Source organism: Lactuca sativa, chromosome 3 (assembly GCF_002870075.4).
Source record: "Lactuca sativa cultivar Salinas chromosome 3, Lsat_Salinas_v11, whole genome shotgun sequence".
Lineage (NCBI taxonomy): Eukaryota > Viridiplantae > Streptophyta > Magnoliopsida > Asterales > Asteraceae > Lactuca > Lactuca sativa.
In genome coordinates this window covers 5731964-5804052 of record NC_056625.2, presented here as the reverse complement: position 1 = coordinate 5804052, position 72089 = coordinate 5731964, and the positions used below count along the sequence as shown (strand labels likewise).

The following is a 72089-nucleotide window of genomic DNA, read 5'->3' as shown; positions in this document are numbered from 1 at the left end:
GACTAGGTTTTGACGAGGCCAAGCTCCATGTTAGTTTGATTTCTTCTTTTTTGATGTTCTCCCCGAGGGATACGTTAACACTAATCTTCCATTGGCCACCTCATCATATCATTGTCATCTAAATCTGACATTTTTAAAGCTTATGCAATCTCTACATAAACACAAAATGAAAATGTTGTTAGCATTTAATAAAAAGTAATAACTGTATAAAAAAGAATGAGTATAATTTTTTTACCCAAAGCTATATTATCATCCATCAAGATGTCGTCAACTTTGTCAATTATTGGATTTGTAGACTTTCTCACCCAATCTTGGGTGCATAACAAAGCTTCAACTATTAACGTCGATAAACTAATCTGATACTCACTTACAACTCTACCACATGTGCTAAACGCAGACACGGACGCCACACTTGAGATTTGTATTGCCAATATATCTAACAACAAAAGAATTAAATTGCAACGACATTAATTTATAAAGAAACTATGTAAGACTAAAAAAAAGTAATCACCTTTCGACATCTGAGGAACTGTCGGGAACCTAATCGCGTTTACTCTCGACCAACCGAGAATTAAAAAATCTTTTTTATAATTCACTATATTCTCTTTCAAATTGGTTCGTAACTCGTTATCCATTGGATCTGGTACTCTATCAGGATCCCTTTCATATGATTTATCTGTTAAAAGATACATAAAATTTAGAATTACAATCTAAAATAATTGTTTAAAAGCTGAAATATTTTAGCTTTGATATCCTAACTTTGATTGATTGTAACTCGTTGAATATAGTATCAAAAACAACAAAATATAGTCTAAAATCATCTACAAACTCTAAATTATACGTTGAAAAAACCGCATGTCAATCCGACTAAAAACGAATGAGATATGCTTGTTTAAACAATTTTACAGAATACAAAATTTTAATTTATTGCTAAAAAGCTGAAATATTTCAGCTTTGATATCTCAACTTTGATTGATTGTAACTCACTGAATATAACACCAGAAACAACAAAATTATAGTCTAAAATAATCTACAAACTCTAAATTACATGTTGGAAAAAACCGTATGTCAATCCGACTGAAAACGAATGAGATATGTTTGTTTAAACAATTTTAGAGAATACACAAGTTTAATTTATTGCTGAAGAGCTAAAATATTTCAGCTTTGATATCCCAACTTTGATTGATTGTAACTCATTGAATATAACACTAAAAACAACAAAATTATACTCTAAAATCATCTACAAACTCTAAATTACACTTTGGAAGAAACCGCATGTCAATCCGACTTAAAACGAATGAGATATGCTTGTTTAATTTTTTTTTAATAAGCCGGTCCAACCAGTTTTTACCCGGAACCGGCCGAACCGGATCGGACCGAACTCAAATCCTAGAACCGAGAACTGGTCCGAGGGTCCAAAAAACGGAGTGGACCGGTACCGGTCCAGTCCGGTTCACATGTCCAAATGCTCACCCGGTAACTATAGGGGCAATGTAACACCCAGGTTTCAGGGCTAAGCATTTTTGTCAATGTAATAGTCTAGGTCAACTCTTGTAACTCTTTTTGAAGTAATAAAGATGAAATATTTGAGTATTATGTGAATTATATGTGTTTATTATTTAATTATAAATGTATAATTAATAAAGAATAAAAATGAGCGTCAAAATTAAAGTGTGAGATAATCCCGATATCTCTATATAAAGTTGTAGAATATGTCTCAAGGTTTCCATGCATATAAGGAACGCCGAAATCCGAGTTATAACGAAAAGTTATGACCCGTCGAAGTTTCACGACAGAACCGGCATGATACCGGGAAGCGTGAATAGTGAATTTACGATAAAGTCAAAATTAGCCGACGGAGTCTAAACGAAAGTTGTAGAGTACGTCTTCACCTACGCGTGGATATAAAGAACGTCAAAAACGGAGTTCGTATGAACGAGTTACAAATTATAATAGCATATTTACGTATTAAAATAAAGTATAAATCGTGTATACGTACACATATATATACATATGTATATATCATTAGAAAGGTATCGACGATGCGGTCATTATAAGACTAATGTTGAGTTCTTTCGACATTAGTTTAGTACAAATATCATTAAATCCATTTATAATAGTATTATAGAGGGGTGTTTAGTTGTTTATATAACTAAAAGGTCATTAAGTAATTATGGAGGGTAGTTTTTGAAAATTCAATTAGTATAAATAAGAGCCTTGGGCTCTCATATTTCTTGCACCATTCTCTTGATTCAAGAGTCTTTCTCTCCTTATCCCCCGAGCATTTCGGTCCCTCGTGATTCGACTTCTCTTTCTGTAGCTTAGTATAGTAAGGTGAGCGCTGAAGCGCTGCACGAATCTTTCTTAGAAAGATTCAGCGACGAAGTTCTGCCCCTGCAGAGCCCGACTCCTAGCTAAAACCCCCTTGTAAGTAAGTTATGCTTACCTTATTTTAATATAGCTTATATTTAAAATTAGTATTGTTATTATGGAGTTATAATAAATATTTGAGCTATTATTATAACTTATATAAGTGTCGATATAATATTTTTTTTTAACTACTCGCGGTACGGGGAATCTGGTTTAAAGGGCCGCATAGGGTTGTTGGATTTCAGAAGTGCTATATGCCAAAATGGTCCTGCCCTCCGGTGTTTTGTGTCTGGACCCTGTCTATACATAGTGGTTGGAAAATATTGTTTAACGCTTATATAATAATAATACTAAGACTAATAGTTGGTCACGGTAAATATTAGACTAAAATTTAGCGATAATAATGCTAGGTTTCATCGACGGAAAATAGAATCGTTAGAAGCAAGCGCTGCCCGATTTTGGAATCATCACCTTAACAAGTGAGTGCATAGTTACTTTCAACTTACACATAGATATGAAGTATTTTATATAAATTGCGTGCTATGTGTGCATATTATCTGAATACTTGCTATCTATGCTAGATGAACGTTGTTATACATGTTTTCAATGATTTAAATTGTATATGTATTTTATATATACGAAAATGTTGGGGTAAAACATGTGTAGATGCAATAGGTGATGTGTGATAAAATGATGAGAGGCCTCGATGTTGATGTTGTTGATTCTGTCATCTAGCGGAGTATGGATGACGACCACGGACTCTTCTAGACAGTCCAGTGGAACACTAGCAGGCTCGCAACCTGTAGGTGTTTGTGAACGATATGTTCACCGGTGTACTCCATCCCCCACATGGTTGCCTTTAGGACATTTATTGCTGAGGAATCCCCTTAGCAGTAGTGTCCGTCCCGATGATGATCCTTAGGCTAGGTCCCTTATGATAGGTGTTTAGGGACGTAAAGTGAGGATAACGGGAACGGGTAATCGGGTTATTGTTGATCGATGAAATTAATAAACTTATTTATTGTGGGTTGAAAACCCTATGTGCTCACCAGGCTCCCAAGCATGACCCACTCAGTTTTATGTATTACAGGTAGTGGCGCATGAGCATAGGTGTGATGTTTTGGACGAGGGATTACGGATATAGGTCTATAGATATGAAATAATGTAGTAAGGCTTATATTGTACTGTTTATGCTTTTGATCTGTACGAACATGACATCCCGAGTCTTTTAATGAAATACATTTCTATGGAAATGCTTTTGATAAATCTTTATCATATTTTTGTTTTGGGAAAAATTCCGCAACACTTTCATTAAAAATGTAACTCTGATTTTTAAACAAAGCATAAACAAACCGGTCTTTTCTGGCCGTGATTTTGGGGATGTCACAGTTGGTATCAGAGCATTAGTTTAAGCGAACTAGGAATTTGTAGGATTTCTAGACTTAAACTTAGAATGCTAAGCGATGATTGTGAGGTGTGAGCACTAGCTTATTTTAGGAATTGTGCCTAAAATGCTTTTATGTGCTAAATGCTTTGTGCATAATATGCTGTTAATTGTTCGGATCTATGGTCTGTTGCCGACCGGATCTGGAAACCTTATGTGTTTAGGATTCTAAACGTACGACTACGATATTAGAACTAGCATGTAAACGTTTCGGAGTGATAAGGACGATTTAAAACGTCTATCCTAAATAAAGATCTAAATTCACCTTATTCGGTGTATAGATCAAGATGGCAAGGACCCGTAGCGGAAACATGAACGCAAATGGAGGTAGGAACCAACCCCCAGTGGTTCAGCAAATACCTGTTGTTGAAGAAGTTGCACCTGAGCCAGTCACCATGGCTGGAGTTCAAGCCATGATTCAGGCTATGCTAGCTGAACAAAGGGAAGAAATGAGACGGATGCTCCACGAAAATAGGGACGAACCTACCATACATGTTGAACCGACGGAGCCAGTTCCCGAGCCATCTGAGGAAGGGAGAATGAGCATCGATGACTATGCTGAAGGCGCAGTACTGTTCTGAAAATGTCATGGGAAGAGTTCTTGGAACAACTGAAGGCGCAGTACTGTTCAGAGATAGACCTGATTGATCTGAACAATGAGTTCCAAAATTTGAAGAAGGGGAGAATGAGCATCGATGACTATGCTGCTGCATTTACGGAAAAGATGAAGTTGTTTCCATACCTAGTGCCAACCGAACTTTCCACAATTGAGAAATTCGCAAACGGACTGCCGGCTGACTTTGGCCCAACAGTCAAGATGGCAACCACTCTGAAATCAGCTGTTCGAGCAGCTAAGAACGTGGAGACCCATAAAAAGGAAAGAGGTCTGGAGAGGGCTGAGGTTGGTGAGAAACGGAAGTTCAATGGATCCTCGAAGTCCAACAAGAAGAGTAGATTCTCGAAGTCTGGTTCGAGGGGAGGAGGATCAGAAGCGAAGTGGTGTGACAAGTGCAAGAAGAAGCACTCTGGGAAGTGTGACGGAGGGGTCACTTGTTACAAGTGCGGAAAGCCTGGGCACTACGCCAATGAATGCACCCTCAACCAGAAAGCTTGTTATGGGTGCAATGAAGAAGGGCACATTTTGAAGGACTGCCCGAAGAAGAAAGAGACAGGAAGACCCAACATACCACCGAAGCCGAAGGCGAGAGCCTTCCAGATGACGCTCGAGGCTGCAAAGGAGGCAGCAGACGTCGCTTCAGGTACCTTTCTTGTAAATGGTTTGCTTGCAAATATACTATTTGATTCCGGAGCCAACTACTCCTTTGTGTCGCATAAATTTGGTGGGAAATTAGCATTGCCTGTAGAAAAACTAGATAATGCCCTGATTGTAGAAGTTGCCAGTGGCAAATTCGTACCTGTTAGTAATCGTATTAGGAAAATCGTCATTGACCTAAACGGAAACGAATTCCACGAAGAGCTATTACCCATAGAGTTAAACGGTTTCGACATCGTTTTGGGTATGGATTGGCTTAGCGCCAACGATGCTGAGATTCAATGCCGAAAGAAGATAGTAAAGGTAAACCCACCCGGAAAAGAATCATTTATGGTGTATGGGGACAAACGCAGAGTGAATTCTGGAATCATCTCCCTGATGAAAGCCAGGAAATGTTTGTCCAAAGGATGTGCATCATACTTGGCATTTGTAATCGATGCCAAGAAGGAGAAGAAAGAGGTGCAGAATATACCGGTTGTGTGTGATTATCCGGAAGTCTTTCCCGAAGATCTTCCCGGATTACCACCTGATAGGCAAGTGGAGTTTCGTATAGACTTTTTACCAGGAACAACACCGATAGCAAAGGCACCTTACCGATTAGCACCGACGGAGATGAAGGAGCTCATGACGCAACTTCAGGAGCTGTTGGACAACGGTTTTATTCGACCTAGTTCATCACCCTGGGGAGCTCCGGTGTTATTCGTGAAGAAGAAGGACGGAAGTATGAGAATGTGTATAGACTACCGAGAGCTGAATAAGGCAACTGTGAAGAACAAGTATCCATTGCCGAGGATTGATGACCTATTCGATCAGCTGCAAGGTTCGAGCTACTTCTCAAAGATCGATCTTAGGTCAGGATATCATCAGCTAAAGGTGAGAAAGCAGGATATTGAGAAGACTGCATTCAGAACGAGATATGGACACTACGAGTTCTTGGTTATGTCATTCAGGCTAACCAATGCTCTCGCAGCATTCATGGATTTGATGAATAGGCTTTGTAAATCATTCCTCGATAAATCCGTGATAGTGTTCATCGATGACATTCTCATCTACTCGAAAAGCCAAGAGGAGCATGGCAAGCATCTACGGGAAGTATTAGAAGTGTTGAAGAAGGAGAAGCTTTTTGCAAAGTTCTCCAAATGCGACTTTTGGATACGGGAAGTCCAATTCTTGGGTCATGTTGTTAACCAGGAGGGAATAATGGTTGACCCCGCAAAGATCGAGGCTGTAATGAAGTGGGAACATCCAAAGAGTCCCACGGAGATTCGAAGCTTTCTAGGATTAGCCGGATATTATCGACGATTTATCCAAGGCTTTTCTTCGATAGCTGCTCCATTAACAGCTTTGACTCATAAAGGAGCTACGTATACGTGGAGTGAGAAACACGATGAGGCATTCGAGAAGCTAAAGAAGAAGTTATGTGAAGCACCGATACTTTCTCTACCCGATGGAGTCGAAGATTTCGCGGTTTATAGTGACGCTTCTGGAGTCGGGTTGGGTTGTGTTCTGACCCAAAGAGAAAAGGTGATAGCATACGCATCTCGACAATTGAAAGAGCACGAAAAGAACTACCCCACTCATGATCTAGAGTTGGCAGCAGTAGTTTTTGCCTTAAAGATATGGAGGCATTACCTCTACGGCACGAAGTGCAAGCTCTTCACTGATCATAAGAGTCTCCAGTATCTCTTTAATCAGAAGGAGTTAAACATGAGGCAACGACGCTGGCTAGAATTTCTCAAGGACTACGACTGTGAGATACTTTACCACCCAGGTAAAGCAAATATTGTTGCTGATGCTCTCAGTCGGAAAGTCAATCTGGAAAGGAAAAGGCCAAGAGCGTTAAGAATTGAAGTCGTCTCGACGATTGTGGAAAGTATCAGGAAAGCTCAAGAAGAAGCTTTAGAGATAAATGATCGAAAGGAAGAACATTTGGGAAGAACGTTAGTGTTTGGTACAAACAGTCGAGGACTGAAGGTATTCCAAGATCGAATCTGGGTACCTAAGACGGGAGGAATAAGAGATCTTCTGATGGAAGAAGCACACAAGACCATGTACTCGATTCATCCCGGTAGCACTAAAATGTATAGGGACCTAAAACCCTACTACTGGTGGCCGACGATGAAGCTCGATGTTGCGAAGTATGTGGCCGAGTGCGTAACATGTGCGAGGGTTAAGGCACAACATCAGAAACCGTATGGGAGTTTGGAACCTTTACCTGTACCCATGGGTAAATGGGAAGACATCACCATGGATTTTGTGACTAAACTGCCCAGGACAAAGAACGGTCACGACATGATTTGGGTATTCGTGGATCGTTTCACCAAGAGTGCACACTTCATAGCAGCCAACGAGAAGTGGTCTATGGATAAGCTCGCAAATGCTTACGTGAAGGAAATTATAAGACTTCACGGTGTCCCTCTTACGATTGTATCAGATCGTGATAGTCGTTTCATGTCAAGGTTTTGGAGGAGTCTACAAGAGGAGTTAGGTACAAAGTTGTGTTTGAGCACTGCTTATCATCCGCAAACTGATGGTCAGAGCGAAAGAACGATTCAGACGCTGGAAGATATGCTGAGAGCATGTACCCTCGAATTCCAAGGGAATTGGGACGAGCACTTACCTCTGGTAGAATTTTCCTACAACAATAGTTTTCACTCGAGCATCAAGATGGCTCCTTATCAAGCCTTGTATGGGCAAAAGTGTCGTACGCCGTCTTGTTGGCTTGAAGCCGGAGAGAAGCAGTTTATGGGCCCCGAGATAGTCCATGAGACTGCTGAGAAGTTGAAGGTGATTAGGGAAAGGATGTTAGCAGCCCAGGATCGTCAGAAGAGCTATGCTGACAAGAAAAGACGACCGATAACTTTCGAAGTTGGGGATTCCGTTTTGCTTAAAGTCTCACCGTGGAAGGGACTTATACGATTTGGGAAACGAGGAAAGTTGACTCCAAGGTTTATTGGACCGTTCAAAGTTCTTCAGAAGATAGGGAACCAAGCTTACAAGCTGGAATTGCCCGAAGAACTCAATGGTATTCATAACACCTTCCATGTGTGTTATTTGAGGAAATTCACGGGAGATGTTCCCAACATAATTCCAATCTCAGAGTTAAGGATGGATGAAAATAAAAGGTTGATCGAAGAGCCTGAGGCAATTGTTGACCGTAAGACTAAGAAGTTACGACGTAAGATGGTCGACTTGGTGCTAGTCCGATGGAAACATTCGAATGGGCCGAATCTCACTTGGGAAACAGAGGATGACATGATGAGTCGCTATCCACATCTGTTTGCTGATGCATGATTCCGGGACGGAATCATCCTAAGGGGGAGAGAATTGTAACACCCGGGTTTCAGGGCTAAGCATTTTTGTCAATGTAATAGTCTAGGTCAACTCTTGTAACTCTTTTTGAAGTAAATAAAGATGAAATATTTGAGTATTATGTGAATTATATGTGTTTATTATTTAACTATAAATGTATAATTAATAAAGAATAAAAATGAGCGTCAAAATTAAAGTGTGAGATAATCCCGATATCTCTACATAAAGTTGTAGAATATGTCTCAAGGTTTCCATGCATATAAGGAACGCCGAAATCCGAGTTACAACGAAGAAGTTATGACCCGTCGAAGTTTCACGACAGAACCGGCACGATACCGGGAAGCATGAATAGTGAATTTACGATAAAGTCAAAATTAGCCGACGGAGTCTAAACGAAAGTTGTAGAGTACGTCTTCACCTACGCGTGGATATAAAGAACGTCAAAAACGGAGTTCGTATGAACGAGTTACAAATTATAATAGCATATTTACGTATTAAAATAAAGTATAAATCATGTATACGTACACACACACACACACACACATATATATATATATATATATATATATATATATATATACATATGTATATATCATTAGAAAGGTATCGACGATGCGGTCATTATAAGACTAATGTTGAGTTCTTTCGACATTAGTTTAGTACAAATATCATTAAATCCATTTATAATAGTATTATAGAGGGGTGTTTAGTTGTTTATATAACTAAAAGGTCATTAAGTAATTATGGAGGGTAGTTTTTGAAAAATCAATTAGTATAAATAAGAGCCTTGGGCTCTCATATTTCTTGCACCATTCTCTTGATTCAAGAGTCTTTCTCTCCCTATCCCCCGAGCATTTCGGTCCCTCGTGATTCGACTTCTCTTTCTGTAGCTTAGTATAGTAAGGTGAGCGCTGAAGCGCTGCACGAATCTTTCTTAGAAAGATTCAGCGACGAAGTTCTACCCCTGCAGAGCCCGACTCCTAGCTAAAACCCCCTTGTAAGTAAGTTATGCTTACCTTATTTTAATATAGCTTATATTTAAAATTAGTATTGTTATTATGAAGTTATAATAAATATTTGAGCTATTATTATAACTTATATAAGTGTCGATATAATATTTTTTTTAACTACTCGCGGTACGGGGAATCTGGTTTAAAGGGCCACATAGGGTTGTTGGATTTCAGAAGTGCTATATGCCAAAATGGTCCTGCCCTCCGGTGTTTTATGTCTGGCCCCTGTCTGTACATAGTGGTTGGAAAATATTGTTTAACGCTTATATAATAATAATACTACTAAGACTAATAGTTGGTCACGGTAAATATTAGACTAAAATTTAGCGATAATAATGCTAGGTTTCATCGACGGAAAATAGAATCGTTAGAAGCAAGCGCTGCCCGATTTTGGAATCATCACCTTAACAAGTGAGTGCATAGTTACTTTCAACTTACACATAGATATGAAGTATTTTATATAAATTACGTGCTATGTGTGCATATTATCTGAATACTTGCTATCTATGCTAGATGAACGTTGTTATACATGTTTTCAATGATTTAAACTGTATATGTATTTTATATCTACGAAAATGTTAGGGTAAAACATGGGTAGATGCAATAGGTGATGTGTGATAAAATGATGAGAGGCCTCGATGTTGATGTTGTTGATTCTGTCATCTAGCGGAGTATGGATGACGACCACGGACTCTTCTAGACAGTCCAGTGGAACACTAGCAGGCTCGCAACCTGTAGGTGTTTGTGAACGATATGTTCACCGGTGTACTCCATCCCCCACATGGTTGCCTTTAGGACATTTATTGATGAGGAATCCCCTTAGCAGTAGTGTCCGTCCCGATGATGATCCTTAGGCTAGGTCCCTTATGATAGGTGTTTAGGGACGTAAAGTGAGGATAACGGGAACGGGTAATCGGGTTATTGTTGATCGATGAAATTAATAAACTTATTTATTGTGGGTTGAAAACCCTATGTGCTCACCAGGCTCCCAAGTCTGACCCACTCAGTTTTATGTATTACAGGTAGTGGCGCATGAGCATAGGTGTGATGTTTTGGACGAGGGATTACGGATATAGGTCTGTAGATATGAAATAATGTAGTAAGGCTTATATTGTACTGTTTATGCTTTTGATCTGTACGAACATGACATCCCGAGTCTTTTAATGAAATACATTTCTATGGAAATGCTTTTGATAAATCTTTATCATATTTTTGTTTTGGGACAAATTCCGCAACACTTTCATTAAAAATGTAACTCTGATTTTTAAACAAAGCATAAACAAACCGGTCTTTTCTGGCCGTGATTTTGGGGATGTCACAGGCAAGTAGTTTGGGCTAAATTTTTTTGTTATTTTTATGAATAGATTGTAACTTGTAATTGTCTCTATCTTTGTATCTTACAGATGTTTGGCATGAATATCATTATAACTTTCATTATCATTGTTGGCTCTTATTCCTATCATTGTTGGCTCTTATTCCATCTTTTTTGCATTTGCAGGTGTTTCCTTTTTTTTAGTGATTCTCTTTGAAATGGTTAGGAAGAGCCCTAAATATTTACATAATTTGCATGTGATTGACCATGGTCACCACTCATCCCAAAATACGAAAAAGAATCTTTACTTAATTGGAATTAGTGATGAAAAAACTGAAGAATGCACTGTTGCATCCATTGCAATGTTTGTTTCACAAAATAAGAATGAAAAACTGATCACTAGACCCACAATAAGTTTGTATGCGTAACATTTAGAAGCTCTACAAAATGCTGATATATCACCAGTATGATCATCTTTCTTTGCTTCTATGTTTTTCTTTTTTGCATTTTTTCATTTTCTGATTGTAGAAATTTACCTATTTTATCGGTATACATTTTACAAAACCTTATCAAACTGTTATTGTCATTTTTAGGTATTAACAGTTATTAATCTGACTGAAGGTGTTCATATGTCAGGTGAGTTCAATTTTTCTACCACTTAGTTAATTTATATTTCAATCACATTTGCAATAGTGATTTGCAAACAAATGAACAAACCTTCTTGATATTTAACGGTTGAGGGCAACAAAAGGATTATAAAATTTGCCATTTTAATGATACAAATTTGTTTCGATTTTTTTTTTTTTTTACATTTTGAACACATAACTTATTATTTATTGAATTTCTATTGGCTTTTGTGTTTTTACATTAAAGATTACCAAATAACCCAATTAATTTACTGTTAATACCCCATTATTAGTCTATATATATATATATATATATATATATATATATATATATATATATATATATATATATATATATAGGGTTAGGTTATTTTGTTTTCATTATCTATTGTGTGCATGTATGACTGATTATGGACCAATCATTTTAGTTATTTTAAGAAAGTAATTAATGCATATTACATGTTGAAGATTTAATGGGTATTAATTACATTTTCAGCATTTAATAAGCATTAATTACTTTCTTAAAATAACTAAAATGATTGGTCCAGAATCAATCATACAGGCATACAATAGATAGTGAAAACATTTGAACCTAACTCTCTCTCTCTCTCTCTTTCTCTCTCTCTCTCTCTCTCTCTCTCTCTCTATATATATATATATATATATATATATATATATATATATATTGATATATTAGATATATATTATGTTTTATTGTAAATATCTTTTATTATTTTGATGTATATGTGTTTCCATAGTTATAGACCTGATTGTATTGTATATATCCCATATGGGCAAATCAATGGAACAACAAGGTTTCCTACTTTCATGGTATCAGAGCGCAGTCGCCCTCTACCCTAGGAAACACATTGTCGCTGCCTGTTCACAAGCCGCCTCTGCCACCTTTCCTTCAGGCTCTTGATATCGATGGGTGATGCTTCTAAATCACAGCCGTTAGCGGCTACTCTCCACCCCGTCTATTATGTAACTAATATCCAACATAAAGTCAGGATATTGGATGGATCAAAGGTTTCTTATGCTACATGGGTGAAGCTCTTTCGCCTCAATGCTACTGGGTACAAGGTACTCAAACACATTGATGGAACACCTTCACCAGCTCCCACCGACCCGAGTCACACATCATGGAAGGAGATTGATGCAATCGTTTTACAGTGGATCTATGCTACACTGTCAAACGAATTGCTTGTACGAGTGTTAGAGACTGAATCTACTGCATACCAGGCCTGGAATAGAGTGAAGAACATCTTCCACAACAACAAGGGATCCAAGGCTGCTGCACTTGAACAAGAGTTTGTCAATCTCACGCTCCACTCCATGCCCTCCCTCGAGGCCTATTGCCAACGATTGAAGGAGATTGCTGACAAACTCACCGACATAGATAACCCGGTTACCGAGACCCGATTGGTTTTTCAACTTGTTCGTGGTCTTCCCCCTGAATTTGATGTCACAGCCTCTCAAATCAATCATGAATTGCCTTCATGGGAAGATGCATGTGATATGTTAGACCATGAACAACGACGCCAATTGGCCCGTGACTCTGCTCATATCCCAACACATGTCATCGCAGCCGTCTCGCGGGATCAACCGACACCTGCTCCTGCCCCTGCTCGTCGTGACTCAGCTCCTCGCAACAATCAGCGCCGCCCCTCCGGCCGCCGCAATCAGCCACCATCAAACCAATTTGGCTCACGACCTTCAGGTCCCAGGTCTGTTGCTCCTTATGCAGTATCGCCACCACCTTGGGCAGCCCAGTACTCCCAACAGTGGGCCCCATGGTGAGCAGCTCCACCACCATGCCCATATCCTACTCAATCGGGCTGGACTCAACCTCCTTGGACCATGCCACACTATCAGAATCGTGGACCTACTCCACCACCTCTGCAGCCCGCAAATGCTCCACAAGTTAATCTCACTGACCTTAACCCCTTGGATGTTAATGACCTGGGTCAAGCTTTCGGGGCTTTGAATGTTCAACCAGAAACTGATAATCAGTGGTTTATGGATTCGGGAGCAACAAACCACATGACATCTGATGCAGGTATGGTTACTATTCCTTCCTCTGTTACATCTACTAAGTCTATATATGTTGGTAATGGTCAGTCGCTGCCAATCCAAGGATCTGGCAATACCTCCCTACCATCATCTTCCAAACCATTGCATCTCAAAAACGTGTTGTTTTCTCCTCAAATTATCAAAAACCTTATTTATGTTAGACAATTTACCACTGATAATTGGGTTTCTTGTGACTTTGATCCTTTTGGCTTCTCTGTGAAGGACTACCAGACTGGGAAGATCCTCAGCAGACATGATAGCACAAGCCATCTCTATCCGTTCACCTACACTTCCACTACTTCCGCCTTTGTTGCTGATAACAACTTGCCATGGCATGCTCGTTTAGGACACCCGGGACATCATGTTATGGATTATCTTCGTGTTTTTAATTTTATTCCATGTAATAAGACTTCCAGTTCTACTCTTTGCCAATCTTGTCAACTTTCTAAGCATAAACGTTTACCTTTTCATGAATCACAATCTATCACCTACTTACCTTTTGATATTATACATTGTGATCTATGGACCTCCCCCTTGTTAAGCCATGCTGGTTACAAATACTATATGGTACTCATTGATGATAAAACTCAATATACATGGGTTTTTCCCTTAAAATACAAGTCTGAAAAATTCACTAAATTTGCCGAATTTCATATATATATATATATATATTCAGACACAATTTCATACCAATATTAAATCATTCCAATGTGATTTGGGCGGAGAGTTTGATAATACACAGTTTAAGACCTTTTCTAACAGACATGGTCTTCAGTTTCGGTTTTCCTGCCCACAAACCTCGCAACAGAATGGCAAAGCGGAACGCATGATTCGTCGCCTTAATGAAATAATGCTTTGCCTTCTTACTCATGCTTCGATACCTCCATCTTATTGGGTCGAAAGTCTTTTCACAGCCACCTACTTACATAACATTCTCCCTACCAAAACCTTACAAAACCACACACCTATCTCCGCTCTCTACCTTCGACACCCTGATTATGAACACTTAAGGGTCTTCGGGTGTGCATGTTATCCAAACCAAACAGCTATCAGACCACATAAGCTAGACCTTAGATCTACACCATGTGTGTTTTTAGGTTACCCAACCAACTTTCGCTGATACAGGTGCCTTGACCTCACTTCCGGAAAGGTCATTTTCTCACGCCATGTCACTTTTGACGAATCTATTTTCCCTTTTGCAACTACACAAGTTGCCAAAGACTACACTTTCCTTGACACCGAACCCTCTCCTTTCTTCTTTCCAACCACCATACCGACCCATCTACCTCCCACTGTTCCAACTCAGTCCCCACCTTCATCCCTCAACCCTCTCCTACATCCCCCACTTCTCCTGCGACAGACACCCAACACAGTCCCCCAACTCCTCCTGCCACCACTAGCCAACCATCTCTACCACCTTTAAAATTCACCTATCATCGACAACCTAGAACTGGTGCCACCCCTATTCCACCCGTCAACAGTCACCCTATGACCACCCGTCTCAGGGATGGTACCTCCAAACCCAAACAACCCTTAAACCTTCTTACTCACAACACCCAGTCCATTTCTCCGTTACCTAAGACATACAGTGTCGCACTCAATGATCCAAATTGGCGCAATGCCATGACCGACGAATATACGACTTTATTAGATAATAACACGTGGGAATTGGTACCTAGACCTGCTAATACTAATGTCATAAATTATATCTGGTTGTTTCGTCATAAATTTCATGCTAATGGTACTTTACAGAGGTATAAGGCTCGTTTAGTCGTAAATGGAAGATCACAACAGGTTGGTATTGATTGCGATGAAACTTTTAGTCCAGTAGTGAAACCTACTACCATCCGGACTGTTTTGAGCCTGGCTGTTTCAAGATCTTGGCCAATCCATCAATTGGATGTCAAGAATGCTTTTCTGCATGGAGATTTAAACGAGACGGTATATATGTCCCAACCTCTAGGTTATGTTGATAAAAATAATCCATCATATGTGTGCAGGTTACGGAAATCTCTATATGGCCTCAAACAGGCCCCCAGGGCATGGTACCAAAGGTTCGCTAATTACATAACTAGTTGTGGTTTTCAAATCACTAAAAGTGATCCTTCATTGTTTGTCTACAACCATGGATCCGACATGGCTTACCTTCTCCTATATGTGGACGACATTATCTTAACTGCTTCTAATACCCAACTTCTTCAACAGTTCAATTCACTTTTATCTAAGGAGTTTGATATGACTGATGTGGGAACGTTACATCAGTTTTTGGGTATTACGGTACATCATACGCCACATGGTTTATTTCTCTCTCAAGAATCTTATGTTGCTGACATCTTATCGCGTGCAAACATGTTCGATTGTAAACCAAGTGGCACTCCATGTGACACAGATTCCAAGCTCAGTGCTACTGCGGGTGACTTACTTACAGACAGTACTCTCTACCGCAGTCTTGTTGGTGCTTTACAGTACCTCACCTTCACACGTCCAGATATTACTTATGCAGTCCAACAGGTATGCCTTTTCATGCATGCTCCCCGCGAACCACATCTTGCATACCTCAAACGGATTTTGAGATACTTGAAAGGTACTATTTCTCATGGTCTCCCAATAACTCGCTCCAAATCTACCAACCTGGTTGCTTACTCTGATGCTGATTGGGGGGGGGGGGGGTTGTCCAGACTCCAGATGATCCACATCAGGATACTGTGTCTTTATGGGAGATAATCTAGTCTCTTGGTCTTCAAAAAGACAAAACACAGTTTCTCGCTCTAGTGTCGAAGCTGAATACCGAAGCATTGCAAACACTACTGCAGAGACATCATGGCTTCGGAATCTCTTGACAGAACTATTTGTATTTACTCGGGAAGCCACAATCATATTTTGCGACAATGTTTCTGCCGTTTATCTTACAGGGAATCCCGTGCAACATCAACGAACCAAACATGTGGAAATCGACATACACTTCGTCCGAGATAAAGTGCGCATCGGCTCCATTCGGGTTCTTCATATTCCTGCTGACTATCAATATGCGGACATTTTTACCAAAGGTCTACCTAAGCCTCTATTTCAGAAGTTCAAGTCCAGTCTTCGGATTGCTACCATCGGTCAGACTGCGGGGGTGTATTAGTCAATATATATATATATATATATATATATATATATATATATATATATATATATATATATATATTGATATATTAGATATATATTATGTTTTATTGTAAATATCTTTTATTATTTTCATGTATACGTGTTTCCATAGTTATAGACCTGATTGTATTGTATATATCCCCTATGGGCAAATCAATGGAACAACAGGGTTTCCTACTTTCACCCATTTGCTGAAAGGTTTTGTTGAGGGTAAAGCAGATGATCTTCTAGAAGTTTGTCTTTAAACATGGATGACATGCATCATTTGTTATGGCCGGTCTAATCTCAACCAAACACATTGCACATATACTTGATTTTCCTTTAAATCGAGTTTCTTTAATGTATTTAGCTTTGCAAAAGGGCAAAAAAGTAAATTCGCAATGAATATCATAATCCTTTTTACGTTTCTCAGGCTTCTTAAATTCGGTTTGAGTTGAGAGGTAGAGCTTGGAAAGAAGCTTTTATGCAGATGCCATTAGTCAAAAGTTTTAAATATTGTTACAACAAGGTCATCTTACAAACTCAATTTTTTACAATTTCTTTTTATTTTTTTAACAAAACCTAAAGTACATTGCTATTTGTTGCATTTTCTCATATTTAGGTAGTAAATGCAGTAAATAGCAATGTAGTTAGAATTTACACATTTTATTTTGTTTTTTCTTCAATTTTTTTTTATTTACCAAAAACCGAAGTACATTGTCATTAGGTTCATTTTTATATTTAGATGGTAAATGCAGTAAATAGCAATGTACTTTGAAGGAAAAAAACAAGTTCAATACACAGTCACTTTAGACAATGACCACACTAGCAGAAAAATAGAGCACTACACCACCTCTATATAAGAAATCGCGTCATTACTAGAAAGGCAAATCACGTTAACTGAATAGGTATAGATACAACAAACACATAACCAATGACGAACCAAACGATCAATATCTACCACAAATTCAATACCTCATACAAGCAACATAAGAAGACCAAGGACAAAATCGTCAAGAATCTCCTTCAAGAGCGACGGTCAAACAATAACATACTTTTTAACCTAATGTCTTCCATCAGGTTTCTTTAACACGTAAAGCGGGGTTTCTTATCTAGTTTATTTTATAAATTTCAAATATTTTCAAAACAATCAACTTGTCATATATTTATAAGAGATATAAAAAGTCTAAAAAAATCCTAAATTAATGAAAACTTCGATTATATTCGTTGAAGTATAAAGTTTGGAGAAAGAAAATAAAAAGGTCCACCAAGAAATTACGAGAAACGAAAAATAGATGGTTAATGAGATAAAAAGGTAAAAAGCTACAAGTAATTCAGAAAGTAGTCGGTGCTTTGCTTTCTTTGCCCCACTAATTTTCTTTTTACGTTTCCTCTTTTTGTACCCGCTTTTACTTTTTCTATTTTTTAGAGGAGTAAATTACATGAATGGTCCTATGGTTTGGGGTAATTTACGCGTTTTATCTCTAACTAATTTTTTTAACTCGGAAAGTTCTTACTGTTTGTTTTTGTTACGCGTTTGGTCCCTACTATTTGTTTTTGTTACGTGCTTGGTCCCTATCTTACCTAAAGATATTATTATTTAAATAGAGAAAAATGATGGGATGAATAAGGTAAAGTGAAGAGAATGGAGTTCGGGTGTCTAAACGTGTAACTTTCAAATCCATATAACAAAAATGATTATTAATTTAACAAAAGACAAAAACAACCATAACTTTCAAATTTCGAATGAAAAATGAAGTTACAAACTTCTGTCATTGTGGTCCCTCCTCTTTAGAACTATAAGATTTTTAGAAGCCCTAACCATCTCGAAACTTCTTTTTCACATTTCTATTTATATGACTTTCATCACTTACACAGTAAGACGAAGAATCTCTTTTTACTAATTTGGTGAATTATTTCATTAATTGTATTCATGTGTAATAGGTTGATTTATTGCTAAAATCAATGTTGATAAATATTAAACAAGTAAGGTATGTGCGGCGTGCAAATTTGTTTAAGTTTATTCAAAATTCAAAGTAGACAGTCATTTAGGGACGAAACCGCTGAATGAACAGGGGTCCGGAGGCAGCGCCTCTGGCATGAATGTTAACAGGGGCAAACGGGACGCGGGTTGCATCCCCCGCCCCCGCCCCCAAATTCCTGGATTACCCCCCGCCCTGGCCTCCGTTCCTCGTCCCTGATTGCTTTTGGGATATTTTTTTATCGAGATAAAAGAAGTTTTTTCTTTGGGCTTAAAGAAACTATTTTTTGAGTTAAAAATAATTATTGATAACATAATTTTACATGTTAAAAACAAAAGTGTTAACAAATCTCAAAAACATTATACTAAAACTTAAAAACATGAATTTTGGAAACTCAAAATCATTGCTATTATTTATTATATTTATATAATTAACACACACAGACACACACTATAACACCTTGTTTCTGATCATTCTGTGATTCAGGGCGTGCGGATCATAATTCAGATATGTGAAGGCTTTGGGGCTCTAAGTAAGTAAGGTTTGGACTTTAATGAAAGAGGTTATTGTTGGTAAGGAGGTATATGCCTTTAAATCGTGTATTGGAAACAAGGGTGAAATGGGGAAATCTATGTGTCACAACACTTGCGACGGTTAAGGTTTTATATTCGACCAGTGGTGAGCCAAAAGTAACAAGATAGAGTTGTAAAGCTCTTCAAGAACTTTTCGTGAATACAAAGAACGTCAAAAACAGAGTTGGAACAAAGAAGTTACGACTGTTTGAAGTTAAGCTGAAAATGGGATTGTGTGACATCCCCATTTTCACGGCCAGAAAAGACCGATTTGTTTATGCTTTATTTTATAAAACCAGAGTAATCTTTTAAAGAAAACAGTTGCGGAATTTGTTCCCAAAACAAGATATGATAATAACTTATCAAAACATTTCTCAAAGAGAATGTATTTTCATTTAATAATAAAACCTCGGGATGTCATGTTCCGATACAGACATATAAGCATAAACAGAACTTACATTCAATTACACTAATGATTTATATCTCCTTTAAATCTCTCTGTGAAATATGTCTTCGTATCGATACCTGTGATACAAAGAAAACTGAGTGGGTCAGGCTTGGGAGTCTGGTGAGCATATAGGGTTTTCATCTCACAATGTTATATCATATATTTATAAATATAGAACATTCAAACTTGTACAATTTCACCATATAAAGGCAACTCTTATCCCACCCCATTGATCCTCACAACGACACGATCTAAACTCTCGTATCTAAAATTTACCTCTTTACCTGATCCCTATTCACGGATCTAAAACTATCCTCTTCACCCGATTCATACTCACGGATCTAAAACTAACCTTTTAACCTGATCCATACTCACGGATCTAAAACTAACCTTTTCCCCCGATCCATACTCACGGATCTAAAACTAACCTTTTAACCTGATCCATACTCACGGATCTAAAACTAACCTTTTCCCCTGCTCCATACTCACGGATCTAAAACTAACCTCCTGATCTGATCCATACTCCCGGATCAATAATTGTACCCATTCCATACTCCCGGAATAGGGGCAATTAACTATACCTTAATCCTAATTTGATCCATACTCCCGGATCTATAATTGTGCCCAATCCATACTCCCGGACTAGGGACAATTAACTTAATCTTAATCCATATCTGATCCATACTCCCGGATCTATAACTATGCCCAATCCATACTCCCGGACTAGGGACAATTAACTTAGTCTTAATCCATACTCCCGGACTAATAGCAAGTTTATCTCTTTACCTGATCCATACTCACGGATCTAAAACTACCCTCTTGGTCTAATCCATACTAACGGATCTAAAACTAACCTCTTGATCTGATCCATACTCACGGATCTCATCTACCCATGTCCTACCTAACATATTTGTAGATATAAATTACATATACAGTTTAATTCATTAAAACCTATATAATTCATCCATTCCACCAATATCTCAAATAAACAAACAATATATAAACACATAGCACGTATTTCATAACAAATACTTAATATTTATGTGTTAGAAGAAAGTGACCACACGCTCACACATATAAACATCTTTATATTATACACATAGCACATATTTCATAGCAAATACTTAATATTTATGTGTTTAGAAAAAAGTAACTACACACTCACTTGATTAGAAGATGATCGGACAACACTACGACTCGTAGAAGTAGTATTCTTCGGTAGATCTGGAAGATCTTCACAAAACCGGGCTCCTCGCGGGCAGAGCTTCGGCTCGGGAATCTCACTTCTCGGGATCTTTGGGCTTCGGGACTTGGTTCGGGTCTCGGGATGAAACCGGGGCTTCAGGGGTACTTCGGGATGGCTATAGAGGGTATCGGGAGTGAGAGAGAGGAGCTGGAGCAACCCAAACCCGGCTGACCCTCGATTTCTATTTAAAGGGCCATTTTCAGGTCTCACGTCTTGAATCTCAAATATTCACGTCGTGAGTTCAGTCGTCACTGCATGCGTCATCGCAAGTTGCGTCTGTCAGGCTCCAGAAGTCATTAATGCTGAGTTCACGTCGTGAACACTGTATTCACGTCGTGAACTCTGACAGTTTTGGGGTTTCGCGCCCCGAACTTCAGAAATTCATAACTTTCGCATACGAACTCCGTTTTCGACATTCTTTATATCCACGCGAAGGTGAGATTATGATCTACAACTCTCGTTTAGACTCCGTTGGCTAATTTTGATTTAAATTTTAACATATTATAAATATATTACTTTTATATTATTTTTAGTAGGCCGGGACAGGAAAACTCCGTTATAAATTCATAACTTCTTCATCTGACGTCCGTTTTTGCCTATCTTTTCATCGTTTCACTACAATTAACGAGATCTTCGATTCTCGTTTAGATTGTTTCGGCTAAAAACCACTCGGTCTCAAATCGAGTATTCGAGCTGCATACCGCTAAGTCAAAACTTAGAACATTCATAACTTCCTCAAACGAAGTCAGATTTGGACGTTCTTTTTATGCACGCTTACGGTTTAACGAACTCTACGACTTTCGTTTAGATATCTAAGGCTAAATATCGCTCTAACGTAAATTCACTATTTACGTCGCGCTGTGTCGTGCCGGTTCTGTCGCGAAACTTCGACAGGTCATAACTTCTTCGTTATAACTCGGATTTCGGCGTTCTTTATATGTACGGAATCCTTGTAACATATACTAAAACTTAGTAAAGATTATTCATCCTAAACAATCTTCTATCAAAAAGTCATTTTTGACGCTTATCATCTCTAAATTGACTAGCCCTGATCTACGGGCGTTACAGATTGGTGGTACGCAAGGCGTACCTAAATAAAAGAAGGGGGAACCCTCTTGAGTACGTTGGGAGTACAAGGAAGTATGCAGGGCGTACTCACTCAGATCTAAAACCCTAATTTTTAGGGTTTAAGCCCTATTTAAGATCTTTAACTTCTGGAAACCTCTCCATACTTAACCTCCACCTCTCCAAAGCATCATTTCTAAAACCTAGCCCCATTTGTGAAGATTTTGAACCTCTTGAATGTCTTTGGGTGTTAATGTTGTATCTTAAATACGAAGAAGTCTCTTATTAAGGATTGATGTGGCTTAAGCTTGAAGATTCTGAACTACCATCTCATTTGGGAACCCCAGGATTTATAAAGCTTCAACCTTTATGATTCTCATGCATAAATCTAGTTTAGCTTAAGGTTTTGGAAAGTTTTGGTCTAATGGTTTTGAATCTTATGAGTAAAATCTATTCCAGAGCTTAAGATAGCATTTCTTGATGTTTTGACTCTTATGAGTAAAATCTATTCCACATGGCCAGAGGCTCAAAGCCAATACCAGAAGTGATACGAGACATGCTCTACATGATCAACAGTATAAAACCCAAATAACTCAGGAAAGCATATATCACATATAACACATAACATACAATTGTTCATATATGTTAAACTCACCATGAAATAACCGAATGAATAAATGATAATTTGGGTAGTACTTCAACTCTAAAAAATGACTTTCTATGACAAAACCGGGGATTTTAGTTAAAATCCGGACTTTATGCGTGCAGAGTTTCGACTGGAAAGATGATTTTCTTAGGAACTTCGGGGCACCGGGACTTGCTTCGGGTTTTAGGGATGATACCGGGACTTTAGGGGGGGTTTAAAAGTAGCTTGGAAGAGAGTAAAAAATGAGAGAGAGTGAGAAATTGTAACCTAGAACCAGAGGGCTTCGATTCCTATTTATAGGCTGAATTTCGAGATTCACGACGTGAACCACGCTTGTTCACGTCGTGAGGTTTGATCCCGGTCATCCCCTAGGCTTTCCATGTGTCTTTTAGGCTCGAAACGTGTCGTTCACTGAGTTCACGTCATGAACACTGTGTTCACATCGTGAATGCAGTCAGGTCTCGACGTTTGTGCTCCGAACTTCAAAAATTCATATCTTTCGCATACTGACTCCGTTTTAACGTTCTTTATATCCACGCGTAGGTGAGATTATGCTCTATAACTTTCATTTAGACTCCGTCGGCTAGTTTTGACTTCATTTTTAGTATTATATTTTTCACGGGCCGGGACAGGAAAAGTCCATTAAAAATTCATAACTTCTTCATCTGACGTCCGATTTCGTCTGTCTTTTTACCGTTGCACTACTATTGACGATACCTTCGATTGTCGTTTAGGTTGCATCGGCTAAAAATAACTTGATCTTTATTTCGAGTTTTAGCTGTCTACCGCTATTCCGAAACTTCGAAAAATCATAACTTCCTTATACGAAGTCAGATTTGGACGTCCTTTTTATGAAAATTCTCGGTTTAACCAATAATAAGACTTTCATTTAGATCACCAAGGCTAAAAAGTATTTTATCAAAAACTCACTTTTTACGTCATTCGGCGTCGTGCTGGTTTTGTCGCGGATCTTCGATTGGTCATAACTTCTTCGTTATGACTCGAATTTCGATGAAGTTTTCGCCTAAATGTTTCTAACGAGATTTTTTACAACTTTTAATAATAAATTTTTACTTATTTCAAATTTTATATTCTCGTTAAATTTCGATATTTGTCTTTTGATTAGAATCTCATAAGACTTCCAATATTTTCCGATTGATTCTAAACATAGTTTTACTTCATTTTTAATAAAAAACCATCTGTTAGAACTCAATACTTCAATTTTATATAATATTTCATAATATTATTCACTTTTAAAAATACATAACACGATAATTGAACATGTATGTTACAGTTTAGCTATAAATAGTTGCTCCTCAGTTCATTGTAAAATTTATTGATTCGGAATTTAGTGAGAGCTGGAGAGATTCGAGAGTTTGTGAGATTTCATTGTACTAGACTATTACCGAATATAGTGTGCATTGAGATTATTCATCCGTGTTCTTAATTGATTTATTGCTAATCAACTTGATTGGGATTCCGCACCAATTAAGTTGTTATATATTAATATACGAATTAGGTTTTACACTGATACTGAATATGTGATGTACACTCTGGAACTGAATCCACCATATCCTAATTGGTATATGGATACAAGAGCTTCCTCCCACATCACATCAGGTACATGTAATCTCACATCTTATTTTAATTTGAGCAACAAACAAAATATCACTGTTGGTAATGGCAAGTTAATTCCAATTCATGGTTATGGACATTCTACTCTTAAACATCCTCATTCTCAGTTCACTTTGAAAAACGTCCTCCATGTTCCCCAAATTGTAAAAAAAAAAAATCTTGTTTATGTACGAAAATTTGTCAATGATAATCATGTGTCTGTTGAATTTGACCCTTAGGGATTTTCTGTGAAGGAATTACAGACGGGAGTCCTGCTAATGAGATGTGACAGTCATGGGGAACTCTATCCGGTCACCACTAGAGCTGCTCCTCATTATGCTTTTTCTGCTTTCGCTCCAAGCCTATGGCATGCTCGCTTAGGCCATTCAGGAGCTCCACTTTTTCAATTTCTTAGATCAAATAATGACATTTAGTGTATTGCTCTTGATAATAAAGTTTTATGTCCTTCTTGTCAATCTGGGAAGAATGTTAATTTACCATTTGTTTCATCTACTTCATACACTGTTATGTCATTTGACATTATTCATCCTGATATTTGGACATCACATGTTGTTAGTTCCATGGGTCATCGATATTACCTTGTGATGGTAGATGATTTTACCAACTTTACATGGTCATTTCCTCTAGCCAAAAAATCCTAAGTCTTATATGTGTTTAAAACTTTTCATGCCTTTGTTGAAACACAATTTACTTGCAAAATAAAATCTTTACAGTGTGACAACGGGGATGAGATCAATAACACCTTGTTTATGGATTTTTGCAACACACATGGATTGTGTTTCGGTTCTCGTGTCCTCATACATCACCACAGAATGGACAAGCAAAATGTAAACTGAGACATCCAGTCTCACAATGTGGCTATAAGTGTTGTGATATGTTAACAAACAAAATAATTGTCAATAGACATGTCATGTTTGATGATTTTAAATTTCCTTTTTCTTCACTTCATAGAACATCATCTAATTCTTATTCATTTCAGGATGATGACATTTCTCCATATGTGTATCAAGATGAACACATGGTCTCATCTTCTCCTGGTGTTTTCCACCCTACAAACTCTCCGCCAGCATGCACCCCACCTGTTTGAACATCTCCTACACCTCCTAATTCACCTCAGGCAATCCTTCTTACACCTCCAATTCCACCGTCTACTCGACCTGTCACACGAAGTCAACATGGAATTTTTAAATCAAAAATTCCCTTTAATATTTCCACTTCGGTCTCTCGTTCACCTTTACCAAAAAATCTTGTTATTGCCCTTCATGATGTGAATTGGAAACATGCTATGGAAGATGAGTTTAATGCTCTTATGAAAAATAAGACGTGGGAACTTGTACCACGACCACCAAATGTTAATATTATCAGGTCTATGTGGATTTTTGCTCATAAAGAGCGTTCTAATGGTTCATTTGAGAGGCATAAAGCACGTCTTGTAGGTGATGGAAAAACACAACAAGTTGGCATTGATTATGGGGATACATTTAGTCTAGTGGTGAAGCCTGCGAATATCAGAACTGTGTTGGGTATTGCTTTATACAAATCTTGGTCTATTCACCAGTTATATGTAAAAAAACGTTTTTTACATGGAGAACTTAATGACACCATCTATATGCATTAACCATTGGAGTTTAGATACAAGTCACATCCAAATTACGTATGTCTATTGAAGAATTCCCTATATGGGCTCAAGCAAGCCCCACTGGCTTGGTATACACGCTTTGCCAATTATGTTCAGAAAATGGGATTTGTAGACAGCGTATCGGAGCACTCCTTGTTTATCTATAAGAATGGAGCAGGCATGGCATACCTTTTGCTTATCATTCTGAAAACATCATCTGATAATCTACGGGTATCTATTATCTCACAACTCAATTCTGAATTTGCTATGAAAGATTTGGGTTCATTAAGCTATTTCTTGGGAATTGCTGCCCACCGCCATCAACATGGTCTTTTTTTATCTCAAAGGAAATATGCAACTGAAATTCTTTTTTTTTTATCTCAAAGGAAATATGCAACTGAAATTATTGACTTTGTCGGTATGTCGACTTGCAAACCATTTGTTACACCTATTGATACCAAACTCAAGCTTAGCGCCTCATCTAGTCCTCCATATGTTGATCCTTCTCATTATAGGAGTTTGGCAGGAGCCCTTCAATACCTAACGTTTACTAGACCTGATATCACGTATGCAGTCTAACAAGTATGCTTATTCATGTATGATCCTCGTAATGAACACATGACTGCTTTAAAACACATCCTCATATATGTTCAAGGGACTTTGGAGTTTGGTCTACACATTTATCCCTCCTCATGTTCATCTCTTGTCTCATTCACTGACGCTGAATGGGAAGGATGTCCCGATATTTCAACTTCCGTTGTTCAAATAGAGAGTAGAAAATCCATTTCAAACCAAAAAACAAAAAGACAACATGGTGTAAAACTGAATTTTAATTATCATATATTTATATTCAATTGAATTTATTAATATCTAAAGGTGGATTAAAGAAGTTTAGGATTCCTGTCCAAAAATACGTGTCAATAGCACAGGGCCAAACTTTTTGATGCAAGTGTTTTCATATTCATGCAAAGGGGAATCTTTTGTAGACCACATTGTTTTAAATTCAATGCTATGCTATAAGCGGCGTAAAATATTTTATCATGAAATATATATATATATATATATATATATATATATATATATATATATATATATATATATATATATATATATATATATATATATATATATATATATATATATATATATATTATATAGTTTACTTTTTTTATATATTTTACAAATAACTGATCTCTATTCTAATAAATGAATAGTTTTAATCTTCATTTGGCTGGCAAGTGTCATTCTACTATATGTCATATGTCATATAGTAGGCAAGTCATTTCAAAATTTAAATTTATATTTTCTAATTATATGTTAAATTTGAATTTATATTAACTTTAAAAATTTGATATATCTCATAATTAATAATTTATTTAAAATAAATGATTAATAATTATAAATTTTTATTATGAAAATTTAATTAATTTTATAGCCGTAGATCTCATGGTTTATAAACTAGTTTACTAATATAGAATAGAGCAAGTGAAAAGTGTTTAGCAACACACTTTTAAAAAAATTTAATGACTCTAAAAATTATTTAAATTTTTAAAAAAGTATCATAAAGATCATCCCGCTTTCGTAAACCAATATAAAACCAATAAATTTCATTTACATGTTATATTTTTAATCAACGTTATTTGAAATAACGATTCTATTGTAGAATTAGTGAATTAAGTGATCAAATTAAAAATATGTTACTATCAACCTTTAAACTATGGATATAATTTGATACAAATTAGGCCGAGATTGTCTTTAGTTAGGAATAATTGCTTTTGACTTCGTTATTTGATCCATATTTGACTACACAACCTTCTAGAAGAAGACCTATTTTCTCATCGTATGAGGTATTCATTTTTGTTTCTCAAAACACGGATTATATATACATATATGAGCCATGACATGTGTTCTCAAATTATATTACAGTACATGATTACTCACAAGAAGCTACGTAACAACAATATGCTTTTAATAATTCCTTTAAATGACTCTATAAGTGGAGGAAACAAATACAAAGATATAAAGAGGAATAATATATTTTTTTGTCTATTTTATTCGTCCATATTATTTTAGTTTGTAATTAATTCTGAGTTTATTTGGTACTATAGTATATTCATTAGACCTACGATTTTTAAAACGTCAATTTATTGAATATCTGACATTTATAATAATTGCATTATTCTTGGTGGAAAGATATTCTAGCCAAATAACATAAGTATGTAAGATTGTAAGTAAAGAATCGAATATTTAGTGGTGAAACCATTAAGAATTTTGAATATTTCTCTACTATTAATGAATCATAGCTATTAATGGAAGTCAAAATTTTAAACTGAAAGGTGGATGGAATGATATTTTTTCCAACTTGACTCCTCGAGTGGTGCTTTAAACCCAAACCCAAGCCACTATTTGGTAGTGATACTTGAACAAATGAAGCACGAATTTGTTTTGATATCTTTTGGAAGTATATAGTAAATTTATTAATTCAAATAATCTTCAATGCTATTAATAATCTAATAATTTTAAAATACATACGGTAGAGAAAAAAACAAAATTTTGTTGGATGCATCGATCAAAATTCAAATTTGAAATGAAAAGTTGATGAACAAACTTTACCGGACATAATGAACTCAGTGGTCCAATAGCCACCAACAATATATCACATACTTCATAGTGTAAGCACATTTGGAAACAAGTTAAAACCTTTAAGTGGAAAGACAGTTGCTTTATATACAATTTGTTTTTTTTTTTTTTTTAAATTTCATAAATTGATTAATCCATCAATATGTTTTCTTTATTGATTATAAATTTACAAAATATTTGATAGATTTAGTATAAACAATCTTAGAAGAAATGAAACATTAAAGAAATAGTACTCACCGTTACAATATTACTTGCACTTCCACCATTCAAGACAATGGTAATAGTTGAAGCATGATTAGTATAGAGTATATCTTTTTTAACCGGCGAGAAAAATATAAAACTAAAAATTCCCCACTGTCACCTAGCAAGAAGTTAGATTAGGGTCACATGAACAAAATTATATACTATAAAGGAAATGTGAACTACACCAACTAACCTAATCACATGCAACTCCCTTTTTTTACCCTTATATTTAAATAAAGAACAAATTACGCGAACGGTCCTTTAGGTTTTTGATTTTTCCCTAATCTAGTCCATGCGGTACTTTTTTTCCTCAAATAGTACCTATGGACCATAAGTTGCACGAGTTTGGTCCCCGAGTTGGATGTCCGTCCATTCCAACGTTAAGTTGCCCCCATGTGACTTGCACATGAGGGTATTTATGTCATTTTAGCCTAAAGGACCTTTTCTGAACATATAAATTAACGCTTATATTACTTCTTCTTGTTCTTCCTCCTAATTTAATCGATCACTACTACTGTTAGATAAAGAAAGCTGAGGAAAATGCCGATATGTGCTTGTGGAAATCGTGATCTAGCCATCGTCACTTCCTGGTCAGATCGCAACCCTGGAATGCGATTTTGTCTTGTCTTCGTAATGAGAGAAGGTGTGGTTGGATTGGGTGATTTGATGAGCCGATGTGCCCTAGATCGGTGGAAGTGATACTTGGGTTAATCAGGTCTATGAACAAGCTCCAAGAATCTCTTCAACAAGCTACACTGCAAGCTAGGATGTATAAGTTAATCATTCTCTTCAGTTGGGGTCTTTTTGCAATTCATTACTTGAAGCATGGTCGAAGTTGCCTCTGAATGTGGTGTTTGAATGCAAGAAGTAGTGTCGTAGTCATAGGGTTAATGTACTGGTGGTCTTATTTTGAGTCTGAAGATAGGAAATTGTACCATGGTTTATGTAATGTTTGTGTCTTTTTTGAGTTTGACTGCAGTAAATTATGTTCTGGTTAATGTTGTCTTAATGTTATAGTCTTTTGTAATCAAATGGTTTAATTTCAGAACAAGGTTATTGTGTCATGGCTTTGTGCAATCAAATATTATTGACAAGAACACCAATTCAACATGCATGACCAAACACTTTGAATATCACAAATACTAGTTGACAAGAACAAGAATATAACAAAAATGTTATTGTATATCACAACAGTAGTTGACATTGTTTCACATTTTACCTATGTGTACAATGATTCAAGGTCAACATGCATGACCATACAAAATAAGGAGCCCAAAGTAAGTATTTTTTGGTACATAAACATAGGTGTTAACATAACCATAAAAGTAAAGTGCAAATTACATCAAAAGACCTAATGGTTCTCAACAACACCCCCATCCTCACTTCTATCCTCCTGTTTCTTTAGTTCTTTTGTCATTAGGGCCACCTTGACCTTTACAAGTTCTTGAATTATGCCCTTTGTTGTTGCACTTTCTACATGTGACAGTGGTCCACCTCTTGGACAGTTTATGCCCCTGTGTAGCAGGTTCATCATATGCCCTCTTCCTTTTCTTTTTGGGCCTACCTACCTACAAATGTACATAAGATTAAATTGTTGTTCTTAAAAAACTTCAGTTATATTTATATATGAAGACATACATGAACAACATGTTTGGGTGGAAGCAACTTGGTTGGGCATTGTGATTTGGGCCACATCAATCTACCATTTATAGGTTCAATTTTGTGTTTGTACACTTCTGCCCATGTAATTAGCCAGTAGCATGGGTGGACCCAATGCTCCAACTCAGGAACATTCTTTGCTCCATGTTGAATCTTGTCCCATATTGCACTTATTGCATGTGAGCATAAAATGCATGTAATTTCCCAATGTCTACATGTGTCTGTTTTTTCATCCAAATTCACAATAAACTTATCACCCCAATGAGCAGTGACTTGAGTTTTAACCCCATTGAAAATACACCTGTGCTTTGTGCTTGTCTTTTCATTTGATCAAGAAGACTTGTGGCAGTTGGTGTGAGAGGACCATGGCATTTATCAATCTCTCTTTGGACATTGCAAATTCTCTTCATCAAATACTCTCTAATATACTCCAAACAATAAATGATAGGTTTGTCCCTACCACCTTGTATTTTTCCATTCAAAACCTCACACAGGTTATTCAACAAGATGTTAGTATGTGCCCTCCCTGTTTAGTCATATAATACAAAATGAGAATAAATCCTAACAATGACAAGTAAATGTTAACATAAAGGAAAAATGAAGTACTAACCTGAGAAATGAGATCTTGCCCAATGAGCTGGAGGAATCTGTATCAGCCAATCATGAGCTTCAACTTTGAATTTCTTTAGCTCTTCTAATGCTTTCTCAAAATGCCTTAAAGTAGTAGCAATTGCACATGCCCACACCAAATCTTTGAGCTCTTTATCCTTCCACTGCCTTTTCATATTTTCATAAATATGCCTCAGACATAACCTATGCTCAGCTTGAGGGAAAAGTTTGGCAATTGCAGGAATGATACCCTATTTAAATATTTCAATACTTAGTTGACTAAATAACAACAATATCAAATTAAATTGAAGTATATGTACCTTCTGCCTATCTGAGATGAAAGTGAAGTTTGAATTATCATAAAGTTCCAGATCATCACCAAGTTGTTCCAAAAACCATGTCCATGAATTGGTGGTTTCATTCTCAACAAGAGCATATGCAAGAGGATATATCCCATTATTGGAATCTACCCCTACGACAGTCAAAATTTGACCAGGATAGGGACCTTTCATGAAAGTACCATCCAACCCTATGAAATCCATTAGATTAGCCTTAAATCCTTCCTTTAATGCTCCTAAACAAATGTAAATTCTCCTAAATGTCCTTGTATCATAATTTAAATTTGGCTCACTGTAACAATCAATCTTCACATTAGTACCCGAGTTTATTTCCATCAACTCTAGTCCATAGTCCCTCAAAATAGCATATTGTTTCTGCAAATCCCCAAAAACATGCTTCTGAGCCAATTCCTTTGCCCGATGTACCTTCATTCTTGACATGTTCATCTCGAATTTTTGAATGAGATCTTCTTGAAGTGCATTGACTGGAATGGTTGGATTACTCTCAATTTGCATCACAATGTTTGCTGCAATGAATTTGTAGTTTCAAGCTTTAATGGTTCTTGATTGCACACACCGATGTTCACTAACTAGGGTGTTCACTACCCAGTCATCTGTCTCTTAAGGTCTAGACACCAGTACAACCCAAGGACATTTACCCTCTTTCATATTTACTGTTTTGTCCTTGAATCTAGTCCTTGACTTTGTCCATGGCCCACCACTCATATCTGGGACCACTCTTATACACTTAGCCCTAATCCTTGTTTTGTCATTTTTTTCAAAATGTAAATCCCTTTTGGTTTCTACTACATGTTTGTTTATATATTCTTTCACATCTTTCTTTGTTTTGAACTTCTGTCCTAATGTGAAAGCCTTTTGATGAACTACACCCTCAGAATAACTTTTTTCCTTTCTTATGTCTCTCAACATCCTCTCTCTGTTGTTATCTTCATCTACAATAGGTGACTCAAACGATTCTGGGTCTATGACCTCCAAATCTTCACCTTCAGTAAAGTCAACACCACTACCATTTGCTTCTTTGGTGGTTTTTTTTGAACCCACTCAACATCTTCATCAACATGTATATGAAATTCTTTCATATCGACATCCACATCATCTATAATATTTTCTAAATCCACAAAGAAGTCTTCGTCCTCACTCTCATCATCTGTCATATTACCCTCACTCCTACTACCCTCACTCCAAGGACCCTCACTAACACTTTCCTTACTTCCACTGTATTCATCCTCAAAAAACTCAACATCATGTAGATTTTTTCCCCCACCATATTCTGCGTCCACATCCCCCATTACCTCATAATCATCCACTGGATCAACATCCCCTTTTGCTTGGTGCTCATCCCCTGTGTCAACATCTTTTTTACCATGGTTATCCTTAAACTCTACCCCCTAAAGGTATCATTCTCTCGATCAACTAAGTATTTTTTGTTGATTACAGGTTCATAGGGTACAATTAACTTTGACAAATCAGTGGACTCATTCAAATCCAACTTTTTACTACATGACCCAATTGATTTCCTTTTCATTCTAACCCTATTCATTTCAGGAGAATCATTCCCTTCAACTTCCTCAATACGAACCTTCAATGGGGACTTAAAGTAAGGGACTACTCTAGTATTTCCATGCTCGATGTACAAATTAATTTTCTTATGATTAAGCACATACCTTGCCAGCTAAATGACTTCCTGATCGGTGCCAAGGGGTAACAATCCACTATCCAAGTCTGTCTCTGGGATCATGAAATGGTAAAACATTATACCACCATCATTGTACCCTAAAACTGCCATCATATCATCTAACTCGTGGACTGAAAACACATCCATGTCCACAAAATCAAAGTGATCAACAAGCCCATCTATGTATGACCTTCCAGATACCGTATTTGTGAACAAACCTCCATGATTTATTTTGAATGTGCAAAAGCTTGAAATAGAACCTGTGAACATTCAAGAACAATAAAATGTTAATGATGGAGGAAAGAAAAATTACATTTCGTCAAAACCTAGCATTACAAGGTCCGTGCTTACCATATTCTTTACGTAGGTTAGGTGGTTGGGTGTAGCGTGGACGTAAAGACCACAATGTGAGCACCATTTTCCTCGATACACCGTTCAATCAGTTGAACTGTAACGACCGACGACGATAAGAACTCACGATTGAAGAAGATGGGATGATCAAAAGGTTTTCTTGGGGAAAGAGATAGAGTGTAAAGTCAATGTCTGAAACTAAACCTCGTCGCCTTAATGGATATAGTTGTTAATTTATATGCTCAGAAAAGGTCCTTTAGGCTAAAATGACATAAATACCCTCATGTGCAAGTCAAATGGAGCAGCTTAACGTTGGAATGGACGGACATCCAACTCGGGGACCAAACGCGTGCAACTTATGGTCCATAGGTACTATTTGAGGGAAAAAAGTACCATAGGGACTAAATTAGGGAAAAATCCAAAACCTAAAGGACCATTCGCGTAATTTGTTCTTAAATCAATTGAAAACTACGGAAATAATTTTATCAAAAACTACATTAGAAGGGAATAAAAACACTGTTAATTGTTAAATATCTTGTTGAAACACTAAACAAACCCATAACTAATGGTTAACAACAATTTCCTTTTTCTTGGCAAGTGACCCCAAACATGATTAGTACGTTATTGCTCACGTGCAATGGAGTTGTGATATGGATCAATACTTTGGTGATAAAGCTCGACGGTATACCAATTTTAGATACTTCAGTTTGGTGATTAGGACAAGAAATCATATTCAGGACCAATACATTTCCGGTGTGCTTTAGGTGAAAGATTTTTTTTGCATGGAGTATCCGTCCCTCACTCTCTTTCATCTGATTTGCCAATAACTTTTTTTCTTTTGTTTTTTTAGTTTTTATTAAATTATATATAATACTAAAAAGTTATTAAAAAATATATTAAAATTTATGGTTTTTAATTCCCTAAAAACATATAAATTTATATAAATATATTTAAAAATAAAATAAAAAACTAAGGTGAAGTGAAAGGTAATCATTTGTTGGGTTTTGAAGAGTGGAAAGAGAGAAAAAAAAAATGTGGTTGACGTTGTAAATGGAACATTGTCAGCATGTGAAGTCCAATGCCAATTCAAATGAAATACTCTTGGCCGATTAGTTGGCTTAAAACGGCCGATATGAGCTGAGATAATGGTCCTATGAATATGTTCTCGAGGGTAGAGTCGCTTAAAGCTCTTATACCCCGATTATGTTAATGCTTCAGCGCGAACTGCTGATGCAGAGCGGTCATCGTTTCGACTATTCCGCTGTGAAAAGAATATGTTGTTCTCAAATGTAAAGGAAGAGTTGCTAGTAACAAGTGAGGGAAGGAACCCCAGGGAAAGAAGAAATCAAAGCGCTCTAGCCGGGATATCAAGATCATGTGCGAAAGGGACAAGCAAAAGGCTTCTTGGTATAAAAAAAAAGAAAGTAAAGCTAGGCAAGGTCTTTTGTGAATGAACGAGATGAGGTTGGAGGCAGTTAACTTCCAGCATGGTAGGTGCTTTCTTCGCAAGTATGTATGTTGATGGCACAGTGTCCTATCTGCTCAAGTAAAGCAGGGGTTGACGCTAGATTTCACAGTAGGAATTGCACGGAAAAGTCAGGGGTTGCACGCTAGTAGAAAAAATAAAAATTTCGAAAAATTCCTTACTACGGCCGGAAAAGTCAGGGTATGTCGATGTCACAATGGACCCCCTAGGTCCGCCCTTGAAGGAAAGTTGCACAACCCAATGTGTTACGCATTAGTGACATTTGCTACTTAATCTCCATATGTTGTCAAGTGAGGACTTCTTCAAAGAACGAATTCTTTTTAATCTTAATTAAGTTGATTTGTTGCTGTTGATTTCAATAGCCAAGTCAAGCTTTCCAGCAAACGAGATAGATGCTTATTTTACCTCTGTCAACTATCATTTTATTTGATATTTTGATCTTGCATGAACAATAAAGTAGACGATTAACTATTATAATTGATTTAAAATAAAGTATCTTTGGTTTTAAGATCTTTTTGAAATAAAAGAAACTGAAATATGGGAAACTAAAAATCAAGAATTTAAATATGTAAGGCACAAAATAAAATTATTTGTTATTTTATTTTTCGATTGGAATGTATATGATGTAAAAACACCTAAATATTTATTATTATTTTGTTGGTAATTTTATTTAATAAAAAACGAAAGAAAGTTTTGTTTAAATTAACTTTTTGTAAGTCGGAAGTTAACAACTCTTATTGAGGTATTTAAGTGAAACAAAATTCAAACTTAGTAACTATTTAATAAATTGATAATAAGTATTTTAAAATTTTTGTAAGAATTTCGTATTTTACCAATAGAAAATTGTTGTTGAATTCTAAAGTTATTGAGTTTGGTTGCGAAATATCGCATGTAATTATGATTGACAAAGTGGACGATATCCATCTTTTTCTTTGTATAAGTGATTGATTGATGCACATTTAATTTAAATCAACCTTTTTTAGAGTCGTCAAAGTTCCTCCTTTCTTCCATGCATATGATATTGATTTTGATAGTTAGGTTTTATTTATACATGACAAAATGAAATAATAGACCATGTTAGAAAATCATTTAAAACGGATAATAAGTCAAATAAATATAAACATGTTTCCAAAAAAAAAAGCCAAAATGGTTATCGTGAATTTAAACGAGTTAAATTGAGTCGAATTGAATAATTCCATCAAAACATCTTTTTACCTTTTCTCTTTTGTTCATTTCATGTGGAAAACGATATCCATATATAACATGAAAAGGTGTAAAGTTACCTTAAGGCTTATAGTGTATCGCATTATATAGACATCCATCAAATAATTCACTAAAAAATTTAAAAATAAAACTTTCTACAATGCTTTTTGAAACTTTTTACCCATACAATAAAAATAAATTCAAACTTTTGACTCGTAGAACAATTATACATGAACGATAACAAGCCGTAATCATCTCTATATTTCTCTTAGTAGAAGCTATAGTAAATATCATATGCTATATTCATCAGATCAAATTATTCATATTTTTTAAGTTTTCATCGCATTAATTTAACTATTATTTTTATCTATTTTCCAATAAAAATAAGCATCACAAGAATATGATTACAAAAACATGTAACTTTCTATTTGGTTTTTTTTTTCTAATTTTGTAAATTTTGATTTGAAAATAGAATTGATGTATATAAACTTTTTATTTAGTAAATCACAATATTACCTTAATACTAACAAATGTTTTAAAGTACATACACACAAATTTAGTGACTTTTGGTGGTAAAAGATTTATGTATTCTACAGTGACACTCTTTGTTGAACGTTCAAGTTCTTCAAAAAAAATCAAATTTATTTTATTCCCTAATAAGTATATTATGTGTGAGTCGTTTCTAAATAAATTCAAAAACTGTTGATGGAATCGTTCACATTTAATGATAAACTAGCGGAAAAACCTGAGCTTCGTCCCAGATCGTTTTTTGTGTTTTTTATGAAAAAATATAAAAGTTTTGACTGTAAGGACCAAAAGTATTAAAATGGCTAAAGAATTAAATGAGTTTGAATTAGCAAATTTTTAGAAAATGGACCAAAATAGTCAATTCCTTAAAGTTTTGTAGCCAAAATTTGAATATTAAAAAAGTTCCTAAAAAAATGTAAAAAGTTTGATTCCAATGACCAAAAGTGTCAAAATGGCTAAAGAATTAAAGGGGTTGGAATTAGCAAGTTTTTAGAAAATGGACCAAAGTCATCAATTTCTTAAAGTTTTGTGGCCAAACTTTGAATATTAAAAGGTTCCTAAAAATTGAAAAAAATTTGATTCAAATGACTAAAAGTGTCAAAATGGGTAAAAAAAAAGGGGACAAAGTTGACAAAAAAAGGTGTAAGTTTACTATAAAGGGTTGGAATTAACAAGTTTTTAGAAAAGGGACCAAAGTTGTCAATTCCTTAAAGCTTTGTGGCCAAACTTTGAATATTAAAACGTTCCTAAAAAATAACCAAAAATGTAAAAATAAATAAAAAAGAGGGACCAATTATGTCAAACCCTCAGGAACTTTACTGTTCCTAAGGGAACATAAAATATAAATATATATATATATATATATATATATATATATATATATATATATATATATATATATATATATATATATATATATATATATATATAATTGGTGGGTCTCATAATAAGTTGATGAATATGCTTTAGTACTATGAAGATTCTTTTGAGTTTTATTTGAATATATGAGTTAATTAATAGGCATCATGAAAAAGCTTAACAAATAAGCTCTACTATAAAAGAGGCTCTAAGAAATTCATCATATGAGCAAACTCAAACTCAAACACCGATAATTTAATACCAATAACATGATTACAATTAAAATAAAACAATATACAGTTATCATTTAATTTAAAACAAAATTTTAATTTTGAAAATATAAAATTTGTATGGAACAAACTTTGATATCACATGGTGATATGCATAAGCTATAGATAGAACATGTAAAGTGTTTAATGTGGCTATTTAAATTGGCTATACGGGAAAATAAAACTGAATTTTATGTGATATAAACCCATCAATATCATAAACGACAAACATAACAAATAAGCCCATTTGGAATGTGTCAGTGTGGGCTTCGCTGCGACTTTGTGAGGTTACTGTTTTTGAATTATATGTTTGAGTAAATTACAGAATCGTCCCTGTCAAGGTGCTAAAAAGCATTTTCAACCCTTATTTTTAAAAATTAACTTGGACTCGTCCATTGTGTGGTTAAAAGTTGCACATGCCATTCTTCATTAGTTTAAATTTACACGTTTCATCCCTCCGATCTAGGGTTTCAAACAGAGATAGAGGCGAAAAAAATAGATTCGTTCTTCCATTTCTATTAAGCGAGGGGTGAAGGAGAAGACGGTGATGGTGGTGTGCAGAAGAAGGGGGTGGTGGTTTCGAATGCAGATGAAGACGACGATGGTTGCTATAATGATGGCAGAGAAAGAAAGAGAAGAGATGTGTGGTTGTGGTTGTCGGCAACTTCGTGACTAGTGTGTAGATATGTGACAGTGATACATAGGCGGCGAATGTAGAATCTAAGATGGAGATGGAGCGATGGATGGTGGTCTTCTCCTGGAGACCTCGTTTCAATGATGTAGAAGGAAAATGGGAAAACAAAGGGGAAGGGGGAGCGGAAGGGATGGGTTGATTGGTAAGGTATTATTTTTTTTTAATCTAAAAAATGATAAATAAATATTAAAAAGTTTTAAAAAAAATTATTAATGGTGAAAGGGTCATTTTATGTCAAAAAGGACGACCTGAGTGAAAAAAAAATTATACAGAGACAGTCCAAGTTAATTTTAAAAAAAAAAAAAAAATTATACAGAAACAGTCCAAGTTAATTTTTGAAAAAAAAGACTGAATGTTTTTTTTGACACCAATACAAGGACGATTCGTGTAATTTAGTCTACATTTTATAAATATATTGGGACAAAATAAAAGAAAATTCATGAACTTACTTTTCATTCCAAGTAATTTATAATTTTATGCAAAATAACAACTTGTTTCTAATTTCCTTTATTTTTATAAAGATAACCCATTTGAAATATGGTATTCATTTGGTAAGACGTTAAATCCAAGATTATATAAGAATAATGTCTATCTAGAAATTGCAGTTATCTTACCTAAATCCCACCGATGGATCATACAATACACAACATATCTAATCTATGATGAAGACACTAGAACTTCGTTAGCACCAATAATTTCTTTTTTTCAAATTATTCTATCATTTAATTAGTTGCATCATGTAATATCAACAACTACATCATATCCTAAAATACTAATTATAATTGTTTTTCTAGATCAAATGTAATTATAGAGAGAGAGAGAGAGAGAGAGAGAGAGAGAGAGAGAGAGAGAGAGAGAGAGGGATACAATCTAAACAATAATCCAAGGGATGAAAACACAAACTTTGATACATTATCAACAATGAAAAGCTTAATCTTATTTGGACTTTGTTGAACTATACAATCTAATTGATATACCTACCTAACAATCGATCAAAGCTTCGAATAATTTATGAATCATGAAATCAACATGCAATCAAACCAACATACACAACTTATAAAGATAAACACTCAACTTACTTGCATAATCAATCATTGACATCGAGTAAAAAACCAGAACAATAACAAACCATGCAATGCAATGCAACACTATGATGAAAAGTAAGTCTAGATGAATAAACCTGAAAACCAACCTATTAATTAGGTTATTTAGATCATCAATTCATCATACTAAATATTAAAAACTAATAAAAATAATAATAGATATAGGAAATAAGGATTATATCCATCTGACCAACACTAAGTACGTACAAATCTGAATGGAACCAAGTCAACAGACTGTACATATGACCTCACATAACTCGATCTAAACAGTAAAGTCTTCCTTCCACTTCCACTTCCACTTCCACTAAAGTGTTCAAAAAGAATGCTGAATGCATACAAATCATCAAACCAAATTAATGGAAGAAGGGTTCATGAGTTAAAACAAACCTGATTTATCTCAATTCACCATGCACTCTTCTTCTTTGCACCATGATAATCAAGATACCATTTCACGAATTTCTTTAGCCCTGTTTCCAAATCTGTAGTGGGTCTGTATCCAAGCTCCTTCCGAGCCAAACTGATATTTGCATGGGTGAATGGCACATCGCCATTTCTAGGCATCAAAACCACCTTCTTCTTAGCTTTCACCTTCAACAGTTTCTCTAATATGCTAACTAGTTTATTCACTGAAACAGGAGAAGTGTTCCCTAAATTAATGATCCTAAACTGTGCTTCGCCCTTCTTTTTCCCTCCACTCCCGGTGCTCTTTTTTGCAGTATCCAGAGCCGATAAACAACCCTTCACGATATCATCAATGTACGTGAAATCCCTTGCCACAGTAGCATGATCAGGCCCTTCGAATATGGAAATCGGTCGTCTTTTCAAGATGTCTTTAGTGAAGAAGAAATACGCCATATCTGGTCTACCCCAAGGTCCGTATACAGTAAAGAAACGTAACCCGGTGATTGAAAGACCGTAGATATGGTTGTAAGTATGAGCGATTTCTTCACCGGCTTTTTTTGTGGCGGCGTAGAGGCTTGCCGGTTGATCGGTTCGGTCTTTTTCAGAGAAGGGTACCTTCGAATTCAGGCCGTAAACCGAACTAGAAGATGCCCAGACGATTGCAGGTTGAGGGTTTGTTGATTTCGCAACTTCTAGGAGGTTTACAAATCCCTCGACGTTTGATTTGATATAGGAATTAGGGTTTACCATGGCGTACCTGACACCGGCTTGCGCCGCAAGGTGGAGGACGTGAGTGAAGTGGACTAGGCCGAAGAGTTTACGGAGGAGAACTGCGTCGTTTATGTCACCGTCAACCACGAACACGCCGGCGCGGTCAAGGAGTTGTGATTTTCGTGATTTCTTTAGGGTAATGTCGTAGTACGAATTGAAATTGTCGAGTCCGACGACACCATCTCCACGGCGTTTAAGAGCGAGCGACGCGTGTGCACCGACGAAACCGGCGGCGCCGGTGACGAGTACCGAATGACCATTGCGCGAACGAATTTTAGCAGATGCTTTGACCTGATTCTCCCAACCCGATCCGCCGTAGGAAGCGGTGGTACGGAGGCCGCGGCGAGGGGCGGTGGTGGAAGGCGGCGACATAAAGAAGAATAAAGAGATCAAAGCCAGAAAAACGAGCGACCAAAATGTTATTCTTGGGACAGTGCTATGGAGGCGGAAACGGTGGTGAAGGTAGTACAGAGATGATTTGTCCGGCTTGAATTTTCCCGGAGTGGAGGGGATGTTATCGATGTGAGACAAAATGGGCTTCAAGGAGGTCATGTTTGGTTTCGAAAATCAAAAACCCAGAAATCAAATGTGGATATACTTGTGGGTGAATCTGGAAAAGCAAAGGGGTTTTCGCTTTGCGGGGAATGAAATTAGGGGTTTTTCAGGGTACTAAATTAGGGTTTTTTTCTTCTTTATTTTTGACAGAGGGGAAAGAGATGAACACAAAGTGTTTAATTTGGAGATTTGCTTAGTGGTGGTATTGAAGAGAACCCCATTACCCCTCTGGATTGAAAGAGAAACGAATCGATGATGTGTTCCTTCTGCGTACGTCTCTTAAATCACTCTTGTTGATGGCGATGATCTATCTGGTAGAGGAGAAACCGAGTGAAGATGAGCGTAAACAATGTTTTATTTTGTTTATTTTGTTGGGGAAATCGAAAGTTGATAAGTTCATGATTTTTTATTTTTTTTATTTATTTATTTTTTTTTGAGCCTTTTCCAACTGATTATGATTTATAACCATATCACAATTTCAGTCAAACTTTTACAAATAGAGTAAATTACAATCTTGGTCCCTATGGTTTTCATGAAATAACAGTTTTGGTCTTAGTATCCTGATTTGATCATGGAAGGTCCCTATTACACTATTTGGTAACAGTTTTGGTCCCTAGGATTTAACCCATCCGTTTACTTTATTTTGTTGAATACAAATGAAAAGACAATAATGCCCTTGTTATGTAATTTACTCTTAGATCTATCATCTTTCATAATGGGCAGAAAAGCCTTGTAAGTTGCAACCGACACCCTTAAATGATATAAGCAAGGAAGATATCTTACTCTTTCAACCAAAGTCATATTATTAATTTTCACAATTAAACCATTCAACTGAGGAATTTAGGAGATGTCGATGCCATGGTTTTATGCGTTTAGCCTCCAAGCATTATTAATATTACAGTTCTCAAATGAAAATTACTTCAGCAAGAATATTCGCTGACTGCAGTTCTCGGATCAGTAAGAAAAGTTTCACTACTTCTATACTTCACAATTAGAATATCAGAAATCAAAAAATTTATAGTTTCAGGAAACTAATGACTATCCAAAACCAGTAATAGTTACCTCAAATTGAAATAAAAAACAGAAGCAGTGAAGGAGAATTCATAACTCAAAAAGTCAAGAAGAAGAAGAAGAAAGAGAACTTAAAACTCTAATATCAAATTGAAGTCTAATTTCTGAAGCATTGCCGATAGATGGTTAGTTTGAAAAAAAATCACAAAGTCGAATATAAGAATTAAAAGAGAAGACAAGAAGAACAAAAATATCAATGACGTGTTTATATAACTATATTGTTTCAGTTTCCTCATCTTATGCCATGACTTATCGATTTCAATTTAGGCGTGAAAGATGGATTACCAGGAAACTGAAGATGTTGCATGCTTATTTTGTTCATTAGTCGCTCATTTTCCACGCCCAAAGGCTTCCAGTTGGGCTTAAATGTTAAAAGATTGTTAACTTTGCCCAAATAAAGTGTATATACCCATAAAAGATGATGAAAATGTGATGCCTAAGACCATTGCTACCCTGGCCCTTAGCCCAAGTAGTCCACTGGTGGGATGTCAAGTCCACCAAGCAAATTACACCATTTGTTTGCAAATAAAACATAAGATAATGGTAAAAAGGGGTATCGATCCTCGAGATAATGATTGTCTTCAATCATTAATGCAATCTAATAGAAGTAGTGCAATAAAACTAACTACAATTAAACTAAAAGAGGGGGTGTGATTGCTTGAAAACTAAAAGACTTGAAGAACTAAAATACTTGCAATTAAGCAAGATGGTGAGATGCTAAAATATTATAGAGAATTGGTCAATCAAGGCAATTCAGTATAATGGACATTTGTATGTTTATCATTAGGATTCAATATGAAGCTTATCATTTATCCCAAATTGGTTATAGTAATCATGAAGCATGATATGCCAAGATTCCTCAAAGGTAGTATGGAGGTTAGAGAAGCCCACAACACACCTTAATAAAAATCAAGGATTCAATCGAAGCAATTGAACCTAAGAAAGTTGATTAGCCTTAAGAACGAAGGAATCCCCAATTTCTGGAGGATGTCAATGCTTACATATCCATAAGGGAGTCATGATCCATAAGCTATAGATGATTTCTACCATCATAAAGCCCTTGTTCTAAGTAATTTCAATGATTTAATGCTAAACCAAAGAAATTGTCACACCCCCAAACCAGAATGGCGGAAACGTCTGAGGGTGGATGACTTCATGTACAGTATGATAACATAATGAATAATAGGGGTGTTCACGGTCCGGTTTTTTCGGTTTTTAGGTCAAACCGAAGCCAAACCTTTAGTAACGGTTTTTGTCAAGCAAAAACCGAATCCAAACCATTTAAAATTTAAAACCAAACCAAACTGTTACTAACGGTTTGGCTTCACGGTTTGGGCTTTTTAGGCCCATTTTAGTCGAGTGCATTAAACTAATTTTGTAAAATGAAACGATTACATTGGTACACCGTACATGAAAAGAAAAACTTACAAAAATAAAAATAACCTAACAGGACTAAGTTACATGATATTTACTATTTAAATAATAAAACATATGAAAACACTATTGTTGTTTGTAAAACAGATGAACCTAGAAAAAAACATATTAGATGAAAGTTTTCCTTGGAGAACAAATGTTGTCCATAATGCCCTCGAGGGTTTCTGAACGTTGAGTCTTGCTGATTGAGATACCAACACCTCATGCACTCTATTCTTCAACTGGAAACCACTACAACAAATATATGGAATGATATAGTTGTAATTTTATTTATATAATCTTCAAGACCAATAATATTTACAAAGGTTGAATTAAACCAAATAGACCCTAGGTCCGTGTTTATACTTTTATATATCTAGGAAAATATTTAGCAACTCTAGAAGAACTCACAATAATTATATGTTAATACAGGATCAATCCAAAGATGCTCACTGAATCTTTCTTTTATTTCTTGGTAAATTAAAAAAAAAGCATTATTATTTAAAATAAACAAAATAAGATTAAACATAAACAAAAAAAATTAAAAAATAAAAGAAGCCACAGTGTCATACCTGATCTGAAGGAGATGTCCAACATTCTCCAGTTAAATCATGAACAAACAATACAACAATAGGTAGATAATTAGATACCATTTGAAACTTGAAAACTTGTATCATTACTAGATTTCAAATTACCTTCATTAGGGCATCAAGTTGTTTTGCACCTTTGTTTTTTCTCACGCTTAGCAGCATTAGCTTAGTAGCTTTTGGAAGGCACCAACTATATCAAGTGTCTCAGATGTTGTATCCTAACAATCAGTAATATTAAATTAATATACATATCACAACTTTCTTTTGAAGCTTTACAATGTATTAGTCACAAGCACCTTTGTTTTGTTTTCATGCTTGGTTTGTGATGTCTTTAAATATCTTCCATTCACAACTTCATAGGTGGTTGTCTGCATCTGTTTACTGAAGCACAGGGGGTAAATTTTCATTCGAATATCAGAACAACGAACAACAAAATGAATTACTGATTATCAGAATATGTGATGTTAAACAAACATCTAAACATGTATCCATTTGAGTATGAATTAGATTATCAAAAGTTAGAGGCTTAGAGCTTGGATTAAAATAAATAAATAAATAAACGATTTGTTCAAAATGGAAAGACGAGAAAGGGACCTGCTTGCGTCTTTTGTGAAAGGAAACAACTTCGACTCTTGCTGCAGGCGGAGCTGCTTACGACGAAGAATAGATTAAACCGGATATTAAGAAACGATAAGTTGTTAATACCTAGTATTGAGTTTGGAAAAGTTCAAGAAAATAAGTTGTTGTTGATGTCGAGTTCGTACAGGTAAGGAAGCTTAGCTACGTTTGGAGAGATGGAGCCTAAGTTGATGGAGTTAGAGGCTGAGTTGCTGCAGGCGAAGTGTAGACGGCTAGATGGAGCAGCTACAGACGGGGGAGATGTGGTAAGAGGGCTGATACCGTCAGCATCGGTAATGCTAGAGAGTAGACAGAAGAACAACATAGTCGAGAGGAGACTCTGTTTTGCGATTTGCCATCTTTGCGATTAGGTTTAGGGCAAGTGGAAACGAATCAAACGATTGCTTGGAGGTGGAGAGGTGGACTTGCAGTTGTTGGGCTTCATTTACACTACAGTCCACAAAAGAAACTATTGGTAATCTGGGCTAATTAAACCTGGGTTTTAAATTTTATTAATTTTATATAAAAGTTAATATATAATATAATAAAATACACTTACACATAAAAGAATATATATATATATATATATATATATATATATATCTTATGGTCTGGTCCGGTTTTTATACGGTTTGAAATCATAAAAACCGTAAGCCAAACCATTCATTACGGTTTGAAAAGTTCAATACTGCAAGCCAAACCGTAAATAAAAACGCAAACCGTAAAACCAAACCGATGACCAGTTTGGCCGGTTTCACGGTTTCAAACCGTACCGCGAACACCCCTAATGAATAGTAGTGATCAAAGCCATAAAACCATCATGATTATAAGTAAGAAGATTACAATGTATCCAAAACATTATTTGATTCAATACCGAATACATATGACAAAATAATTAACATGACGTCGTGACGCCCCATTCTCAAAACCTTTTTGATTACCTGTTTACTGATTTCCTGAGAATACAAATAGTTTTGTAAAAGTGTTAACAATTAAGTTGGTGTGTTTATAAGAGTTTTGTATGAGAAAAATCTGTAACTTCTCCTTGTAAAATGATAGAATGCGCTTTCATAAAATCTAATATTTTCTTTAAAAATGAGTTGTAAGTCTTAAACCCTAAGACCAAAAATGTAACTAGTGTTGTACTAGAAAATAGTATCATGTAGTTTTATTATTATATAAAACCATTTGAATGTATGTTAGCCCCGTAAACCAGATGTATTGTTAATACCCCATGTTAGTTATTACAACCATGCTAAGACTAGTTGGCCTGCTGCGACGTTCTTCTGGCGTCAAAATGTTAGACAATTGTCACCCCAGACCTGCCGGTCTAGTTGTAGCTAACAGCTTAGGTGCTGGATTGTCAGTCCCGTATAGATCTATACACAAGTGTCATGCTCTCTTACCGAGATTTTGGATATAATTAAAGACTATGTCTCACAAATTTGTATTAACGGGTTTACCTATGGTGTATTGAAAACCCTTTTGCATATGGAAGTATTACCTTTGCATAGTAGTTACATAGTGTAAAATAATTATACCTTTAAATAACTATATGTCCGTCCAAAATGATAAAGTAGTGTTAATGACCCATAAACTATACCAGTTATAGTTTATTATAAATGTTTTGTTACGTCCATATATATATATATATATATATATATATATATATATATATATATATATATATATATATATATATATATATAACCAAATATATAAATACATATAAGTTAACATATCTACATGTGTCCCAAATAACGTATTTTGGTTTATATCCAAAAATGGTGTAAAAACTAGATTATAACCATTTTTGCTAGAACAACCATATTTTGTTCATAAAAATCCTAGTCTTTATAGCTTTGTGGTAATAGCTTTTTCTTAAGAACATATAACATGATTATATTTGTTTTTCTTAGTTTTGTACCTCAAACTAACATACCACAAATCAATTTTCTATTAACTAGTAATAACCATATTTCACGCAACTAGACTGGGCACCGGACGGTCGGGTGTCCTCAGCTCACTCAGGGGTTAGCCCAGGCTTCCGCTCCTGCTGCTTTGCGCGTTACTGATGGCCGACCGGGTAAGGCCGAGGCTCCGAGAGCTCGTGGGATAGCTTTCCAGCTAACTGCGGAGGAGGTCCGCGCAACACCTAATGTTGTTGCTGGTACGTAAAAAACAAGAGAGCAATATGTTTGACAATATCCCAGAATCCTCAAAACATAATCTTTAGCTGGTGTGTACAATCATGTCGGTGCCTTCCCGCGATCCTGAGATGTACCTGAGACACATTTCACACAAAACAATAAGCACAAAGCTTAGAGAGTTCCCAAAAATATCATACACAAATAATTAGCCTCTCATGGCTATATATCGATAAGGACCCTCCGGTCATGTATCTCAGTGAAGACCCTCCGGTCTCATAACTCGGGTTGGACCCTCCAGTCCAGTATCGCAGTGAAGACCCTCCGGTCTCACAACTCGGTTTGGACCCTCTGGTCCTAACTCAATAAGGCACAAAATAATATACAACATAAATCACAAAGACAGAATACGTAATATCACATAACTCACTAAGCACATAAGACCCTCCGGTCAATAACTCAGATAAGACCCTCCGGTCGCACAATAATTACCACTCAAGTAAGTATAGTGAGAAGACTCACCTCGTAAGCAAATCAAGTATGTCTCGTACTCAACATTTGGTCACGACTCAGCCTACATATATCATAATCGTCCCTAATTAACAATTTATAACAACAACTCTAAAGATGTTAGGCCAACCCCCTTTACTAATTCTAGAAAAAGGGTAAAATACCATTTTACCCCTCCATGGCCTCCAAAGTCCACAACTTGACCAAACCCTAAAAGTCAACATAAGTCAACGCTCAAGTCAACAGTTTATGTTGACCCAACTCGTCGAGTGCATCTATGCGACTCTTCGAGTTCCTTCTGTCCTCATAAAATTCGGGAAAATTCAACTCAACTCGCCGAGTTGTCTCACCAATTCGTCGATTTTACACCGCGTCCAGGATAACGGGGGAAACCTTAACCAACTTGTCGATTTGACTCACCAACTCGTCGAGTTCCTTCAGACCTTTCTCTAATTCAAATGCTTTTTAGCGAGACTAAATCCCCAAACTCTAGATCTAGCTTTCTAAGGATGAAACATCATGTAAAGCTGCAAGCTTTATGTCCATGTATGGCATCTAGGGCTAAGTTTGCCAAAATAAAGCTCAACAAATGGTTTAAGGCATGGAAGTTGGCCAAAGCTTGATAAAGATTAAATATTTAGGCCTAAGGGACCTAGTATTGTCCAGATCTGAAGTCTTATCTTCAAAGCATGCTCAAACAACTAAATGACTCAAAAAGAAGATAGAAATGGCCATAAACTCTCTAGTTGAGAGATCTATCAAATAAGTGGTCAGGGTTATTCCTTTTTACCTCCAAAGGGCTGCTACCACTGAATAAGTGTCGGATCCAAATATTCATTCTCGTTCCAGGCCCTCTACTCTTCAAGCTCCTTCAAATAATGCACCAAAACTCACACTCTTAGGCCCCGTTTGATAGTTTCTGACTAATAAAGTTCTGACTGGGAAAGTTCTGTTTGGGTAAGAAATCCTGAGTGAGTAAGAAACCATGTTGTTTGATTGTAGATCTGACTGAATGCGCTGACTACTAAAAATGACCATTTTACCCTGCCACAATTGATCACATACTACATATGAATATTTAACCCAAAAACAAAAGAGATTCTTCGATTTGCATAATATACAAAACAAATTATTCAAAAATATCATTTCCAACAAACACCAATTTGTTTCCGACATTCCACACATTAATTGGAATTATGCAAAATGGGGTAACAAATTCAAGAAATGATCTAATATCTGAACTAGAAATTTTGCATGAGAATTCAAAAAAACAAACAAAGTAGTTGTTGATTACATCACATACTTGATGATATCTTGGAAATAAAATAAGACTTGAACAAGAGCAGCCATGATCGATCATCAAATCACCATCTCTCACCCCTCATCTTCTTCACCCACCTTGACAACCACCTCTACAGCTAACCTTCAAGATACCAAATGTGATTACAAATAATTCAATGGTTACCATAGTTTTATATAATCAATGACAACATAATTTGAAACCTATCATACCTGATCAATATTTAATCATAACATCAATAAGTTTTGGAATTAATTATCAGATTTATACCAACTTTTAGGGCAGAATGATCTTTATTTATGAGACATATTGCTTAAATTCCGACTCTTATTGCTTATGATTATTGCAAAGGAATAAACATAACAAAACCTCCCATGGGACTTCAATTAAAAGATTACCTAGTCCTGAAATGTGATCATTCCATTCGATCAAATATCTAAAAAGAAGTGAGACGCTTCTGTATTTCATCATTCAATTTGTAATTACACAATGAAAAAGAAACAACTGACATCATTATAAGCATTCGGATTTCAAAATTGTCGACAATTAACAACATCCCGCTACTTTGGTATAACAGAATTTTTCATATCATCTTAAGAGCAAAATCAATTGAACATCAAACATTGATTTAAGTGCAAAATCAATTGTTGACTGGAATGATCGCATTTCACAAAGGTATAAAATTTAGGTATGTATGAATATAAGAGCAAAATCAATTGAACATCAAACATTCAAGAGAAAAAAAAATCGAAACTTTTAGAGAAAGAATGGCAAAATCGGAACTTTTAAAGATAAAATTGGAACTTTAGACATAAAATTGGAAATTAATTGCAGAACGTACCTGATTAGATGAAGAAGGATCTTCGATCGGTGGCTAGAAGATGAAGGATGGGTCGACGATGGTTGTTGGTTACGGGAGAAAGAAAACAGCCGCTCGAAGAGAAGAAGAAAGGAGGCGCTGTAAGATACGTTAGGGCAACGGGTACAATTGAAATTCTTTTTCCCTTTCTCAGTCAGTCGGCTTCCAAGATCTTTCCTAATCAGATGTTTATTTCCGAGTCAGACGTGTAATATTTGTTTATCAAACAACATTAGCTGACCGAGTTAGCCAAAAAGGTCTGACTAGACTCAGTCAGACCAATATCAAACATGGCCTTAGCCTCACTCTCTCTCTCACAGTGGATGATAGCTCAATTAGGGTTTCTCTCAGGGGGGATAATGTGATGAGGGAGGCGGGGTAAAGGACTTAAGGTCCTTTAATTAGGGTGCAAACCCTGAAAATTAGGGTTTTCCCGCTCAGCTCCTACTCGTCGAGTTTGGTCCTCCAACTCATCGAGTTGACTCTAAAATCCACATGACTATCTTAGTCTCTACTCGACGAGTTGGGGCCTCCAACTCGTCGAGTTTCCCTATCAAAATGAATATAAAACAATTTAAATTTATACCTGGGAGTCGGGATGTTACAATTCTCCCCCACTTGTAACACCCATAAAAATCAAGCCAATTTAAAACTTTTTCAACCATTCAAAACCATTAAGTTATTACAAAGTGTTTTCAAAATAGTTTAAACATCAGAGTATCCCAGAAATCCAGATCATAAAAATGTGAGGAGGTGCACGATCATGCATTCGCCTTCCCGCGATCATCTAAAGTACTTGAAACAAAATCCAAAACTGTAAGCCTGAAGCTTAGTGAGTTCCCCCAAAATACCCGCACAACAAGTAACACATATATAATAACAACATACTATGGGCCCATTCAACCATCGGGTTGGAATGCCCTAGGCCCTCAACCATTGGGTTGGAATGCCAAAATACTATGGGTCCAGTCATCCTCGGAATGGTATACCCTCGGCCCAAAACCATCGGGTTGGAATGCCCACATATTACGAGTCCAATCATCCTCGGGATGGAATATTCACGGCCCACAACCATCGAGATGGAATGCCCTAGTCTATTGGCTCTCGCACAAAGCAGATAAGCCTCAACCACCAATCAAACATGTGCACATATATCAAATAATCACATAACATTCTATAGACAAACAAACCGATCTAACAGATCATAACAACATAATAACATCCTATCTACCAGGATACTGATCTAACAGAGATCATAATAACATAATATCTTCATATCTATCAGGATACTGATCTAACAGATCATAATAACATAATAACATCCTATCTACTAGGATACTAATCTAACAGATCATATGATACTCGAGCATATAACATATCAGGATAATAATCCAAAAGGGTCGGCCTGGGTGCCTTAGACCCTTGAGTATAGTGAGGAAGACTCACCTCACAAGTAGCTCGGGATGATAATGTCAACTCTCTAAATACAGCTCCACACTCAATAACCTACATCCACTAGTGATCCACTTCTATAAATTTCTAATTTACTAAAATACCCCCAAAAGTCAAACTGGTCAACCCTTGGTCAAAGTCAAAGTCAATGGTCAAGGTCAACAGTCCATGTTTACCCAACTCGTCGAGTGTAGCCCACTGACTCGTTGAGTTCTTCCAGAACTAGAGAAATCGTGAAAACCCTAGTTGACTCGCCGAGTTTCTAGACCACTCGTCGAGTCCATGTGATGTCCAAATGTTGAGAAAACCTTAACTAACTCATCGATTCATCTCAGTGACTCGCCGAGTCCATGCAGAAACCAAAAATGACCAATCTTCATATGACTCTTCGAGTTGACCCTGCAACTCGTCGAGTCCCTTCAGTCTATTTCTCATTCAGACGTTTTTAAGCTACCCCAAAGCTCCAAATTGTAGATATAGCTTCCTAAGGTGAAGTTATCACGTAAAGTTACAAAATTTACATGCATGCAAGGTTTTAAAGGCCAAGAACAAGCTAAAGAAGAAGTTTTAGGTAAGAAGAAGACCATAACTTGCTAAAGACTAGAACTTTACGACTATAAGGGGCTAGAGGAGTCCAGATCTGAAGTTACAATTTCAGATCATGCCCAAAACCAAAAATAAGTCCACAACAAACTAGAAATAGCCCTAAACCTTTGCATGAAGAGATCTAGCTAGAGAGAAGTCAAGGTAACAACTTGTTACCTTCAAGATGATGCTGAAATGAAGTAGAAATCAGATCCATAAGCTTCTCCTTGCTCCAAGCTCCTTAGACTTCAAGCTATGTTCACAAAATCCACCTTCCAAGCTTCTTCACACACAAAAATGGAGAGTAGATGCGATTAGGGTTTTCTGAGCTCAAGGGAGACGGTAAGGGAGGCTAATGACCCTTTAAATAGGGTGTAAAACCCTGAAAATTAGGGTTTCATTTTCCATTTCCTACTCGTCGAGTAGACCTCTTAAATCACACGGCCTGATCCGCTTCTACACGATGAGTTGGTGCATCCAACTCGTCGAGTAGGTCTAAGAATGTGAATATAAGCTTTAATTTTTATACCTGGGAGTCGGCGTGTTAGACCATTAGAATTAGACTTTGCCCTCAAAGTCATTTTTTGGAAACAACTCTGGTTCTGCTCACGCATCTCGGACTCCAGCTCCCAAGTCCACTTGGATCCCCTCCGATGCTGCCACTGAACCTGAACCAATAATACCTCTTTATTCCTCAAGAGTTTCACCTTCTTATCCAAAATTGCTACTGGCTTCTCAATGTAGTTCAGGCAATCATCAACCTTAATTTCCTCTAAAGGGACCACTGTCGTCTCGTTGACTACACACTTCCTCAGCTGGGATACATGGAAGGTGTTATGGATCTGACTTAACTCCGCAGGAAGATCTAACCGATAAGCAACCTTACCTACTCGAGCAATCACTCTGAATGGGCCAATGTATCTAGGGCCCAGCTTGCCCCGATTCCTGAATCAGATCATCTCTTTCCATGGGGATACCTTCAGGAGGACAAAATCGCCGACCTGGAACTCTAGCTCGGAACGTCTCCAGTCTACGTAACTCTTCTAACGAATCTGGGTCGTCAGTAACCTCTGTCTGACCTGCTGGATTTGCTCTATCGTATTGAGCACTATCTGAGTTCTCCCCATCACTCTCTTCCCAGCCTCCCCCCAACAGATGGGAGTCCGGAATCTCCTCACGTATAAAAGCTCAAAGGGAGGCATACCGATACTGGAGTAATGGTTGTTGTTGTATGAAGACTCAGCCAAGGGCAAATAAGTGTCCCAACTCCCACCAAAATCCATAACACACACGCGTAACATGTCCTCGAGCGTCTGAATCGTCCGCTCACTCTACCCGTTTGTCTGTGGGTGGTATGCGGTGCTGAAATGTAGCCGAGTGCCCAACTCCTCATGAAATTTCTTCCAGAACCTAGAAGTAAAATGTGCATCATGATCTGACAGTATCGATGTTGGCACCCCATGTCGTGCCACCACCTCTCGAACGTAGACCTTGGCCAATTTCTCTGTGGAAGAGCTCTCACTTATAGCCAGGAAGTGAGCACTCTTCGTCAACCGATCTACAATCACCCATATTGCATCGACACCTCGCATAGTCCTCGGTAACTTGGTAATAAAATCCATGGAGATCTGTTCCCATTTCCACATGGGAATCTCCAAAGGCTGTAACTGGCTAAGAGGACGCTAGTGCTCTGCCTTGACCTGACGACACATCAAGCATCTCTCAATTACCCATGCCACATATCTCTTCATACAGGGCAACCAATAATCCTTTTTCAAATCCAAATACATCTTGGTGGCCCCAAGATGGATTGATAATCTCGACCTATGGGCCTCCTCCATCAAAATTCGTTGAGCTCCACCCGAATATGGAACCTATATCCGCCCACGGAAGGTCATAAGCCCCCGACTATCAATCTCAAACTCATAAATCTACCTAATCACCCGCTCTCTCTTACGGTTCTCTGGTCTCATAGCCACCACTTGGGCCTCTCGGATGGTATCTAAGACTGGAGTCATCACCGTTATCCTTATGCACACATCTCAGATCGGAGCACTCGCTGCCGTACGATTCACGGCATCAGCTACCATGTTAGTCTTGCCAGGGTGATACAAAATCTCACAGTCCTAGTCTTTCACTACATCCATCCACATCTTTTGTCTTATATTTAGGTTGATATGATCCATAAGGTACTTTAGGCTCTTATGGTCTGTGTATATGGTACATCGGACACCATAGAGATAGTGGCGCCAAATCTTGAGGGTGAATACCACCGTCCCCAACTCCAAATCAAGGGTGGGATACCTCATCTCATGAGGCTTCAACTGCCTCGACGCATATGCTATCACATGCCCCCTCTGCATCAACATGGCACCCATACCTGATATGGATGCATCACAGTAGACTAAAAAGTCCTCTACTCGTTCCGGAAGAGCTAACATTGGAGCTTCGCACAATCTCTAGTGAAGAGTCTCGAATGATGCCTACTGTTCAGGCCCACGAGTAAAGATAACGCCCTTTAGGTCAACTTGGTGAGAGGAACGACGATCTTGGAGAAATATCTGATAAACCTCCAATAGTAGCCTTCTAGGTCGAGAAAACTCCTGATCTCGGATGGGGATTGCGGCACCTCCCATCGCATAACTATCTCAATCTTGGCCGGGTCGACCAAAATCCCACTCTGGTTAACGAGGTGTCCCAAAAACTGGACATCTCTTAACCAGAAATCACACTTGGAGAATTTGGCATAAAGCCTTTCCATCCTCAACACTCCAAGAATCCCCCACAGATGCTCCTCATGTTGTTCCCTAGACCTCGAGTACACCAAAATATCATCGATGAACATGATCACTGACCGATCCAACATGGGCCTACACACCCGGTTCATGAGGTCCCTGAACGATGTCGATGCATTGGTGAGCCCGGAAGGCATCACCACAAACTCGTAATGCCTATAATGAGTCCGAAAGGCTGTCTTCTGGATATCCTTCTCGCAGAATCTCATCTGATGATACCTCGATCTCAAATCAATCTTGGAAAACCAAGACGCCCCCTGCAAATGATCAAACAAATCATCGATCCTCGGTAGTGGATAACGGTTCTTGACCATTAACTTGTTCAACTCCTGGTAGTCGATGCACATCCGGTGTGAACCATCTTTTTTCTTGACAAAAAGGATCGATGCTCCTCATGGCGAGCTACTCGGTCTAATGAATCCCTTCCCTAGCAGCTCCTGGAGCTGCGAGAATAACTCCTGCTTCTCGGGTGGCGCAAGGCGATAAGGTGTCTTGGCAATAGGCACCGCCCTCGGAATCAGATCGATCCGAAACTCCACCTGTCTCTCAGGAGGCACACCTGACAATTCCTTGGGGAAAACATTCGGGAACTCACATACTATGGGAACATCAGAAACAGAACTCAGCCTCTTAGTGGCAACCCATGTATCCATCACATATGCTAAAAAGCCCACACATCCCTACTGTAGACTCTGCCTTAGCCTGGCGGCAAAGCAGAGAGCTGATCCCGATCTACTTCCCTAGCCATAAACAGTAAGTACTCCCCCACTAGGATCTCGTATGGTCACCATCTGACGCTCACAGTCAATCACGGCTCCAAACTGGCTCAACCAATCCATGCCCACTATGACACAGGCATCACCCAACGCTATCGACACCAGATCTATCGGAAACTCAACATCGAAAATCTCTAAAATATATCCCTGGTATACATCAGTGGCAAAAACCGTGTGCTTATCGGCTATAGAAACCCTCAGTGGTCGACTCAACACCTCGCGTCTAACACTAATGTGATGACTAAAGGATAAAGACACGAAAGATCGACACGCACCCGAGTCAAATAACACCAAGGAAGGCACAAAATTCACAAGAAAAGTACCTATATGAAACACAATATAAGTATAAACAAATCTCAAAATAACATGGATAAGGAGATATGTACCAGCAACAACGTTAGGTGTTGCGCAGACCTCCTCAACAACTCGTTTGGATGGATCGGTTTGATCCGATCCAATCAAGCGAATCCAAATTGATTTTGGTTTTCAAAACATGGATCCGAATAGTCCAAACTAAATTTAAATCCGATCCGATTCGATCAAATTACAATTTGGTTGGATCGGTTTTCAAAAACCAAAAACATTTCAAAACGACATATAATTATAATATTACCTAATTTTACACAAGAAGTGAAAAAAATTATTTAGTTGTGATTTGAAATTTATAAACAACTACTAAGCAAATATATTGTAGCTCAATATTTTATAGATAGAAAAACTTTTGAGAGATAATACATTTTGATGTTTTTTATCGGGTGAAATGTTTTGAACCTATATGAAAAAATAAATTACAAAAGTAATAGATAACTGTAGATATATATTATAAATAAATAAATAATAAATGTTTATTCGGTTTTTTTGGACTATTCGGTTCTTATTTTATTAACCAAAACCAATCCGAAATCCAAAATAATAATTCGGTTTTGTTGAAAACCAATCCAAAAATCCGAATAACCGAACCAAATAGTCCAATCCAAATTGTCCAATTGGACAATTCGGTTTTATCCAAATAGTGAACAGCCCTAAGTTGGAATGCTCTCCCACGAGCTCTCGGAGCCTCGGCCTTCCTCGACCAGCCATCAGTAATGCACAAAGGAACAGAAGTGGAAGCCTGGGCTGATCCCTGAGTGAGCTGAGGACACTCGGCCTTCCGGTACCCAGTCTGGTTGAAATGAAAGCAAACCGAAAATCCCTTGGGGTAGTCCTTCGCCATATGCCCCTCCTTGCCACATTTGTTGTAAATCCCTGCTCGGAAAGATCCCACATGACTCTTGCCGTACTTGCCACAAATGCGCCCTTTTGGCCTCCTACTCTCGTCTCAGCGAGCTTAGCCCGCTTGGTCGCCGGCTGCATTTGTACTAGTCTCCTGTCCCTCCCCTGAGGCTCTCCCTCCTCCCTGGTCTGAATCTCCATCTCAATCTCTCTCCTCCTGGCATTGGTCTGTTACTCAACCAATGTACGATATGATAAGTTTGCCACGAACTCCCGAATATCTCTCCTCAAAGTTCTCAAGTACCAGCTCACACGTGCCTGCTCCGTAGACACGTGCTTAGGGCACAACAACTCCCTCTCATGGAACATCCTCGTAATCCCTGTCACTATTTCTATCTTCTTCTTGAGAGACAGAAACTCCTGGGCCAAGCGTTCTCTCTCTACCCGGGGAGCGTACTCATCTCTGAAAAACTGGGACTACAAGAGTAAAATCAGTTGTCACAAACTTCCACCAGTCCTTCGCTCCCAAGCGAAGCTGGTTCAGTGCAAACTGAACTCGCAAGTGCTCGACGCATGAACACGTATAGAAACATCCCTCAATGTTGGAGATCCATCTCATATAAAAAATCGAGTCCTAGGTCCCGTCAAACTCTTGTGGTTTCGTGTTGCTGAACTCACGAAACAACAACAAGTCACCCCCTAGTGGCCTCGCAGCTGCCAGGACTGCGGTGGCTGCAGCAGCAGCAACCTCTATGACAGCGGCATAACGCTTGTCAAAAGTCTCAATCAACGTGGTCTTAATATACCCGAACATCTCTGGAATGGTCTCCTTGATAGCTGTAGCCACCTCCTTAGCAATGATACTGCGGATCTCCTCGTCACTAGTACCACCACCCCCGGGGTTGTTGCGGGTAATCACCATAGTCACTCTAAAACACAAAAACAAAAATCATCAGGTACTGGCTAAGCGCACACTCAATTACCCACCCCTAAATTCTCCTTAGCATCATAAGATTCTTACTTAGGTCGCATATAGATCCGGTGGTTTCAGTAGTACGGGCCCAATACTACCTTCTACACCAACCCATAGTCGCCCCAAGTCCTCCTCCTAGGATCCTAATTCACAAGTACTCTATCCCTCACGAATATCAAACTAGTCTCTCAGTAGATTCCTTAAATGCACATCTAGGTATCTCTCTCATATTACTCCTCGACTCAAAACTCTCTCAAATAGATTCCTGCCATGTACCCCTACTCAGCACACACTCAGAGAAAATAGCAGCTAATATCAATCAATAACATTCCCCTAGGCTAAAGCATCATGAATCAAGCAACTTTAGCTCTAAATTCCTGAAATACCTATCATATCATCTAACATGCAGCTCTAATATTTCATAAGTATCTCATCTCATAATATAAAAATGTAAGGGTATTTTGGGAAAATCACTGTTCGGGCTCTGGTTGATTGTACACACTGCTTCATCTAGTTTCCTCTTAAAAAATTTTACTCATTTAGAAAATCATTTTCTTTTAGAAAAGTTCCTCAAATCCTCAGTTTGAATCCAGACATACCCGAGGGTACATCCGAATCCCTCAAACTAAGGCTCTGATACCAACTTGAAACACTTTGAAATTTTCAAGTAATTTTTTTTCATTTTTATAACCACACAAAACACAACTTCATATTTCTCAAACCCAAATTATAAGTTGTCCAAAACACAAGACAACAAAATGTTTGACAATATCCCAGAATCCTCAAAACATAATCTCTAGCCGGTGCCTTTCCGTGATCCTGAGATGTACCTGAAACACATTTCACACAACACTATAAGCACAAAGCTTAGTGAGTCCCCTAAAATACCATACATAAATAATTAGCCTCTCATGGATATATCTCGATAAGGACCCTCCGTTCATGTGTCTCAGTGAAGACCCTTCGGTCTCACAACTCGGGTTCGACCCTCCAGTCCAGTATCTCAGTGAAGACCCTCCGGTCTCACAACTCGGTTTGGACCCTCTGGTCCTAACTCAATAAGGCACAAAATAATATACAACATAAATCACAAAGACAGAATATGTAATATCACATAACTCACTAAGCACATAAGACCCTCTGGTCAAAAACTCGGATAAGACCCTCTGGTCGCACAATAATTACCACTCAGGTAAGTATAGTGAGAAGACTCACCTCGTAAGCAAAGCAAGTATGTCTTGTACTCAACATTCGGTCACGACTCCTCCTACATATATCATAATCATCCCTAATTAATAATTTATAACAACTCTAAAGATGTTAACCTAAACCCCTTTACTAATTCTCAAAAAGGGTAAAAGACCATTTTACCCCTCCGTGGCCTCCAAAGTCCACAACTTGACCAAACCCTAAAAGTCAACGGAAGTCAACGCTCAAGTCAACAGTCATGTTGACCCAACTTTTCGAGTGCATTTATGCGGCTCGTCGAGTTCCTTTTATTCTCATAAAATTCGGGAAAGTTCAACTCAACTCTCTGATTTGTCTCACCAACTTGTCGAGTTTACACCGCGTCCAAGATAACATGGGAAACCCTAACGAACTCGTCGAGTTCCTTCAGACCTTTCTCTCATTCAGATGCTTTTTAGCGAGACTAAAGCCCCAAACTCTAAATCTAGCCTTCTAAGGTTGAAACTGAAGGGTTTTGAGCATTCTAACACTCCTATGGTGTACATGCAGTCCTAGAAACCTTGGATCTATTTTTTACTATAATACATGCAAATTTGTTTTTCCAAGGTTCTTAACCTAACTAGCATGGCATGGGGAACATTTAAAAAAATAATAAGCTAGTAGAGTTACATACCTTTTAGTAGTGGTTGATTGCTTGGAGTTTGAGAGCCTAGCACCAATAATGTGGATGCCTCAAATGGAAGTCACAAATCACCACAAACCTTGGAAACTTGAGAGAATTGTAGAAACTCTTCTTGAAATCCGCACACCCTTGTTCTCACAAGAAAACTAGTTCCATTTCAAGTGCCAAGGGCTCCTTTATATAGTGTGGTGGATTAGGGTTACATCCATGTAAACCCTATTACCCATAACCTTTCATTTCCATGATATCCATAGGTTAATGCTCCATGGACTATCCATGGACTTACCATGCAAGCCAAGCCCATTCTAAATAAGCACTTAGCCCACACTATATAAATACAAGAGTCCATATTTAATTAGTCACAATTTTGATCACCAAATTAATTCTAAATTAATTTTAGATCAATACTAATTAAATAATATGATTTCTTATTAATATATTAGAACTTATAATATATTAATAAATCATAACTTATACCATTCTCAAAAGATTATCCATATAAATTGCTCGGGTGAAGTGCAACCCAAATGCACCATGTCAGGTCGGGTCAAGTACATCTCAAATATAATTATGGAATTAGACACCTTATCCAACATAAACACCACGTAATGCTGCAAACTTTATGTCCATGCATGGCATCTAGGGCTAAGTTTGCCAAAACAAAGCTCAACAAAGGGTTTAAGGCATGGAAGTTAGCCAAAGCTTGATAAAGATTAAATCTTTAGGCCTAAGGGACCTAGTATTGTCCAGTCACACCGCCAAACCAAGGATGGCGAAAACGTCCAGCGGTGGAGGACTTTATGTATAGTATCACAAAAACGAGTATAATAGTGCTCAAAGTAAATACAACCAATCATAAATATAATCAGAAAAGAATTACATGGTTTCAAGTATTACATATTTCAATGATTGATCACAACATGATATAAAAATAGTTGCTCAACGCCGTAGCGTTCCATCCTCAAAAGCTTGTGGTTACTTGGTTTCGTTGACTTCCTGAGAATACAAGTAGTTTTGAAAAGTGTCAACAATTAAGTTGGTGAGTTCATAAGCTTTTAGATAAAGAGTTTGGAAACCGTTCTTTGTAATGTGTTGTGTGTTACCAAGAAAAATCCAATATTTTCCTTTTAAGTGTTATGTGGTCCTAAATCCCAGGACAGAGAATAAACAAGTATTTTCCATACTTAAAGATATAAAAGTGGTTTTAAATCGGCATAAAACCCTTTTTTATTTGAGGAAAAACCTCGTAATGAATGATGTGTAGTCTTAAATACCAAGACTGAAAGTGTACAGTAATATCCGTACTTATTGATATAGAAAGTGATTTTAAATTGACATAAAACCCCTTTTGATTTATAAAAATTCCCGTAAAGTTTATGAGTTGTTAACTTCCTATGTGAGTCGCTATAACCATACTATGACTGAATGAACCTGCCACGACGTTTCTCAGGCGTCGAAAACTGATATGACACTTGTCACCCGTAGACCTGTAGGTCCTATTGTAGCTATCGGCAAGGTGTGGGGTGTCAAACCCAATATAGATCTATACACAACTATCACTTTCTCCCTACAAGAGACTCTGGTTATAACTACTACGAATTTTAACCCGTACTCTAGGAGTACTGAGAGGAATATCTCACAATTTAAGTTAACAAGTTTACGTGTGGTGTGCGTGAGTGTAAAACCTTTTTCTGTGGGAATAAAACCTTCCAAAATGTGTTTGTTGTGTTAATAGAAACATAAACCATACCTATTATAGTTTATCAAAACGTTCAAATGTAATAGTTATAACTTTGTTTATTATGGTTAACTACTGTATTTGTGAAGGTAAAAACCCTTTTGTTTACCGATATGTATATATACCTTTTTCTAAAGTGAAGCAACATGCAATATAACAACTAGTTAATTACCATACTTTTGTAGGTAAAAATCCATTTGTTTTCTGATGTATGACTATATACTAAGACAAAATGTCGTCTATTTGCAAAAACATATATTCACATAATAATATACACCTTGCTCAACATGTTACAAGGTGAAATGAAATTGATAGCATTTTTCTGTTGTTAACATTTTCTTTCACTGTTCTTATAAAATTTATAGAAAAATCAGCAAAGGTCCAAATCAAAATCCGTAAATTCTGAGAGTTTGAGAAATGAGTCTAGTTTGTTCATAAATTTTATTATAATTGTTAATGACCTCCAACTTGTGTGAAAAAGTCCATAATCACAGACTAGTCCGGATTTGCTCTTGAGATGATAGTCAGTTTTGTAAAAATCACCATACATTGTAGAAAAATCGTATGGAGGTGTGCAAGTAGTCACTTTAAAGGTTTAAACCTGCACTACTTGCACCTAATACAGTTTTGAAAACTAAAATGTTTAAGTTGTCCAAAACAGTCCGTGAATGGAGTTAAACTTTTCTAATGAAAGCTGTTGGATGAGTTTAGTTATGTTCTTGGTGTTTTAACTTGTATTCCCCCCCCCCCCTTAAAACTTAAGAAAAAAATGAAAAGATAGGGGTATGAACTCACCTTGAGTGATTTCAATAGATGGATGATGGAGAAAAGAAATGTTCAACTCAAGAACACTTGAGAGGTGCTTGAAGATTTGAAGATCTAACACAAATATGACGATGTTTGTGTAAGCAATCTATGATTTGGATGAAAGATAGTAGAATATCTAAGTGTAGGAGGAAGATACTTACCAAATGTAGAAGAAAAGCTTGGAAACAAGTCTTGAATCTCGAAATCTTAGAGAGAGGGAGTGAGAGAAAATGAAGTTGTCACTTGGTGGAAAAATGGAGTAATGTGAGGAGAGAGGAGGGTTTTCCAGCTTTTGTTCAACATTATGGCTGAAAAAGAGTGGGAAAAGGACAATGATTGACTAGGTATGGGTGGATAGTGACTAGGGGTTGTACTATGAAGGTATGGGGAGGTTTCTTGTGTCATACACTAAGGCAAAGTCAACAATCCACCCATAAATCTTACCTACTAGATTTTATTCTTAGGCTAGGATTTTACCCCAAAATATAATTAAAATATGAATATTTGGGGTTTATTATGTTAAAATACGAGTTTGGGTGAAAATCCCGCGTTAAAATCTCGAAAAACGGGCTCAAAACGCTAAAAATATTGAAAACCGGGCAAAAACTGCCAAATTCCGAAATTTGGGCCGAGGATGTGAAGGTTCGGCTCCTTAAGAGCTTGGAACCGAGAGCAGGAGAAGAAACCGAGAGAGGAGGGTTCGGCTGCGCGGGTCGCCTCTCGGACCGAAGGTGAGGCTCGGATGAATGGGAACCGAGAGGTCTCGCAGACATGCTCATCAGAAGGGACCGAGAGTCAGGTCCTCGGACCGAAGGTCAAGCCTTCTAGGGCCGAAGGTGGGAAGGGCAGAGTCTCGGTTCGAAATGATCAGGGGACCGAAATAGACCGAGTGCTCGGTCCATTTCGGTTGAGAGGGTTTCGGTTCTCAGGAGGTTCGGCTCTAAGAGGTTCGGTTCCTAAGAGGAGTTTCGGCCCCTATGAGGGGTTTCGGCTCCTTAAGGCCATTTTTCGCATAGACTTCCGTTTTCGAGCAGTTTTCGACTAAATTAAGAGTCGGGATGCCCTGAGTGATTTTAAGAAGTTGAGAGAGATTTGGGAGAGATTTCACATACTTGGAGAGATTTCTCATACAGAGAGAGATTTGGGAGAGATTTCACATACTTGGAGAGATTTCTCATACAGAGAGAGATTTGGGAGAGATTTCACATTCTTGGAGAGATTTCTCATACAGAAAGAGATTTAGGAGTGATTTCACATACTTAGAGATATTTGGGAGAGATTTCACATACTTAGAGAGATTTCATATACTTAGAGAGATTTGGGAGAGATTTCACATACTTGGAGAGATTTCTCATACAGAGAGAGATTTAGGAGAGATTTCACATTCTTGGAGAGATTTCACATACTTAGAGAGATTTGGGAGAGATTTCACATACTTAGAGAGATTTGGGAGAGATTTCACATACTTGGAGAGATTTCTCATACAGAGAGAGATTTGGGAGAGATTTCACATTCTTGGAGAGATTTCTCATACAGAGAGAGATTTGGGAGAGATTTCACATACTTAGAGAGATTTCTAAATAGAGAGAGGTAGAGTGAAAACGATTGTGAGAGGTTTTCATGTGTGACTTTGGTGAGTGTCCGGCTTCGTAATGCAAGGTCCGTAAACCCCGTTAAGTCTTGTTATGACTGTCATATTCCCCCGGGGGTTACAGAATAATGTTTTATCGAGTAGTTTCATCACTTGCCCTGATTAGGGTTTAGAGTTCCTGTACACATGAAAATTCTAAGTGATACTTTAAATTAAGAGTGCGATATCTTTAATAAGGAACATAATGAAAACCCTAGCATATAAGGGTTAGATGAGTTGACCGGTTTGACATGTTGACTTTAGTTGACTTTGACTCGACTGGAATTTGACGGTTGTCACATCATCCCCCCGTTATAGGGAATTACGTCCCAAAATTAGCACTTTGACCGGGACTTCAAGAATTTAGAGAAAAGATGGGGGAAACTTTTCGTAGTACAAGAAATTGGTATGGCGGGGACCAAATTCGTCTGATGTTAAATGACGACCTTGGAATTTCTTATTGCAAGTTGAGCTAAGTTGATTTAAAGGAGTTATTGTTTTGAAATGATAGTGTATTCTATGTGTGTCTTTATGCTCTCCACTACAAAGTGGAGACTCTCATTCATTTCGATTTCGCCAAGTGGTAAGTGGGCATTCCCACGCTTTACCGAAGTTAATCACCCAAGCTATTAACATGTCGCCCGAGGTTTGTACAGTCCCTTTTGTTCTGCCCGTTGGTTTGCTGTTGGTAGGCCATACTCAAGTCTAACCTAGTTCCCTGTAAGGGTTTCCAGGGTCGCGAAATGAATCTACTATCTCTGTTAAAGATAACAGATATTAACAGACCCCGTGGTCGCATAATATCTTTGATGTACATTCTAGTCGATTCCTCCATCCTGTCGATTTCTTTGATTAATAGGAAGTGTGCGGATTCGGCCAGTCTGCCGACGGTTACCTAAATGGTATCGAGACCATCCATTGCCTTGGGTAGCTTGGTTATGAAGCCCATGGTTAGCCGCTCCCACTTCCTTTTAGGTATCACTGGTTGTTGTAGGAGACGCGAAGGCTTCCTTTATTCTCTCTTGACATTGGCACAAGTTCGATACTTGCCCACATGTGTAACGATGTCTACTTTCCTACTCTCCCACTGATGGTACTTTTTGAGGTCCGAACACATCTTGTCCGAGCCTGGATGAAGGGGAGTAGCGAGTTTTCATGTGCTTCGTTCGTGACATTTTTTCCGAATCCATCAACCTCGGTGTCTAGATCTGGTTCATGGGATAACATGCCCCGCCATCCGTACCTTCTAGGTTCTTATGATCGGTGAAGATTGTATGCTTCGTGTCGTAGAGATGGTGCCTCTAGACCTCTAGGGCGAATACTACCGCTCCTAGTTCGAGGTCATGCGTTATCTAGTCGACCTTGTATGTCTTTAGCTGTCTTAAGTCATAAGTAATAACTTTTCCTCGGAGCGCTGCATAGGTCCTGCTGTAGTGTTCCTCGATTGCTTAGATCGTTAGGAAGCATGTGGGTTTGGTTTACATGAATAGACTTATTCGGATGGTAGGACATTCACTCATCCTCCTGGGCAACCTTGGCCCGAAGTTCATGGCAGGACTCGTACCTGGTCCATCTATCATTAACTTGCGCATATAAGTCGTATGTACTTAAGGTTGGCAAGACAGTTGGATGGGTGACTCTGCCCTAAGTCCACAACTAGACATGGAACAGGAAATAGGGCGGAAGCACACATCCAATGTCCGCATAATCTTAATTATACATTATCCTCGCGTATACACGTAGTAGTGGTAGACTAACCGTATCCGTACCATGCTTCTGTGCTTGAACCTTGTCTGCTGTATGCGTGACATTCCCGAAGGGTCTCCTGAAAATACTTGTGATAAGGTTTCGGGAAGTATAACACTCCTCTTGTTCGTGTTTTGGGGTTTCACAACGAGAGATGACCCGAAGGTCCGTGTTGGATGTGTTTATGGGAGACAAAGGTTTTGATATTCAGTGGGTTAGGTGAAGGGTCCTTTCGTAGTCGTTAAACCGGGAAGATGAGGACTATACCAATCGAAATTGAATAGTGACAACAATATCTCTTTAGGTAAAACATGTGTTAAGTTGTATTCGTAAGAAGTGCTCATTAGAGTGATAGGGTATCTTGTGTTTCTTTTCAGTGTGTTCCGTTTTGTTCGATATTATTATTACTGTAGATGATTCATACCACAGTGCCTGGTAGGGATGAGCGTCCACCTCATTTGGCGAGAACTGGAACCGGAACCGGAACCGGCGGTTCCTAGAAAGTTAGAACCGGAACCGGAACCGCTCTAGGCGGTTCTTAAATGTTTGGAACCAGTCCCGGAACCGGCGGTTCTGGTTCCGGGAGCGGGTAACCCGGTCGTATTAATTTTGTTAACTTTTTTCGACAAAACCATAATTTAGTTCGATCCAAATCAAATCAATTCGGACCAAAGACGGACAAAATCGAACCAATATATTCTAAACTGGTCTAAGTAACACACCTGTATATGAAATTATATATATATATATATATATATATATATATATATATATATATATATATATATATATATATATATATATATATATATATAAACCGGTTCCAGCGAGTATCCAGCGGGTAGCGGTTCTGAAAAAACGAGAATCGGAACCGGAACCGCTTAAGGCGGTTCCATAACTTTAGGAACCGGAACCGGAACCGGAACCGCCTAAGGCGGTTCCAGTTCCAAAACCGGCAGTTCCGAGGTGGTTCCGGTTCCAAAAGCGGGTACCCGGTTCCGATGCTCATCCCTAGTGCCTGGCACTGGTTGTGGGTGTGTTCCGATAGCTAGTAATGACACTTGATATCATAACCCCTGACGGTCACTCCATGATCGAGCGGTATATGCATGTCGTATGTAATTTGATGTTGGTGAAATCGTCGAGTGGGTGGCCCCACTAAATTCCTACTACTAGACATGGAATATGAGTCAGGATGGAATTATTTATTTCAAGACTTTAGTACTTTGATTATAATTAACCACAATGTATGTACAAAGTCATCACAGCTTACAGGTAATGATCCTAAGGTCATATATGAGTGTCTTTGGTTTGATTTGAATGAGAGAGTATTTTAACTACTTTTAGAAAGACGGTGATTTTAGCAAGCATACCAAATTCATTACAAACATATGGCTTAAACATTTTTATCGTTGGAAACATTACAAAAGTCCTAATATGGTTCCCTGTTACCCTTGCTGGTTCGTTTGTCACACTCCTCCGGCTCCCTGTTACCTTTGAACATCCTTCTTGCATAAAAGTTTGTAATCTAGACATAGATTATCAATATCCAACTCCCAATATGGAAACATTTCCATATTTGCCATATGACAATTCATTCTTAATAGAATCTTACCTATTCATAATAATGTCATCCAATACCATACTTCCAACTACTCACAAGCGACCAATCCTCAGCGAGCTTTGGATCGTCCTTTGATAGTTGTTTAATTATTTTAGTCAAAACCGATTCTAGTCCTTTTTCCCAGTAAATGCGCTAGACATTTGGAAAATTTTAGAATGGTCAAATATAATAGCACTGGCAATAAATCCTATACCCGAAGCGTATGGGACACGATGCATAATGTCTTACATAAAGATATGATACTTTATCAATCTTCTGCCATAATATTTTATGTGTCTCGTTCTTACAATTCGAACTATGAAGAGGGATATCGTAATCATAATCGAAATTTAAGAGCACACTATGTATCCTTTGACTAAATTTATTAAAATTTCTCAATCTAAGCTTTAGATTTTGAAACGAAGTACAATATTATCTCCCTTAATTATATCAAAACTATTGGAATAGTGTCTAAGGCTGCAACTATATTAGGCAAGTATTTGACCCGATTGTGCATGGTCCTTTTAGGTTGCCTTCACCATAGCAACTTGACAGGATGATTTATGAGAGAATAGATATTATTAATATATTATGAGAATAATATAAGGAATAATAATATTGCTATTTGATTAATATAAGTCATAAATTTATTAGTATTAATTTGGTGACTTAAAGAGATTAATTAAATAAGAGGGTATAAATTGTCAATTGTTTGATAGTTACACTTTGGGCTGTAAATCCTTATGGGATATGGTTTGGACGATTTCTAGGGCTAGGATAAGCCTCAAATTCGTCCAAGGCTATCTAAGGTAAGGATTAGGATTACTTACAGCTTAAGTTATCCAATTAGGGTTTAAAGGTGAAACCCTAGGAGCCTTACAAGTATAAATAGACCCCATGGGCAAGGGAAATCGGCACCTCTGCTAAAGCAAGGAAACCCTGGCCGGTTTCCTCCTCTCTCCTCTCTCTCAAATCATCCTCCTTGCTAGTTGGTGCTTGTAAGCCATTAGAGGAGTGACAATTGTGACTCTAGAGCTCCAAGACAACAAGATCAAACAAGAGATTCAAAGGTAAACTTCTAGATCTGATTTTGTATTGTTCTTATACCTAATTAGTCAATAGAAGTCTTGGATTGAAAGCATGTTTAATTAGAGAAACCTAGATCCAGGCATTAGGGTTTTGCATGCGCACATAGGAAAGTTCTTATGGCTAAAACCCATCAGTGGTATCAGAGCCTAGATTGGTTTCTATTAAATTGTTGCTTGTTTGTTTGAATCTTACCTGCAAAATTCGATTTTTATGATTCTGATTCATGGACTCGGCGAGTCCCTTGGTGCACTCGGCGAGTCCAAGCGTCAGGAAGGGCCAGATTCGGGATTTTTTGATATTTATCTTATGGAAACTTGCCTTAATTATATTAGATCAACCATAATCCGATTTTTTGATATATATGACTATAATCTTGATCTAATTAAAGATGTTTATCAATTAATAAAATATTTAATTTCCTTATGTGATAATTAATTGATTATTTTGATTAAATTGGTAATTATCTTGCAAGAAATCTTAAATAAATCAAATATGGATAATTATGGAATTAATTGTTAATTAAAATTATTTGTTATTTGATCCTCCATGTTTTAAACGTTTAAAACTTGTCCTCAAGTTTTGAAATTTATGTTTTGTGATTAAAAGTTTTAATTTAGACAGTTTAAATTTCAAACCCTAGAATTTTACAAGTTTAAAATACTACCCTATACTAATATAATATTACAAGATTAATATATATATATATATATATATATATATATATATATATATATATATATATAACTAAAATGCTAGTCTTACCGTTAGTAGACCTCATTCACGAAGCTGATCTATAAGGTGGGTATAAGGTTGCGGCCTATAAAATGGCGCTTAATGGGTGTACACTCACACCCACCGCTTGCTTGATTGGTGGAGGGTCGTTAGCCGAACGGGTAGGATAGGGCAACCTCATCCTCTCATTAAAAGTATAATAAGAAATATAGAGTAACTACAATTTTTTTTAAAAATTTCCCAATCATAGTTACTTTAGGAAAAGTGAATTGATGCAATCCCATGAAATTACACTTTGCACCTTGCAAAGAAGTTAGTGGAGCGTGTGTGGTTTACCGGCACACTAATTGGTTCTAAGCGAAGGTGGCAAAGGGTGATTAATTGTTTATCATAGTTCGATGGAGCGTGTGTGGTTTACCGGCACATCGAATAAGTGATCGTTACAATGAAGGCACCATGTGAATTTGCATGGTAATTCACACCCGCTTTGTGATCCTCGGTATCCCAGTCACAAACAAGAGGGGCATATCGAGATTTAAACATGCCATTGAATAGTATCAATGAATCTCATCCAAACCTAGGAATTCTCAATACATTTAGGACTTAAAGTTATGTTTTATGGTGGATATTGTTGTTGGATCCTAGCCCTAATTTTTCTTATTGGGTGATAATTAGGGATTCATATTCTAATCTATCTTTGTCCTTTCTATTTGTAGATGTCGAACGCAAACAACGCTGCTGCTAGTTCTTTCACATTGATGAGCCTTTGTCAAAAGGTCACTTTCGATGGGACGAACTTTAGCGAATGGATAAGATACATTCGCACTATTGCTCGCTATGAGGATAAGAAGTATGTCCTCGATGAGAAGCTCGAGAAAATCAACCCTGAAATCGCTACTCCGGCTGAAATGACCACTTTTGAAACCCATGAGCGTGATGCAACGAAGGTACATTGCATCATGATAGCCACTATGAACTCCAAATTCCAAAAGTCCTATGAGGACATGTACCCGTACGAGATGCATCAAGACTTATTGGAAAGATACCATCAAAACGCGAGACAAGAGTGTTATGAGATTTTCACTAACATGATTTCCGCTAAGATGGGTCATGGAGAGTCTCTTACCGTGCACCTGCAAAAGATGCAAAGGTATGTCGACCGTCTTCGCAAGTTGAATGTTGACTTTAGGGAAGACTTGGCAATCGACATGGTGCTTCACTCTTTACCTCCAAGCTACAATCAATTTAGGATGACCTACCACATGAACAAAGAGGAGGTCACCCTAAGTAAACTCCAAGGTCTCTTGAGGGTCGCTGAGAGCAACTTCAAGGACAAGTCTGTTGCACCAACTCCCAATCCACCCGCTGCTCCTGTCTTGGCCATTGGACAAGGAAAGGGAAAGAAGAGGAAGGCCTCGTCTAAGAACTATCGCAAGGTTAAAGCCCGAGATGGTGCCTCTTCTAGTGGGACCAAAGTTGATCCTACTAAACCCTGTCCTAACCCAAAGGAGGCAGAGTGCCACCACTGCCACAAGATAGGACATTGGAAGAAAAGCTGCCCAGAGTACCTGCAAGCCATCAAGGAAGGAAAGATCAAGCCGTCTTTCGCAGGTATATACACAATTAAATCTAACGATTCATCTCACGATATTTATTGGGTTCTTGATACCGGTTGTGGTTACCACATTTGTTCTAATGTGCAAGGACTAAGAAGAAATAGAGACGTGGAGCATGGAAGGATAAATCTAATCATGGGGAATAGAAGATCGTCGCCTGTGACCAAGATTGGACTGTATTCTTTAGTGCTTAGGAATGGTTTATCTTTAGATTTGAAGAATTGTTGCTATTCGCCAGAAATGGCTAGAAACATCATTTCATTTCATGGTTTGTTTAGACAAGGTTTTAGATTTTCTTTTAATAATGAGAATGGTTCTATTTTGGCTTATCTAAATGGTGTCTTTTATTTTGAAGCTATACAATGTAATGGAATTTATGAAACTATTATGATTGTTGATAACTTAGGAAATGATGTTTTAAACATAGATTCTTCCAATAGTATGGATAAAGCATCCTTGTGGCATTGTCGCCTTGGACATGTCAACAAGAAACGCATAGCCCAACTCCAAAAGGATGGAGTGTTGGAGTCATTCGACCTTAGGGAAGATGATACATGTGAATCTTGTTTGCTTGGAAAGATGACTAAGTCACCCTTCGCTGGTTCTTGCGAAAGGGGTGAGGGTCTATTGGACCTAATACATACCGATGTATGTGGACCGTTTAGATCAACCACTAAGGATGGGAACCGCTTCTACATGACTTTTACCGATGACTATAGTAAATATGGGTATATCTATTTAATCAAGCAAAAGTCAGAAACTTTTGAAAAGTTCAAAGAATTCAAGAATGAAGTAGAGAATCAATTGGGCAGGAAAATCAAGATGCTTCGATCCGATCGAGGAGGAGAGTACCTAAGTCTTGAATTCCACGATTATCTCAAGGAGTGTGGAATAGTTTCACAATTGACGCCACCTAGGACACCACAATTGAATGGTGTGGCAGAAAGGCGTAATCGAACCTTGTTGGACATGGTTCGCTCTATGATGAGTCATGCTTCACTACCTATCTCTTTTTGGGGGTATGCCTTAGAGACTGCCGCCCATATCCTTAACCGAGTCCCTACTAAGAAGGTTACCAAAACACCTTACGAGATGTGGACAGGGAAAGCTCCCTCGTTGGCACAAATCAAGGTTTGGGGTTGTGAGGCTTTCGTAAGATGAGACACTCACGGCAAGCTCAAACCTCGTAGTGAGCGATGTATTTTCATCGGCTACCCGCAGAAATCCTTTGGATATCTCTTCTATAGACCGAAGGACAATGTTGTCTTCGTTGCGAGGAGAGGAGTTTTCCGAGAGCGAGAACTCATAAGCCAAGGAGACAGTGGGAGGCAAATCGAGCTTGAAGAGATTCAAGAGTCGATAGATAAAGGAACCTCTACCGCTGGCACTCAACCCAAGGAGGAAACTCCGGTTGAACCGATTGACGAGTCCTTACCTCTTAGACATTCCGAAAGAGTTAGAGTTCAACCCTAGTTTTATGGTTTTCATATTACTACCGAAGGGGACACGTATATTAGTGATGGTACACTAATAAATCTTGATGAACCTAATAGCTACAAGGAAGCCATGGCAGGCCCGGAGTCTGCGAAATGGAAAGAGGCACTGAACAGCGAGATCCAGTCCATATATGACAACCTAGTTTGGAATTTGGTTGATAATGTGCCCGGACGTAAGACCGTTGGGTGCAAATGGATCTTCAAGAAGAAGACCGACGTGGATGGAAACGTACACACATATAAAGTGCGATTGGTCGCGAAGGGCTTTACTCAAACTCCCGGAGTTGACTATGAT

General features: G+C 37.5%; 5 protein-coding genes across 5 annotated transcripts; 3 read left to right on the top strand and 2 right to left on the bottom strand.

The window, feature by feature from the left end:
- Positions 1-12274: 12274 nt before the first annotated feature.
- On the top strand, positions 12275-13147 carry LOC128132711 (uncharacterized). The gene has a single exon (XM_052769627.1). The coding sequence runs from the start codon at positions 12275-12277 to the stop codon at positions 13145-13147; it is 873 nt and encodes a 290-aa protein (XP_052625587.1).
- A 12281-nt stretch (positions 13148-25428) lies between these two features.
- LOC111877610 (uncharacterized mitochondrial protein AtMg00820-like) lies at positions 25429-25761 on the top strand. The gene has a single exon (XM_023874128.1). The coding sequence runs from the start codon at positions 25429-25431 to the stop codon at positions 25759-25761; it is 333 nt and encodes a 110-aa protein (XP_023729896.1).
- Positions 25762-25941: 180 nt separating this feature from the next.
- LOC111877611 (uncharacterized mitochondrial protein AtMg00810-like) lies at positions 25942-26340 on the top strand. Its single transcript, XM_023874129.2, has one exon. The coding sequence runs from the start codon at positions 25942-25944 to the stop codon at positions 26338-26340; it is 399 nt and encodes a 132-aa protein (XP_023729897.2).
- Positions 26341-30029: 3689 nt separating this feature from the next.
- On the bottom strand, positions 30030-31976 carry LOC111877612 (uncharacterized). The gene is made up of 6 exons (XM_023874130.2): positions 31910-31976; positions 31233-31777; positions 30914-31163; positions 30605-30829; positions 30283-30524; positions 30030-30212 (listed from the first exon to the last, which is right to left on the bottom strand). Exons 1-6 carry the CDS (start codon positions 31974-31976, stop codon positions 30030-30032), a joined length of 1512 nt encoding a protein of 503 aa, XP_023729898.2.
- A 7513-nt stretch (positions 31977-39489) lies between these two features.
- LOC111877653 (UDP-glucuronate 4-epimerase 3) lies at positions 39490-41570 on the bottom strand. Its single transcript, XM_023874171.2, has one exon. It carries the CDS (start codon positions 41161-41163, stop codon positions 39841-39843), a length of 1323 nt encoding a protein of 440 aa, XP_023729939.1. The 5' UTR covers positions 41164-41570; the 3' UTR covers positions 39490-39840.
- Positions 41571-72089: the final 30519 nt, after the last annotated feature.

What these genes read in the sequence shown, in the direction of transcription:
- LOC128132711 (XM_052769627.1), top strand. Translation starts at nt 12,275, where the DNA reads ATGGGTGATGCTTCTAAATCACAGCCGTTAGCGGCTACTCTCCACCCC.
- LOC111877610 (XM_023874128.1), top strand. Translation starts at nt 25,429, where the DNA reads ATGGAAGATGAGTTTAATGCTCTTATGAAAAATAAGACGTGGGAACTT.
- LOC111877611 (XM_023874129.2), top strand. Translation starts at nt 25,942, where the DNA reads ATGGCATACCTTTTGCTTATCATTCTGAAAACATCATCTGATAATCTA.
- LOC111877612 (XM_023874130.2), bottom strand. Translation starts at nt 31,976, where the DNA reads ATGAGTGGTGGGCCATGGACAAAGTCAAGGACTAGATTCAAGGACAAA. An exon ending in TCATCTCAGATAGGCAGAAG is followed by an intron (nt 31,164 to 31,232) that starts GTACATATACTT and finishes ATATTTAAATAG; the next exon opens with GGTATCATTCCTGCAATTGC. An exon ending in CACCCAAACATGTTGTTCAT is followed by an intron (nt 30,213 to 30,282) that starts GTATGTCTTCAT and finishes GTACATTTGTAG; the next exon opens with GTAGGTAGGCCCAAAAAGAA.
- LOC111877653 (XM_023874171.2), bottom strand. Translation starts at nt 41,163, where the DNA reads ATGACCTCCTTGAAGCCCATTTTGTCTCACATCGATAACATCCCCTCC.